The sequence below is a fragment of the Coregonus clupeaformis genome, unplaced genomic scaffold, assembly GCF_020615455.1.
Source record: "Coregonus clupeaformis isolate EN_2021a unplaced genomic scaffold, ASM2061545v1 scaf1097, whole genome shotgun sequence".
Lineage (NCBI taxonomy): Eukaryota > Metazoa > Chordata > Actinopteri > Salmoniformes > Salmonidae > Coregonus > Coregonus clupeaformis.
Window position 1 is genome coordinate 59,438 of NW_025534551.1, and position 72,089 is coordinate 131,526.

Genomic DNA, 72,089 nt, shown 5'->3' on the forward strand with positions numbered 1-72,089 from the left:
GGTTAGGGGATGAGACTGGGGTTAGGGGGTGAGACTGAGCCTGGGGTTAGGGGGTGAGACTGGGCCTGGGGGTTATGGGGTGAGACTGAGCCTGGGGTTAGGGGGTGAGACTGGGGTTAGGGGATGAGACTGGGGTTAGGGGTGAGACTGGGGTTAGGGGGTGAGACTGAGCCTGGGGTTAGGGGGGGTGAGACTGAGCCTGGGGTTAGGGGGTGAGACTGAGCCGGGGGTTAGGGGGTGAGACTGAGCCTGGGGTTAGGGGGTGAGACTGAGCCTGGGGTTAGGGGGTGAGACTGAGCCTGGGGTTAGGGGGTGAGACTGGGGTTAGGGGGTGAGACTGGGGTTAGGGGGTGAGACTGGGGTTAGGGGGTGAGACTGGGGTTAGGGGGTGAGACTGAGCCTGGGGTTAGGGGGTGAGACTGAGCCTGGGGTTAGGGGTGAGACTGGGGTTAGGGGGTGAGACTGGGGTTAGGGGTGAGACTGGGGTTAGGGGGTGAGACTGGGGTTAGGGGGTGAGACTGAGCCTGGGGTTAGGGGTTGAGACTGAGCCTGGGGTTAGGGGTGAGACTGGGGTTAGGGGGGTGAGACTGGGGTTAGGGGGTGAGACTGGGGTTAGGGGGGTGAGACTGGGGTTAGGGGTGAGACTGGGGTTAGGGGGTGAGACTGAGCCTGGGGTTAGGGGGTGAGACTGAGCCTGGGGTTAGGGGGTGAGACTGGGGTTAGGGGGTGAGACTGAGCCTGGGGTTAGGGGGGTGAGACTGAGCCTGGGGTTAGGGGGTGAGACTGGGGTTAGGGGGAGACTGAGCCTGGGGGTTAGGGGGTGAGACTGGGGTTAGGGGGGAGACTGAGCCTGGGGTTAGGGGGTGAGACTGGGGTTAGGGGGTGAGACTGGGCCTGGGGTTAGGGGGTGAGACTGGGCCTGGGGTTAGGGGGTGAGACTGGGGTTAGGGGGGTGAGACTGAGCCTGGGGTTAGGGGGTGAGACTGGGCCTGGGGTTAGGGGGTGAGACTGAGCCTGGGGTTAGGGGGTGAGACTGGGCCTGGGGTTAGGGGGTGAGACTGGGCCTGGGGTTAGGGGGTGAGACTGGGCCTGGGGTTAGGGGGTGAGACTGGGGTTAGGGGGTTGAGACTGGGCCTGGGGTTAGGGGGTGAGACTGGGCCTGGGGGGTTAGGGGGGTGAGACTGGGGTTAGGGGGTGAGACTGGGGTTAGGGGGTTGAGACTGGGCCTGGGGTTAGGGGGTGAGACTGAGCCTGGGGTTAGGGGTGGGCCTGGGGTTAGGGGGTTGAGACTGGGCCTGGGGTTAGGGGTGAGACTGAGCCTGGGGTTAGGGGTGAGACTGGGGTTAGGGGTGAGACTGGGCCTGGGGTTAGGGGGTGAGACTGGGGTTAGGGGGTGAGACTGGGCCTGGGGTTAGGGGGTGAGACTGGGCCTGGGGTTAGGGGGTGAGACTGAGCCTGGGGTTAGGGGGTGAGACTGAGCCTGGGGTTAGGGGGTGAGACTGGGCCTGGGGTTAGGGGGTGAGACTGGGCCTGGGGTTAGGGGGTGGGCCTGGGGTTAGGGGGTGAGACTGGGCCTGGGGTTAGGGGGTGAGACTGAGCCTGGACTGTTCAAGTAGCCTAGTCTAGTGAGGACAGAACCTTTATTTGTATTTATTATGGATCCCCATTAGTTCCTGCCAAGGCAGCAGCTACTCTTCCTGAGGTTTATTATGGATCCCCATTAGTTCCTGCCAAGGCAGCAGCTACTCTTCCTGGGGTTTATTATGGATCCCCCATTAGTTCCTGCCAAGGCAGCAGCTACTCTTCCTGGGGTTTATTATGGATCCCCATTAGTTCCTGCCAAGGCAGCAGCTACTCTTCCTGGGGTTTATTATGGATCCCCATTAGTTCCTGCCAAGGCAGCAGCTACTCTTCCTGAGGTTTATTATGGATCCCCATTAGTTCCTGCCAAGGCGCAGCTACTCTTCTGAGGTTTATTATGGATCCCCATTAGTTCCTGCCAAGGCAGCAGCTACTCTTCCTGGGGTTTATTATGGATCCCCATTAGTTCCTGCCAAGGCAGCAGCTACTCTTCCTGGGGTTTATTATGGATCCCCATTAGTTCCTGCCAAGGCAGCAGCTACTCTTCCTGGGGTTTATTATGGATCCCCATTAGTTCCTGCCAAGGCAGCATCTACTCTTCCTGAGGTTTATTATGGATCCCCATTAGTTCCTGCCAAGGCAGCAGCTACTCTTCCTGGGGGTTTATTATGGATCCCCATTAGTTCCTGCCAAGGCAGCAGCTACTCTTCCTGGGGTTTATTATGGATCCCCATTAGTTCCTGCCAAGGCAGCAGCTACTCTTCCTGGGGTTTATTATGGATCCCCATTAGTTCCTGCCAAGGCAGCAGCTACTCTTCCTGGGGTCCAAACATATTAAAGCACTTACATTACATATAAAACAGTACATCATATGACATTATTACACCACTACCTATCTACAATACAAAATGTTTAATACCACCATACAACAATATCACAATGTGTGCGTATGCATGTGTCTATACCCTATTTTTACTTGTTTTTTACATCTGATTTTCCTGCTTGCATCAGTTACCTGATGTGGAATAGAGTTCCATGTAGTCATGGCTCTATGTAGTACTGTGCGCCTCCCATAGTCTGTTCTGGACTTGGGGACTGTGAAGAGACCTCTGGTGGCATGTCTTGTGGGGTATGCATGGGTGTCCGAGCCGTGTGCTGGTAGTTTAAACAGACAGCTCGGTGCTTTCAGCTTGTCAACACTTCTTACAAAAACAAGCAGTGATGAAGTAAATCTCTCTTCCACTCTGAGCCAGGAGAGACTGACATGCATGTCATTAATGTTAGCTCTCCGTGTACTTTTAAGGGCCAGCCGTGCTGCCCTGTTCTGAGCCAACTGCAATTTTCCCAAGTCCCTCTTTGTGGCACCTGACCACACTACTGAACATTAGTCCAGGTGTGACAAAACTAGGGCCTGTAGGACCTGCCTTGTTGATAGTGCTGTTAAGAAGGTAGAGTAGCGCTTTATTATGGACAGACTTCTCCCCATCCTAGCTGCTGTTGTATCAATATGTTTTGACCGTGACAGTTTACAATCCAGGGTTACTCCAAGCAGTTTAGTCTTTTCAATTTGCTCAACTTCCACATTATTCATTACGAGATGTAGTTGAGGTTTAGGGTTTAATGAATGATTTCACTCAAATACAATGCTTTTAGTTTTGTTAATATTCAGGACTAACTTCTTCCTTGCCACCCATTCTGAAACTAACTGCAGCTCTTTGTTAAGTGTAGCTGTCATTTCAGTCGCTGTAGTAGCTGACGTGTATAGTGTTGAGTCATCTGCATACATAGACACTCTGGCTTTACTCAAATCCAGTGGCATGTCATTAGTAAAGATGGATAAAAATAAGGGGCCTAGACAGCTGCCCTGGGGAATTCCTGATTCTACCTGGATTATGTTGGAGAGGCTTCCATTAAAGAACACCCTCTGTGTTCTGTGTTCTGTTAGACAGGTAACTCTTTATCCACAATATAGCAGGGGGTGTAAAGCTATGATCAATAATGTCAAAAGCCGCACTGAAGTCTAACAAAACAGCCCCCACAATCTTTTTATCATCAATTTATAATAATAATAATAATATGCCATTTAGCAGATGCTTTTATCCAAAGCGACTTACAGTCATGCGTGCATACATTTTTGTGTATGGGTGGTCCCGGGGATCGAACCCACTACCTTGGCATTACAAGCGCCGTGCTCTACCAGCTGAGCTACAGAGGACCACCAATTTCTCTCAGCCAATCATCAGTCATTTGTGTAAGTGCTGTGCTTGTTGAATGTCCTTCTCTATAAACTTGCTGAAAGTTTGTTGTCAATTTCTTTACTGTAAAATAGCGTTGTATCTGGTCAAACACCATTTTATCCAAAAGTTTACTAAGGGTTGGTAACAGGCTGATTGGTCGGCTGTTTGAGCCAGGAAAGGGGGCTTTACTATTCTTAGGTAGCAGAATGAATTTTGCTTCCCTCCAGGCCTGGGGGCACACACTTTCTAGTAGGCTTAAATTGAAAATATGACAAATAGGAGTGGCAATATCGTCCGCTATTATCCTCAGCAATTTTCCATCCAAGTTGTCAGACCCTGGTGGCTTGTCATTGTTAACAGACAACAATACTTTTTCACCTCTTCCACACTCACTTTACGGAATTCAAAATTACAACGCTTGTCTTTCATAATTTGGTCAGATATACTTGGATGGTAGTGTCAGCAATTGTTGCTGGCATGTCATACCTACATTTGCTAATCTTGCCAATGAAAAAAGTATTAAAGTAGTTGGCAATATCAGTTGGCTTTGTGATGAATGAGCCATCTGATTCAGTGAATGATGGAGCTGAGTTTGCCTTTTTTCCCAAAATTTAATTTAAGGCGCTCCAAAGCTTTTTACTATCATTCATATATATTCATACAAAAAAAATTGTTTTAAGTGAAATATTAGCTTTTGTCTGAAGCTGAAAGACAGGAAATTCCTATGCTAATTTCACCTATGCACTAACAAGGCTTTTCAGCATAAGCAGCTTGACTACTGCTAGAGTACTGTAGCTTTATTGATCTACTGTACTTCAACAACAGATGTACTCACATTGGATGAGTTGATTAGGATTCAAACCTTCTCTCAAACAGCCTAATACATTCTCTTAGAATAGATTTACCCCATTAATGTACTTGGTATTGTAAAGGTGTTTTTTCATGTAAGACATCATCCCATTCCACTCATTTATGAGGTGTCCCAGACACAGATTGAGCCTTGTCCTGGACTATAAAGCCAGATCAATGGAAAATCTCCAGACAAATGTCTTTCTAGTCCAGAACTAGGTGTAGTCTGTGAAACCACTCCTTAACCCTACATGTGACCTAGCCTAATACATAGGCCTTCTCAGATGGGAAATGGATAAGGTAGTTGACAGCTTTTCAACATATTTTGAACCTAGAAAGTGTTTGAACACATGGCAAGTGACTGGGCTGAGCGGGAACTGTGCTTCCGTAGAGGTAGGGGGGCTAGCAGGCCAGAGGGTTAGGGTTAGGGTTAGGGTTAACCCTAGCAGGCCAGAGGTGGATGAACGTAGTGGCACATGGCAAGTATTTGCAGAAGAAACAAATATGTTGTTGTTGAAGTGTCGGTGCTGTATTTGTAATGGGAATCAGGCTCCCGAGTTCCCGGAGTGCCCTGTTATGTAATGGGAATCAGGCTCTGAGTTCCCGGAGTGCCCTGTTATGTAATGGGAATCAGGCTCCCGAGTTCCCGGAGTGCCCTGTTATGTAATGGGAATCAGGCTCCCGAGTTCCCGGAGTGCCCTGTTATGTAATGGGAATCAGGCTCCCGAGTTCCCGGAGTGCCCTGTTATGTAATGGGAATCAGGCTCCCGAGTTCCCGGAGTGCCCTGTTATGTAATGGGAATCAGGCTCTGAGTTCCTGGAGTGCCCTGTTATGTAATGGGAATCAGGCTCCCGAGTTCCCGGAGTGCCCTGTTATGTAATGGGAATCACGCTCCCGAGTTCCCGGAGTGCCCTGTTATGTAATGGGAATCAGGCTCCCGAGTTCCCGGAGTGCCCTGTTATGTAATGGGAATCAGGCTCCCGAGTTCCCGGAGTGCCCTGTTATGTAATGGGAATCAGGCTCTGAGTTCCCGGAGTGCCCTGTTATGTAATGGGAATCAGGCTCCAGAGTGCCCTGTTATGTAATGGAATCAGGCTCCCGAGTTCCCGGAGTGCCCTGTTATGTAATGGGAATCAGGCTCCCGAGTTCAATCTAGGTAACATCAGACCAGATAACCTTGTTTGTCATGGTCAGAGTCGTTTAGGTGCCTCTTGGCAAACTCCAAGCGGGCTGAACTCTGGAGCTCTGTCAAAGTGATCATCGGGTTCTTGGTCACCTCCCTGACAAAGGCCCTTCTCCCCCGATTGCTCAGTTTGGCCGGGCGGCCAGCTCTAGGAAGAGTCTTGGTGGTTCCAAACTTCTTCTATTTAAGAATGGAGAAGGCCACTGTGTTCTTGGGGACCTTCAATGCTGCAGACCTTTTTTGGTACCCTTCCCCAGATCTGTGCCTCAGCACAATCCTGTCTCGGAGCTCTACGGACAATTCCTTCGACCTCATGGCTTGGTTTTTGCTCTGACATGAAATGTCAACTGTGGGATGTTATATAGACAGGTGTGTGCCTTTTCAAATTGAATTTATCTCAGGTGGACTCCAATCAAGTTGTAGAAACATCTCAAGGAAGATCAATGGAAACAGGATTGACCTGAGCAAAATTACGAGATTCATAACAAAGGGTCTGCATACTTATGTAAATAAGGTATCTGTTTTTTATTTCTAATACATTTGCAAAAATGGCTAAACCTGTTTTCGCTTTGTCATCATGGGACTGATAAATGCAGAAAATTTAAATAAAAATTCTACCACAGCGACCATGTTATTTTTGGGAAGCATATTTGGTTATGAGTTCGGACATATGAAGTTTCTATGTGACGACTACTTCTAAGACGCATACATTCAGTTGCTCCGAACTCACTTCACTTTCACTAAGGAGGGAGGCACTCTCGGCTGGTGCTAGCACGTGCTAAGATTAAATACACTGCTGGAACACCAATGAAGGTGTTTCCATGTCCTATTAATTGGAAAGACTGCTCAGAAAACCAGGTGTTTTAATCGGTGTATGCTTCCTTAGAGTTTGAGCTTATGTCTATTAAGATAAGCAGAGTAAGGTGTTTCCATGACTACAGCATAATCTGCCTACTGCCATAATCAGTTTAATATCAAATTATTACTGTGCATGTAAACGTACTGACTGATGGAAATAAAACGCACTGACTGATGGAAATAAAATGCTAGGACACCGACGTCTTGCTATCAGACAACCAACTACTTCTCAGATAGAGTTCAATGTGTCAAATCGGAGGACCTGTTGTCTGGACCTATGGCAGTCTCTATGGGGGTGCCACAGGGTTCAATTCTTGGGCCGACACTTTTCTCCGTGTATATCAATGATGTCGCTCTTGCTGCTGGTGACTCTCAGATCCACCTCTACGCAGACGACACCATTTTGTATACATCTGGCCCTTCATTGGACACTGTGTTAACAAACCTCCAAACGAGCTTCAATGCCATACAACAATCCTTCAGTAGCCTCCAACTGCTCTTAAACACTAGTAAAACTAAATGCATGCTTTTCAATCGAACGCTGCTGGCACCCGCCCACCCGACTAGAATCACCACTCTCGACGGGTCTGACCTAGAGTATGTGGACAACTACAAATACCTAGGTGTCTGGTTAGACTGTAAACTCTCCTTCCAGACTCACATAAAGAATCTCCAATCCAAAGTTACATCTAGAATCGGCTTCCTATTTCGCAACAAAGCCTCCTTCACTCATGCTGCCAAACATGCCCTCGTAAAACTGACTATCCTACCGATCCTTGACTTCGGCGATGTCATTTACAAAATAGCCTCCAACACTCTACTCAGCAAATTGGATGTAGTCTATCACAGTGCCATCCGTTTTGTCTCCAAAGCCCCATACACTACCCACCACTGTGACCTGTACGCTCTTGTTGGCTGGTCCTCACTACATGTTCGTCGTCAAACCCACTGGCTCCAGGCCATCTATAAATCACTGCTAGGCAAATCCCGCCTTATCTTAGCTCATTGGTCACCATAGCAACACCCACCCGTAGTCTGCGCTCCAGCAGGTATATCTCACTGGTCATTCCCAAAGCCAACACCTCCTTTGGCCGCCATTCCTTCCAGTTCTCTGCTGCCAATGACTGGAACGAATTGCAAAAATCTCTGAAGCTGGAGACTCTTATCTCCCTCACTAACTTTAAGCATCAGTTGTCAGAGCACCTTACCGATCACTGCACCTGTACACAGCCCATCTGAAATTAGCCCACCCAACTACCTCATCCCTATATTGTTATTTATTTTGCTCTTTTGCACCCCAGTATCTCTATTTGCACATAATCTCTTGCACATCTAGCATTCCAGTGTTAATACTATTGTAATTATTTTGCACTATAGCCTATTTATTGCCTTACCTCCATAACTTGCTACATTTGCACACACTGTATATATATTTTCTGTTGTATTTCTGACTTTATGTTTTTTTTACCCCATATGTAACTCTGTGTTGTTTTTATTGCACTGCTTTGCTTTATCTTGGCCAGGTCGCAGTTGTAAATGAGAACCTGTTCTCAACTGGCTTACCTGGTTAAATAAAGGTGAAATAAATAAAATAAAAAATAGCCTGGGGTTAGCAACAATGCAGTGTGAAAAGGCCTTTTAACATGCATTGCTGGCTATCCTCTCGTCTATAATATACGGTGTATGGCCAGAAAATGTCCCTAAATATGCTAAGGAGTGGCGTGGTCGATGGCTGCTTTCAGGACAAAAACAACTATTTTATGTTTAGAGGAGTAGGGAAAAGTTATCGACTTTTGACTTTTCTGTGATCCACTAATATGTCTGCCACAGCTCACGCAGGCACGCTGATTCTGAACCACATGGCATGACGTACTGCTTGATGTGTATAGCAACGCAGTCTAGGAAGCAGTTTTATAGAGTTAGTATTCAACACCAGAAGAGACATGTCTCAGTTACAAACAAGGTTCTTTACGGACAACAAAAAGTAAGTATTTATTGCTGAATTGTGAAGATAGCCAGTTAGCTTTCTATTTTGCCAGTAAGCTAGCTAGCTAACTTGCTAGCGAGCATGAAGGAGAACTCTATGGGAGTGTTAGCCATGCTGTTGTTAATCATATTGTATCCTTAGCTGGCGAACTGCATAAAGGTGCTTCGACAATGTTGACTTATTGAAGTTATTGTTAGCTAGTTTGACCAGGGGAGATTGTGAATACAAATCCTATGGGTTGTTATGTGTGCTAGCCTAGCTGATAACTACAACAAGTTTGAAGTTACCTAGCCAACGGTCTATTTGTCTGTAAGTAGTGACTTAGTCATGTTGAGTTATTTATATAACAACCTACCAACGTTGTCCCTCAGATATTCCGTAGATGATGTCCCTTTCTCCATCCCTGCTGCCTCAGAGGTGCAGGAACTCAGCAACGTCATCAACAAGCTGCTGGAAGCAAAGCATGGTGAGAAGAGTTTAGAATGGTGCTTTCCATTCCTTCCTCGTTGGGGTTTAATGGTGGTTGGCATTAGAATGGTGCTTTCCTTTCCTTCCTCGTTGGGGTTTAATGGTGGTTGGCATTAGAATGGTGCTTTCCTTTCCTTCCTCGTTGGGGTTTAATGGTGGTTGGCATTAGAATGGTGCTTTCCTTTCCTTCCTCGTTGGGGTTTAATGGTGGTTGGCATTAGAATGGTGCTTTCCTTTCCTTCCTCGTTGGGGTTTAATGGTGGTTGGCATTAGAATGGTGCTTTCCTTTCCTTCCTCGTTGGGGTTTAATGGTGGTTGGCATTAGAATGGTGCTTTCCATTCCTTCCTCGTTGGGGTTTAATGGTGGTTGGCATTAGAATGGTGCTTTCCTTTCCTTCCTCGTTGGGGTTTAATGGTGGTTGGCATTAGAATGGTGCTTTCCTTTCCTTCCTCGTTGGGGTTTAATGGTGGTTGGCATTAGAATGGTGCTTTCCTTTCCTTCCTCGTTGGGGTTTAATGGTGGTTGGCATTAGAATGGTGCTTTCCTTTCCTTCCTCGTTGGGGTTTAATGGTGGTTGGCATCCAATATAATGTTGCATTACAGCCACCAACTGTATATCTACTTCATCTGTTCAAAAAATGTAACTAGAAATAAACACAGCCCCCAAACCTCACCCCAAACTAAATATACTACACTACCTACCCTTAGCCCACTATCTATACTACAGAGTTCAGCTAAATGAATCCCTCCTCGGCCTGGGAGGGCGGCACTCCTTCCAACATCTTCTGTAGATCCTCTGCAGTTATGTCTCCAATTTCCAGAAAACATCTGTCCGCTTTCACAATAATGGCAGTTATCTCTGACCTGCTTTCTACTTGCACAGCACAATTCATGACTATCGCGATGAATGCCAAGAACCTGGATATATCAAGGTACATATTCTGGGTTCCACACGCTGACATGGGAACGTTCACTGTTGCCGTAGGCTCTTCTAGCACAACATTTTTACATTTTAGTCATTTAGCAGACGCTCTTATCCAGAGCGACTTACAGTTAGTGAGTGCATACATTTTTCATACTGGCCCCCCGTGGAAAAACGAACCCACAACCCTGGCGTTGCAAGCGCCACGCTCTACCAACTGAGCTACAAGGGACGGATGGAGCATTCCCTCCCTCTCCACCCTGGCCCCTTCTCAATACCTCTGCATACAGAACACCCTGGCCCCTTCTCAATACCTCTGCATATATAAACACCCTGGCCCCTTCTCAATACCTCTGCATATATAAACACCCTGGCCCCTTCTCAATGCCTCTGCATATATAAACGCCCTGGCCCCTTCTCAATACCTCTGCATATATAAACACCCTGGCCCCTTCCCAATGCCTCTGCATACAGAACACCCTGGCCCCTTCCCAATGCCTCTGCATATATAAACACCCTGGCCCCTTCTCAATGCCTCTGCATACAGAACACCCTGGCCCCTTCCCAATGCCTCTGCATATATAAACACCCTGGCCCCTTCTCAATGCCTCTGCATATATAAACACCCTGGCCCCTTCCCAATGCCTCTGCATATATAAACACCCTGGCCCCTTCTCAATGCCTCTGCATATATAAACACCCTGGCCCCTTCCCAATGCCTCTGCATACAGAACACCCTGGCCCCTTCTCAATACCTCTGCATATATAAACACCCTGGCCCCTTCTCAATGCCTCTGCATACAGAACACCCTGGCCCCTTCTCAATGCCTCTGCATATATAAACACCCTGGCCCCTTCTCAATGCCTCTGCATATATAAACACCCTGGCCCCTTCTCAATGCCTCTGCATATATAAACACCCTGGCCCCTTCTCAATGCCTCTGCATATATAAACACCCTGGCCCCCTTCTCAATGCCTCTGCATATATAAACACCCTGGCCCCTTCTCAATGCCTCTGCATATATAAACACCCTGGCCCCTTCTCAATACCTCTGCATACAGAACACCCTGCCCCCTTCTCAATACCTCTGCATATATAAACACCCTGGCCCCTTCTCAATACCTCTGCATACAGAACACCCTGCCCCCTTCTCAATACCTCTGCATATATAAACACCCTGGCCCCTTCTCAATGCCTCTGCATATATAAACACCCTGGCCCCTTCTCAATGCCTCTGCATACAGAACACCCTGCCCCCTTCTCAATACCTCTGCATACAGAACACCCTGCCCCCTTCTCAATGCCTCTGCATATATAAACACCCTGCCCCCTGCTCAATGCCTCTGCATACAGAACACCCTGGCCCCCTTCTCAATACCTCTGCATACAGAACACCCTGGCCCCTTCTCAATGCCTCTGCATACAGAACACCCTGGCCCCTTCTCAATGCCTCTGCATATATAAACACCCTGGCCCCTTCTCAATACCTCTGCATATATAAACACCCTGGCCCCTTCTCAATACCTCTGCATACAGAACACCCTGGCCCCTTCTCAATGCCTCTGCATATATAAACACCCTGGCCCCTTCTCAATACCTCTGCATACAGAACACCCTGGCCCCTTCTCAATACCTCTGCATATATAAACACCCTGGCCCCTTCTCAATACCTCTGCATACAGAACACCCTGGCCCCTTCTCAATGCCTCTGCATACATGAACACCCTGGCCCCTTCTCAATGCCTCTGCATATATGAACACCCTGGCCCCTTCTCAATGCCTCTGCATATATAAACACCCTGGCCCCTTCTCAATGCCTCTGCATACAGAACACCCTGGCCCCTTCTCAATGCCTCTGCATACAGAACACCCTGGCCCCTTCTCAATGCCTCTGCATACAGAACACCCTGCCCCCTTCTCAATACCTCTGCATATATAAACACCCTGGCCCCTTCTCAATACCTCTGCATACAGAACACCCTGGCCCCTTCCCAATGCCTCTGCATATATAAACACCCTGGCCCCTTCCCAATGCCTCTGCATATATAAACACCCTGGCCCCTTCCCAATGCCTCTGCATATATAACACCCTGGCCCCTTCTCAATGCCTCTGCATACAGAACACCCTGGCCCCTTCTCAATACCTCTGCATATATAAACACCCTGGCCCCTTCTCAATGCCTCTGCATACAGAACACCCTGGCCCCTTCTCAATACCTCTGCATATATAAACACCCTGCCCCCTTCTCAATGCCTCTGCATACAGAACACCCTGGCCCCTTCTCAATACCTCTGCATATATAAACACCCTGGCCCCTTCTCAATGCCTCTGCATATATAAACACCCTGGCCCCTTCTCAATGCCTCTGCATATATAAACACCCTGGCCCCTTCTCAATACCTCTGCATACAGAACACCCTGGCCCCTTCTCAATACCTCTGCATATTTAAACACCCTGGCCCCTTCTCAATACCTCTGCATATATAAACACCCTGGCCCCTTCTCAATACCTCTGCATATATAAACACCCTGGCCCCTTCTCAATGCCTCTGCATACAGAACACCCTGGCCCCTTCTCAATACCTCTGCATATATAAACACCCTGGCCCCTTCTCAATGCCTCTGCATACAGAACACCCTGGCCCCTTCTCAATGCCTCTGCATACAGAACACCCTGGCCCCTTCTCAATGCCTCTGCATATATAAACACCCTGGCCCCTTCTCAATGCCTCTGCATACAGAACACCCTGGCCCCTTCTCAATGCCTCTGCATACAGAACACCCTGGCCCCTTCTCAATGCCTCTGCATACAGAACACCCTGGCCCCTTCTCAATACCTCTGCATACAGAACACCCTGGCCCCTTCTCAATGCCTCTGCATATATAAACACCCTGGCCCCTTCTCAATACCTCTGCATACAGAACACCCTGGCCCCTTCTCAATACCTCTGCATACAGAACACCCTGGCCCCTTCTCAATACCTCTGCATATATAAACACCCTGGCCCCTTCTCAATGCCTCTGCATACAGAACACCCTGGCCCCCTTCTCAATACCTCTGCATACAGAACACCCTGGCCCCTTCTCAATGCCTCTGCATACAGAACACCCTGGCCCCTTCTCAATGCCTCTGCATATATAAACACCCTGGCCCCTTCTCAATACCTCTGCATACAGAACACCCTGGCCCCTTCTCAATGCCTCTGCATACAGAACACCCTGGCCCCTTCTCAATACCTCTGCATATATAAACACCCTGGCCCCTTCTCAATACCTCTGCATATATAAACACCCTGGCCCCTTCTCAATGCCTCTGCATATATAAACACCCTGGCCCCTTCTCAATGCCTCTGCATATATAAACACCCTGGCCCCTTCTCAATGCCTCTGCATATATAAACACCCTGCCCCCTTCTCAATGCCTCTGCATACAGAACACCCTGGCCCCTTCTCAATGCCTCTGCATACAGAACACCCTGGCCCCTTCTCAATGCCTCTGCATACAGAACACCCTGGCCCCTTCTCAATGCCTCTGCATATATAAACACCCTGGCCCCTTCTCAATGCCTCTGCATATATAAACACCCTGGCCCCTTCTCAATGCCTCTGCATATATAAACACCCTGGCCCCTTCTCAATGCCTCTGCATATATAAACACCCTGGCCCCTTCTCAATGCCTCTGCATACAGAACACCCTGGCCCCTTCTCAATACCTCTGCATACAGAACACCCTGGCCCCTTCTCAATGCCTCTGCATATATAAACACCCTGGCCCCTTCTCAATGCCTCTGCATACAGAACACCCTGGCCCCTTCTCAATGCCTCTGCATATATAAACACCCTGGCCCCCTTCTCAATGCCTCTGCATATATAAACACCCTGGCCCCTTCTCAATACCTCTGCATACAGAACACCCTGGCCCCTTCTCAATACCTCTGCATATATAAACACCCTGGCCCCTTCTCAATGCCTCTGCATACAGAACACCCTGGCCCCTTCTCAATACCTCTGCATATATAAACACCCTGGCCCCTTCTCAATACCTCTGCATATATAAACACCCTGGCCCCTTCTCAATGCCTCTGCATACAGAACACCCTGCCCCCTTCTCAATACCTCTGCATACAGAACACCCTGGCCCCTTCTCAATGCCTCTGCATACAGAACACCCTGGCCCCTTCTCAATGCCTCTGCATACAGAACACCCTGGCCCCTTCTCAATACCTCTGCATATATAAACACCCTGGCCCCTTCTCAATGCCTCTGCATACAGAACACCCTGGCCCCTTCTCAATGCCTCTGCATACAGAACACCCTGGCCCCTTCTCAATGCCTCTGCATACAGAACACCCTGGCCCCTTCTCAATACCTCTGCATACAGAACACCCTGGCCCCTTCTCAATGCCTCTGCATATATAAACACCCTGGCCCCTTCTCAATACCTCTGCATACAGAACACCCTGGCCCCTTCTCAATACCTCTGCATACAGAACACCCTGGCCCCTTCTCAATACCTCTGCATATATAAACACCCTGGCCCCTTCTCAATGCCTCTGCATACAGAACACCCTGGCCCTTCTCAATACCTCTGCATACAGAACACCCTGGCCCCTTCTCAATGCCTCTGCATATATAAACACCCTGGCCCCTTCTCAATGCCTCTGCATATATAAACACCCTGGCCCCTTCTCAATGCCTCTGCATATATAAACACCCTGGCCCCTTCTCAATGCCTCTGCATATATAAACACCCTGGCCCCTTCTCAATACCTCTGCATACAGAACACCCTGGCCCCTTCTCAATACCTCTGCATATATAAACACCCTGGCCCCTTCTCAATACCTCTGCATACAGAACACCCTGGCCCCTTCTCAATGCCTCTGCATATATAAACACCCTGGCCCCTTCTCAATACCTCTGCATACAGAACACCCTGGCCCCTTCTCAATGCCTCTGCATATATAAACACCCTGGCCCCTTCTCAATACCTCTGCATACAGAACACCCTGGCCCCTTCTCAATGCCTCTGCATATATAAACACCCTGGCCCCTTCTCAATGCCTCTGCATACAGAACACCCTGGCCCCCTTCTCAATGCCTCTGCATACAGAACACCCTGGCCCCTTCTCAATGCCTCTGCATACAGAACACCCTGGCCCCTTCTCAATACCTCTGCATATATAAACACCCTGGCCCCTTCTCAATGCCTCTGCATATATAAACACCCTGGCCCCTTCTCAATGCCTCTGCATATATAAACACCCTGGCCCCCTTCTCAATGCCTCTGCATATATAAACACCCTGGCCCCTTCTCAATGCCTCTGCATATATAAACACCCTGGCCCCTTCTCAATGCCTCTGCATACAGAACACCCTGGCCCCTTCTCAATACCTCTGCATACAGAACACCCTGGCCCCTTCTCAATGCCTCTGCATATATAAACACCCTGGCCCCTTCTCAATGCCTCTGCATACAGAACACCCTGGCCCCTTCTCAATGCCTCTGCATATATAAACACCCTGGCCCCTTCTCAATGCCTCTGCATACAGAACACCCTGGCCCCTTCTCAATGCCTCTGCATATATAAACACCCTGGCCCCTTCTCAATGCCTCTGCATATATAAACACCCTGGCCCCTTCTCAATGCCTCTGCATATATAAACACCCTGGCCCCTTCTCAATGCCTCTGCATATATAAACACCCTGGCCCCTTCTCAATACCTCTGCATATATAAACACCCTGGCCCCTTCTCAATGCCTCTGCATACAGAACACCCTGGCCCCTTCTCAATACCTCTGCATATATAAACACCTGGCCCCTTCTCAATGCCTCTGCATACAGAACACCCTGGCCCCTTCTCAATGCCTCTGCATACAGAACACCCTGGCCCCTTCTCAATACCTCTGCATATATAAACACCCTGGCCCCTTCTCAATGCCTCTGCATACAGAACACCCTGGCCCCTTCTCAATGCCTCTGCATACAGAACACCCTGGCCCCTTCTCAATGCCTCTGCATACAGAACACCCTGGCCCCTTCTCAATGCCTCTGCATATATAAACACCCTGGCCCCTTCTCAATGCCTCTGCATACAGAACACCCTGGCCCCTTCTCAATGCCTCTGCATACAGAACACCCTGGCCCCTTCTCAATGCCTCTGCATACAGAACACCCTGGCCCCTTCTCAATGCCTCTGCATATATAAACACCCTGGCCCCTTCTCAATGCCTCTGCATATATAAACACCCTGGCCCCTTCTCAATACCTCTGCATACAGAACACCCTGGCCCCTTCTCAATGCCTCTGCATATATAAACACCCTGGCCCCTTCTCAATACCTCTGCATACAGAACACCCTGGCCCCTTCTCAATACCTCTGCATACAGAACACCCTGGCCCCTTCTCAATACCTCTGCATATATAAACACCCTGGCCCCTTCTCAATGCCTCTGCATACAGAACACCCTGCCCCCTTCTCAATACCTCTGCATACAGAACACCCTGGCCCCTTCTCAATGCCTCTGCATACAGAACACCCTGGCCCCTTCTCAATACCTCTGCATATATAAACACCCTGGCCCCCTTCTCAATGCCTCTGCATACAGAACACCCTGGCCCCCTTCTCAATACCTCTGCATACAGAACACCCTGGCCCCTTCTCAATGCCTCTGCATACAGAACACCCTGGCCCCTTCTCAATACCTCTGCATATATAAACACCCTGGCCCCTTCTCAATACCTCTGCATATATAAACACCCTGGCCCCTTCTCAATGCCTCTGCATATATAAACACCCTGGCCCCTTCTCAATGCCTCTGCATATATAAACACCCTGGCCCCTTCTCAATGCCTCTGCATACAGAACACCCTGGCCCCTTCTCAATACCTCTGCATACAGAACACCCTGGCCCCTTCTCAATGCCTCTGCATATATAAACACCCTGCCCCCTGCTCAATGCCTCTGCATATATAAACACCCTGGCCCCCTTCTCAATACCTCTGCATACAGAACACCCTGGCCCCTTCTCAATACCTCTGCATACAGAACACCCTGGCCCCTTCTCAATGCCTCTGCATACAGAACACCCTGGCCCCTTCTCAATACCTCTGCATACAGAACACCCTGTTCCCTTCTCAATGCCTCTGCATACAGAACACCCTGGCCCCTTCTCAATACCTCTGCATATATAAACACCCTGGCCCCTTCTCAATACCTCTGCATACAGAACACCCTGGCCCCTTCTCAATGCCTCTGCATACAGAACACCCTGGCCCCTTCTCAATACCTCTGCATATATAAACACCCTGGCCCCTTCTCAATGCCTCTGCATACAGAACACCCTGGCCCCTTCTCAATACCTCTGCATATATAAACACCCTGGCCCCTTCTCAATGCCTCTGCATACAGAACACCCTGGCCCCTTCTCAATACCTCTGCATATATAAACACCCTGGCCCCTTCTCAATGCCTCTGCATACAGAACACCCTGCCCCCTTCTCAATACCTCTGCATACAGAACACCCTGGCCCCTTCTCAATGCCTCTGCATACAGAACACCCTGGCCCCTTCTCAATGCCTCTGCATACAGAACACCCTGGCCCCTTCTCAATGCCTCTGCATATATAAACACCCTGGCCCCTTCTCAATACCTCTGCATATATAAACACCCTGGCCCCTTCTCAATACCTCTGCATATATAAACACCCTGGCCCCTTCTCAATACCTCTGCATATATAAACACCCTGGCCCCTTCTCAATACCTCTGCATATATAAACACCCTGGCCCCTTCTCAATACCTCTGCATATATAAACACCCTGGCCCCTTCTCAATACCTCTGCATACAGAACACCCTGGCCCCTTCTCAATACCTCTGCATATATAAACACCCTGGCCCCTTCTCAATACCTCTGCATATATAAACACCCTGGCCCCTTCTCAATACCTCTGCATATATAAACACCCTGGCCCCTTCTCAATGCTTCTGCATATATAAACACCCTGGCCCCTTCTCAATGCCTCTGCATATATAAACACCCTGCCCCCTTCTCAATACCTCTGCATACAGAACACCCTGGCCCCTTCTCAATGCCTCTGCATACAGAACACCCTGGCCCCTTCTCAATGCCTCTGCATACAGAACACCCTGGCCCCTTCTCAATACCTCTGCATATATAAACACCCTGGCCCCTTCTCAATGCCTCTGCATATATAAACACCCTGGCCCCTTCTCAATGCCTCTGCATATATAAACACCCTGGCCCCTTCTCAATGCCTCTGCATATATAAACACCCTGGCCCCTTCTCAATGCCTCTGCATACAGAACACCCTGGCCCCTTCTCAATACCTCTGCATACAGAACACCCTGGCCCCTTCTCAATGCCTCTGCATATATAAACACCCTGGCCCCTTCTCAATGCCTCTGCATACAGAACACCCTGGCCCCTTCTCAATGCCTCTGCATATATAAACACCCTGGCCCCTTCTCAATGCCTCTGCATATATAAACACCCTGCCCCCTTCTCAATACCTCTGCATACAGAACACCCTGGCCCCTTCTCAATGCCTCTGCATATATAAACACCCTGGCCCCTTCTCAATACCTCTGCATATATAAACACCCTGGCCCCTTCTCAATGCCTCTGCATACAGAACACCCTGGCCCCTTCTCAATACCTCTGCATATATAAACACCCTGGCCCCTTCTCAATACCTCTGCATATATAAACACCCTGGCCCCTTCTCAATGCCTCTGCATACAGAACACCCTGCCCCCTTCTCAATACCTCTGCATACAGAACACCCTGGCCCCTTCTCAATGCCTCTGCATATATAAACACCCTGGCCCCCTTCTCAATGCCTCTGCATATATAAACACCCTGGCCCCTTCTCAATACCTCTGCATATATAAACACCCTGGCCCCTTCTCAATGCCTCTGCATATATAAACACCCTGGCCCCTTCTCAATGCCTCTGCATATATAAACACCCTGCCCCCTTCTCAATACCTCTGCATACAGAACACCCTGGCCCCTTCTCAATGCCTCTGCATACAGAACACCCTGGCCCCTTCTCAATGCCTCTGCATACAGAACACCCTGGCCCCTTCTCAATACCTCTGCATATATAAACACCCTGGCCCCTTCTCAATGCCTCTGCATATATAAACACCCTGGCCCCTTCTCAATGCCTCTGCATATATAAACACCCTGGCCCCTTCTCAATGCCTCTGCATATATGGAACACCCTGGCCCCTTCTCAATACCTCTGCATACAGAACACCCTGGCCCCCTTCTCAATGCCTCTGCAATATAAACACCCTGGCCCCTTCTCAATGCCTCTGCATACAGAACACCCTGGCCCCTTCTCAATGCCTCTGCATATATAAACACCCTGGCCCCTTCTCAATGCCTCTGCATACAGAACACCCTGGCCCCTTCTCAATGCCTCTGCATATATAAACACCCTGGCCCCTTCTCAATGCCTCTGCATATATAAACACCCTGGCCCCTTCTCAATGCCTCTGCATACAGAACACCCTGGCCCCTTCTCAATGCCTCTGCATATATAAACACCCTGGCCCCTTCTCAATGCCTCTGCATATATAAACACCCTGGCCCCTTCTCAATACCTCTGCATATATAAACACCCTGGCCCCTTCTCAATGCCTCTGCATATATAAACACCCTGGCCCCTTCTCAATACCTCTGCATACAGAACACCCTGGCCCCTTCTCAATACCTCTGCATATATAAACACCCTGGCCCCTTCTCAATACCTCTGCATATATAAACACCCTGGCCCCTTCTCAATGCCTCTGCATACAGAACACCCTGGCCCCTTCTCAATACCTCTGCATATATAAACACCCCTGGCCCCTTCTCAATACCTCTGCATATATAAACACCCTGGCCCCTTCTCAATGCCTCTGCATACAGAACACCCTGCCCCCTTCTCAATACCTCTGCATACAGAACACCCTGGCCCCTTCTCAATGCCTCTGCATATATAAACACCCTGGCCCCCTTCTCAATGCCTCTGCATATATAAACACCCTGGCCCCTTCTCAATACCTCTGCATATATAAACACCCTGGCCCCTTCTCAATGCCTCTGCATATATAAACACCCTGGCCCCCTTCTCAATGCCTCTGCATATATAAACACCCTGGCCCCTTCTCAATACCTCTGCATACAGAACACCCTGGCCCCTTCTCAATGCCTCTGCATACAGAACACCCTGGCCCCTTCTCAATGCCTCTGCATACAGAACACCCTGGCCCCTTCTCAATGCCTCTGCATATATAAACACCCTGGCCCCTTCTCAATGCCTCTGCATATATAAACACCCTGGCCCCTTCTCAATGCCTCTGCATATATAAACACCCTGGCCCCTTCTCAATGCCTCTGCATATATAAACACCCTGGCCCCTTCTCAATGCCTCTGCATACAGAACACCCTGGCCCCTTCTCAATACCTCTGCATACAGAACACCCTGGCCCCTTCTCAATGCCTCTGCATATATAAACACCCTGGCCCCTTCTCAATGCCTCTGCATACAGAACACCCTGGCCCCTTCTCAATACCTCTGCATATATAAACACCCTGGCCCCTTCTCAATGCCTCTGCATACAGAACACCCTGGCCCCTTCTCAATGCCTCTGCATATATAAACACCCTGGCCCCTTCTCAATGCCTCTGCATATATAAACACCCTGGCCCCTTCTCAATGCCTCTGCATATATAAACACCCTGGCCCCTTCTCAATGCCTCTGCATATATAAACACCCTGGCCCCTTCTCAATACCTCTGCATATATAAACACCCTGGCCCCTTCTCAATGCCTCTGCATACAGAACACCCTGGCCCCTTCTCAATACCTCTGCATATATAAACACCCTGGCCCCTTCTCAATGCCTCTGCATACAGAACACCCTGGCCCCTTCTCAATGCCTCTGCATACAGAACACCCTGGCCCCTTCTCAATACCTCTGCATATATAAACACCCTGGCCCCTTCTCAATGCCTCTGCATACAGAACACCCTGGCCCCTTCTCAATGCCTCTGCATACAGAACACCCTGGCCCCTTCTCAATGCCTCTGCATACAGAACACCCCTGGCCCCTTCTCAATACCTCTGCATACAGAACACCCTGGCCCCTTCTCAATGCCTCTGCATATATAAACACCCTGCCCCCTGCTCAATACCTCTGCATATATAAACACCCTGGCCCCTTCTCAATACCTCTGCATACAGAACACCCTGGCCCCTTCTCAATACCTCTGCATACAGAACACCCTGGCCCCTTCTCAATGCCTCTGCATACAGAACACCCTGCCCCCTTCTCAATACCTCTGCATACAGAACACCCTGTTCCCTTCTCAATGCCTCTGCATACAGAACACCCTGGCCCCTTCTCAATGCCTCTGCATATATAAACACCCTGGCCCCTTCTCAATACCTCTGCATACAGAACACCCTGGCCCCTTCTCAATACCTCTGCATACAGAACACCCTGGCCCCTTCTCAATACCTCTGCATATATGAACACCCTGGGCCCCTTCTCAATGCCTCTGCATACAGAACACCCTGGCCCCTTCTCAATACCTCTGCATATATAAACACCCTGGCCCCTTCTCAGTGCCTCTGCATACAGAACACCCTGGCCCCTTCTCAATACCTCTGCATATATAAACACCCTGGCCCCTTCTCAATGCCTCTGCATACAGAACACCCTGCCCCCTTCTCAATACCTCTGCATACAGAACACCCTGGCCCCTTCTCAATGCCTCTGCATACAGAACACCCTGGCCCCTTCTCAATGCCTCTGCATACAGAACACCCTGGCCCCTTCTCAATGCCTCTGCATATATAAACACCCTGGCCCCTTCTCAATACCTCTGCATATATAAACACCCTGGCCCCTTCTCAATACCTCTGCATATATAAACACCCTGGCCCCTTCTCAATACCTCTGCATATATAAACACCCTGGCCCCTTCTCAATACCTCTGCTAACACCTGGCCCCTTCTCAATACCTCTGCATATATAAACACCCTGGCCCCCTTCTCAATACCTCTGCATATATAAACACCCTGGCCCCTTCTCAATGCCTCTGCATATATAAACACCCTGGCCCCTTCTCAATGCCTCTGCATATATAAACACCCTGGCCCCCTTCTCAATGCCTCTGCATATATAAACACCCTGCCCCCCTTCTCAATACCTCTGCATACAGAACACCCTGGCCCCTTCTCAATGCCTCTGCATACAGAACACCCTGGCCCCTTCTCAATGCCTCTGCATACAGAACACCCTGGCCCCTTCTCAATACCTCTGCATATATAAACACCCTGGCCCCCTTCTCAATGCCTCTGCATATATAAACACCCTGGCCCCTTCTCAATGCCTCTGCATATATAAACACCCTGGCCCCTTCTCAATGCCTCTGCATATATAAACACCCTGGCCCCTTCTCAATGCCTCTGCATACAGAACACCCTGGCCCCTTCTCAATACCTCTGCATACAGAACACCCTGGCCCCTTCTCAATGCCTCTGCATATATAAACACCCTGGCCCCCTTCTCAATGCCTCTGCATACAGAACACCCTGGCCCCTTCTCAATGCCTCTGCATATATAAACACCCTGGCCCCCTTCTCAATGCCTCTGCATATATAAACACCCTGGCCCCTTCTCAATACCTCTGCATACAGAACACCCTGGCCCCCTTCTCAATACCTCTGCATATATAAACACCCTGGCCCCTTCTCAATACCTCTGCATATATAAACACCCTGGCCCCTTCTCAATGCCTCTGCATACAGAACACCCTGGCCCCTTCTCAATACCTCTGCATATATAAACACCCTGGCCCCTTCTCAATACCTCTGCATATATAAACACCCTGGCCCCTTCTCAATGCCTCTGCATACAGAACACCCTGCCCCCTTCTCAATACCTCTGCATACAGAACACCCTGGCCCCTTCTCAATGCCTCTGCATATATAAACACCCTGGCCCCTTCTCAATGCCTCTGCATATATAAACACCCTGGCCCCTTCTCAATACCTCTGCATATATAAACACCCCTGGCCCCTTCTCAATGCCTCTGCATATATAAACACCCTGGCCCCTTCTCAATGCCTCTGCATATATAGAACACCCTGGCCCCTTCTCAATACCTCTGCATACAGAACACCCTGGCCCCTTCTCAATGCCTCTGCATACAGAACACCCTGGCCCCTTCTCAATGCCTCTGCATACAGAACACCCTGGCCCCTTCTCAATACCTCTGCATATATAAACACCCTGGCCCCTTCTCAATACCTCTGCATATATAAACACCCTGGCCCCTTCTCAATGCCTCTGCATATATAAACACCCTGGCCCCTTCTCAATGCCTCTGCATATATAAACACCCTGGCCCCTTCCCAATGCCTCTGCATACAGAACACCCTGGCCCCTTCCCAATGCCTCTGCATACAGAACACCCTGGCCCCTTCTCAATACCTCTGCATATATAAACACCCTGGCCCCTTCCCAATGCCTCTGCATATATAAACACCCTGGCCCCTTCTCAATGCCTCTGCATATATAACCACCCTGGCCCCTTCCCAATGCCTCTGCATATATAAACACCCTGGCCCCTTCTCAATACCTCTGCATACAGAACACCCTGGCCCCTTCTCAATGCCTCTGCATACAGAACACCCTGGCCCCTTCTCAATACCTCTGCATACAGAACACCCTGGCCCCTTCTCAATGCCTCTGCATATATAAACACCCTGGCCCCTTCTCAATGCCTCTGCATACAGAACACCCTGGCCCCTTCTCAATGCCTCTGCATATATAAACACCCTGGCCCCTTCTCAATGCCTCTGCATACAGAACACCCTGGCCCCTTCTCAATGCCTCTGCATATATAAACACCCTGGCCCCTTCTCAATGCCTCTGCATATATAAACACCCTGGCCCCTTCTCAATGCCTCTGCATATATAAACACCCTGGCCCCTTCTCAATGCCTCTGCATATATAAACACCCTGGCCCCTTCTCAATGCCTCTGCATATATAAACACCCTGGCCCCTTCTCAATACCTCTGCATATATAAACACCCTGGCCCCTTCTCAATGCCTCTGCATATATAAACACCCTGGCCCCTTCTCAATGCCTCTGCATATATAAACACCCCTGGCCCCTTCTCAATACCTCTGCATACAGAACACCCTGGCCCCTTCTCAATACCTCTGCATATATAAACACCCTGGCCCCTTCTCAATGCCTCTGCATATATAAACACCCTGGCCCCTTCTCAATGCCTCTGCATACAGAACACCCTGGCCCCTTCTCAATACCTCTGCATACAGAACACCCCTGGCCCCTTCTCAATGCCTCTGCATATATAAACACCCTGGCCCCTTCTCAATGCCTCTGCATATATAAACACCCTGGCCCCTTCTCAATACCTCTGCATATATAAACACCCTGGCCCCTTCTCAATGCCTCTGCATATATAAACACCCTGGCCCCTTCTCAATGCCTCTGCATATATAAACACCCTGGCCCCCTTCTCAATACCTCTGCATACAGAACACCCTGGCCCCTTCTCAATGCCTCTGCATACAGAACACCCTGGCCCCTTCTCAATGCCTCTGCATACAGAACACCCTGGCCCCTTCTCAATACCTCTGCATATATAAACACCCTGGCCCCTTCTCAATGCCTCTGCATATATAAACACCCTGGCCCCCTTCTCAATGCCTCTGCATATATAAACACCCTGGCCCCTTCTCAATGCCTCTGCATATATAAACACCCTGGCCCCTTCTCAATGCCTCTGCATACAGAACACCCTGGCCCCTTCTCAATACCTCTGCATACAGAACACCCTGGCCCCTTCTCAATGCCTCTGCATATATAAACACCCTGGCCCCTTCTCAATGCCTCTGCATACAGAACACCCTGGCCCCTTCTCAATGCCTCTGCATATATAAACACCCTGGCCCCTTCTCAATGCCTCTGCATACAGAACACCCTGGCCCCTTCTCAATGCCTCTGCATATATAAACACCCTGGCCCCTTCTCAATGCCTCTGCATATATAAACACCCTGGCCCCTTCTCAATGCCTCTGCATATATAAACACCCTGGCCCCTTCTCAATGCCTCTGCATATATAAACACCCTGGCCCCTTCTCAATACCTCTGCATATATAAACACCCTGGCCCCTTCTCAATGCCTCTGCATACAGAACACCCTGGCCCCTTCTCAATGCCTCTGCATATATAAACACCCTGGCCCCTTCTCAATGCCTCTGCATACAGAACACCCTGGCCCCTTCTCAATGCCTCTGCATACAGAACACCCTGGCCCCTTCTCAATACCTCTGCATATATAAACACCCTGGCCCCTTCTCAATGCCTCTGCATACAGAACACCCTGGCCCCTTCTCAATGCCTCTGCATACAGAACACCCTGGCCCCTTCTCAATGCCTCTGCATACAGAACACCCTGGCCCCTTCTCAATGCCTCTGCATATATAAACACCCTGGCCCCTTCTCAATGCCTCTGCATACAGAACACCCTGGCCCCTTCTCAATGCCTCTGCATACAGAACACCCTGGCCCCTTCTCAATGCCTCTGCATACAGAACACCCTGGCCCCTTCTCAATGCCTCTGCATATATAAACACCCTGGCCCCTTCCCAATGCCTCTGCATATATAAACACCCTGGCCCCTTCTCAATACCTCTGCATACAGAACACCCTGGCCCCTTCTCAATACCTCTGCATACAGAACACCCTGGCCCCTTCTCAATGCCTCTGCATACAGAACACCCTGGCCCCCTTCTCAATACCTCTGCATATATAAACACCCTGGCCCCTTCTCAATGCCTCTGCATACAGAACACCCTGCCCCCTTCTCAATACCTCTGCATACAGAACACCCTGGCCCCTTCTCAATGCCTCTGCATACAGAACACCCTGGCCCCTTCTCAATACCTCTGCATATATAAACACCCTGGCCCCTTCTCAATACCTCTGCATATATAAACACCCTGGCCCCTTCTCAATGCCTCTGCATATATAAACACCCTGGCCCCTTCTCAATGCCTCTGCATATATAAACACCCTGGCCCCTTCTCAATGCCTCTGCATACAGAACACCCTGGCCCCTTCTCAATACCTCTGCATACAGAACACCCTGGCCCCTTCTCAATGCCTCTGCATATATAAACACCCTGCCCCCTGCTCAATGCCTCTGCATATATAAACACCCTGGCCCCTTCTCAATACCTCTGCATACAGAACACCCTGGCCCCTTCTCAATACCTCTGCATACAGAACACCCTGGCCCCTTCTCAATGCCTCTGCATACAGAACACCCTGGCCCCTTCTCAATACCTCTGCATATATAAACACCCTGGCCCCTTCTCAATACCTCTGCATATATAAACACCCTGGCCCCTTCTCAATGCCTCTGCATACAGAACACCCTGGCCCCTTCTCAATACCTCTGCATACAGAACACCCTGGCCCCTTCTCAATGCCTCTGCATACAGAACACCCTGGCCCCTTCTCAATACCTCTGCATACAGAACACCCTGGCCCCTTCTCAATGCCTCTGCATATATAAACACAGCATCAGGGCCAGACTCTCCTTCCTCCAGCCACCTCATAGCACAGCATCAGGGCCAGACTCTCCTCCCTCCCTCCAGCCACCTCATAGCACAGCATCAGGGCCAGACTCTCCTCCCTCCAGCCACCTCACAGCACAGCATCAGGGCCAGACTCTCCTCCCTCCCTCCAGCCACCTCATAGCTCAGCATCAGGGCCAGACTCTCCTCCCTCCCTCCAGCCACCTCACAGCACAGCATCAGGGCCAGACTCTCCTCCCTCCAGCCACCTCACAGCACAGCATCAGGGCCAGACTCTCCTCCCCTCCAGCCACCTCATAGCACAGCATCAGGGCCAGACTCTCCTCCCTCCAGCCACCTCATAGCACAGCATCAGGGCCAGACTCTCCTCCCTCCAGCCACCTCATAGCACAGCATCAGGGCCAGACTCTCCTCCCTCCAGCCACCTCATAGCACAGCATCAGGGCCAGACTCTCCTCCCTCCAGCCACCTCATAGCACAGCATCAGGGCCAGACTCTCCTCCCTCCAGCCAACCTCTACACTTGGAGACACTGTTATAACCCCTTCCGCAGACTAAAACCTCTTGTTCCCCCAGTTGAACGAAGCCCCATCCCTCTGGGATATAGGGTGTTGGTGGCACCTTAATTGGGGAGGACTGATTGGTGGTAATGGCTGGAGCTGAATCAGTGGAATGGTATCAAACACATGGTTTCCATGGTGATGCCATTCCATTGGCTCCGTTCCGGACATTATTATGAGCCGTCCTCCCCTCAGCAGCCCCCACTGACATCAATCATAATGAATCCATTTCACGCTGCCTTGACTGACTGCACCTTCCCTAGCTTACTCTCCACCCGCCCCGATACCCCAAACGGACCAGACAAACCAGCAATGTCCTCGTGGACACGTCGCGGATTTCCTTTCCGCTCTTCAGACTCTTCCTCATTCTCTTCAACTCGTTGATCCCTAATAACAGGAGATACAAGGTCCTCCGTTCTATATTCAGGAGACATCTGAGTGCCCCAGGTCTATAGGAAGACTTATGTCTACACTCAGGAGACCAATATTCACCTGCTGCCGTTGTCCATTCCTTATCTGGCCTTATGTCACATTAAACATATTGATCATATCTGGCCTTATGTCACATTAAACATATTGATCATATCTGGCCTTATGTCACATTAAACATATTGATCATATCTGGCCTTATGTCACATTAAACATATTGTTTGTCCTTTTAACTATTATTCTCAAATTGCATTATTTCAGGACTGGTTGAAGATCACTGTTGACTAATGTATTAGCATCATATTGGGTGTCTCATCTTTGTGTGTGTTTTGTTGTTGAAGGGTCTCACAGCCAGATTGAATTTGACTTCCTGGTGCGAGGTCAGTTCCTGCGGACGTCGTTGTCCAATCACATGGAGGCTGAAGGCATCTCAACGGTGAGTAGGACCTCTGGACAGTAGGACCTCTGGACCTCTGGACAGTAGGAGGACCTCTGGACAGTAGGACCTCTGGACAGTAGGACCTCTGGACAGTAGGGCCTCTGGACCTCTGGACAGTAGGGCCTCTGGACAGTAGGGCCTCTGGACAGTAGGACCTCTGGACCTCTGGACAGTAGTAGGACCTCTGGACAGTAGGAGGACCTCTGGACAGTAGGAGGACCTCTGGACAGTAGGAGGACCTCTGGACAGTAGGGTTTACTAATAGGACCTCTGGACAGTAGGAGGACCTCTGGACAGTAGGAGGACCTCTGGACAGTAGGGTTTACTAATAGGACCTCTGGACAGTAGGGTTTACTACTAGGACCTCTGGACAGTAGGGTTTACTAATAGGACCTCTGGACAGTAGGGTTTACTAATAGGACCTCTGGACAGTAGGAGGACCTCTGGACAGTAGGGTTTACTAATAGGACCTCTGGACAGTAGGGTTTACTAATAGGACCTCTGGACAGTAGGAGGACCTCTGGACAGTAGGAGGACCTCTGGACAGTAGGAGGACCTCTGGACAGTAGGAGGACCTCTGGACAGTAGGAGGACCTCTGGACAGTAGGGTTTACTAATAGGACCTCTGGACAGTAGGAGGACCTCTGGACAGTAGGGTTTACTAATAGGACCTCTGGACAGTAGGGTTTACTAATAGGACCTCTGGACAGTAGGGTTTACTAATAGGACCTCTGGACAGTAGGGTTTACTAATAGGACCTCTGGACAGTAGGGTTTACTAATAGGACCTCTGGACAGTAGGGTTTACTAATAGGACCTCTGGACAGTAGGAGGACCTCTGGACAGTAGGGTTTACTAATAGGACCTCTGGACAGTAGGAGGACCTCTGGACAGTAGGGTTTACTAATAGGACCTCTGGACACTCGGAGGACCTCTGGACAGTAGGAGGACCTCTGGACAGTAGGGTTTACTAATAGGACCTCTGGACAGTAGGGGGACCTCTGGACAGTAGGAGGACCTCTGGACAGTAGGGTTTACTAATAGGACCTCTGGACAGTAGGGGGACCTCTGGACAGTAGGGTTTACTAATAGGACCTCTGGACAGTAGGGTTTACTAATAGGACCTCTGGACAGTAGGAGGACCTCTGGACAGTAGGAGGACCTCTGGACAGTAGGAGGACCTCTGGACAGTAGGAGGACCTCTGGACAGTAGGGTTTACTAATAGGACCTCTGGACAGTAGGAGGACCTCTGGACAGTAGGGTTTACTAATAGGACCTCTGGACAGTAGGGTTTACTAATAGGACCTCTGGACAGTAGGAGGACCTCTGGACAGTAGGAGGACCTCTAGACAGTAGGGTTTACTAATAGGACCTCTGGACAGTAGGGTTTACTAATAGGACCTCTGGACAGTAGGGTTTACTAATAGGACCTCTGGACAGTAGGGTTTACTAATAGGACCTCTGGACAGTAGGGTTTACTAATAGGACCTCTGGACAGTAGGGTTTACTAATAGGACCTCTGGACACTCGGAGGACCTCTGGACAGTAGGAGGACCTCTGGACAGTAGGAGGACCTCTGGACAGTAGGGTTTACTAATAGGACCTCTGGACAGTAGGGTTTACTAATAGGACCTCTGGACAGTAGGGGGACCTCTGGACAGTAGGAGGACCTCTGGACAGTAGGGTTTACTAATAGGACCTCTGGACAGTAGGGGGACCTCTGGACAGTAGGGTTTACTAATAGGACCTCTGGACAGTAGGAGGACCTCTGGACAGTAGGGTTTACTAATAGGACCTCTGGACAGTAGGAGGACCTCTGGACAGTAGGAGGACCTCTGGACAGTAGGGTTTACTAATAGGACCTCTGGACAGTAGGAGGACCTCTGGACAGTAGGAGGACCTCTGGACAGTAGGGTTTACTAATAGGACCTCTGGACAGTAGGGTTTACTAATAGGACCTCTGGACAGTAGGAGGACCTCTGGACAGTAGGAGGACCTCTGGACAGTAGGAGGACCTCTGGACAGTAGGAGGACCTCTGGACAGTAGGAGGACCTCTGGACAGTAGGGTTTACTAATAGGACCTCTGGACAGTAGGAGGACCTCTGGACAGTAGGAGGACCTCTGGACAGTAGGGTTTACTAATAGGACCTCTGGACAGTAGGGTTTACTAATAGGACCTCTGGACAGTAGGAGGACCTCTGGACAGTAGGAGGACCTCTGGACAGTAGGAGGACCTCTGGACAGTAGGAGGACCTCTGGACAGTAGGGTTTACTAATAGGACCTCTGGACAGTAGGAGGACCTCTGGACAGTAGGGTTTACTAATAGGACCTCTGGACAGTAGGAGGACCTCTGGACAGTAGGGTTTACTAATAGGACCTCTGGACACTCGGACGACCTCTGGACAGTAGGAGGACCTCTGGACAGTAGGAGGACCTCTGGACAGTAGGAGGACCTCTGGACAGTAGGGTTTACTAATAGGACCTCTGGACAGTAGGGTTTACTAATAGGACCTCTGGACAGTAGGAGGACCTCTGGACAGTAGGAGGACCTCTGGACAGTAGGAGGACCTCTGGACAGTAGGGTTGACTAGTAGCCTGCTTAGTATGACAATATGACTTGAAGCGTGTTTTGACTGTGTGTGTGTGTGTGTGTGTTACAGGAAGATGTGGTGGAGATCGAGTATGTGGAGAGGTTCACCGCTCCCCAACCAGAGGAGTGTATGATGCATGATGACTGGATCAGCTCAGTGGAGGCCGACTCTGAATGGTAAGAGACATGATGTCTAACTCTGAATGGTAAGAGACATGATGTCTAACCCCAGACTCTGAATGGTAAGAGACATGATGTCTAACCCCAGACTCTGAATGGGAAGAGACATGATGTCTAACCCCAGACACTGAATGGTAAGAGACATGATGTCTAACCCCAGACACTGAATGGTAAGAGACATGATGTCTAACCCAGACTCTGAATGGTAAGAGACATGATGTCTAACCCCAGACTCTGAATGGTAAGAGACATGATGTCTAACCCCAGACACTGAATGGTAAGAGACATGATGTCTAACCCCAGACTCTGAATGGTAAGAGACATGATGTCTAACCCCAGACTCTGAATGGTAAGAGACATGATGTCTAACCCTGAATGGTAAGAGACATGATGTCTAACCCCAGACTCTGAATGGTAAGAGACATGATGTCTAACCCCCAGACTCTGAATGGTAAGAGACATGATGTCTAACCCCAGACTCTGAATGGTAAGAGACATGATGTCTAACCCCAGACTCTGAATGGTAAGAGACATGATGTCTAACCCCAGACTCTGAATGGTAAGAGACATGATGTCTAACCCCAGACTCTGAATGGTAAGAGACATGATGTCTAACCCCAGACTCTGAATGGTAAGAGACATGATGTCTAACCCCAGACTCTGAATGGTAAGAGACATGATGTCTAACCCCAGACTCTGAATGGTAAGAGACATGATGTCTAACCCTGAATGGTAAGAGACATGATGTCTAACCCCAGACTCTGAATGGTAAGAGACATGATGTCTAACCCCAGACTCTGAATGGTAAGAGACATGATGTCTAACCCCAGACTCTGAATGGTAAGAGACATGATGTCTAACCCCAGACTCTGAATGGTAAGAGACATGATGTCTAACCCCAGACTCTGAATGGTAAGAGACATGATGTCTAACCCAGACTCTGAATGGTAAGAGACATGATGTCTAACCCAGACTCTGAATGGTAAGAGACATGATGTCTAACCCAGACTCTGAATGGTAAGAGACATGATGTCTAACCCCAGACTCTGAATGGTAAGAGACATGATGTCTAACCCAGACTCTGAATGGTAAGAGACATGATGTCTAACTCCAGACTCTGAATGGTAAGAGACATGATGTCTAACCCCAGACTCTGAATGGTAAGAGACATGATGTCTAACCCCAGACTCTGAATGGTAAGAGACATGATGTCTAACCCAGACTCTGAATGGTAAGAGACATGATGTCTAACCCCAGACTCTGAATGGTAAGAGACATGATGTCTAACCCCAGACTCTGAATGGTAAGAGACATGATGTCTAACCCCAGACTCTGAATGGTAAGAGACATGATGTCTAACCCCAGACTCTGAATGGTAAGAGACATGATGTCTAACCCAGACTCTGAATGGTAAGAGACATGATGTCTAACCCCAGACTCTGAATGGTAAGAGACATGATGTCTAACCCCAGACTCTGAATGGTAAGAGACATGATGTCTAACCCAGACTCTGAATGGTAAGAGACATGATGTCTAACCCCAGACTCTGAATGGTAAGAGACATGATGTCTAACCCAGACTCTGAATGGTAAGAGACATGATGTCTAACCCCAGACTCTGAATGGTAAGAGACATGATGCTCTAACCCCAGACTCTGAATGGTAAGAGACATGATGTCTAACCCAGACTCTGAATGGTAAGAGACATGATGTCTAACCCCAGACTCTGAATGGTAAGAGACATGATGTCTAACCCCAGACTCTGAATGGTAAGAGACATGATGTCTAACGACTCTGAATGGTAAGAGACATGATGTCTAACCCCAGACTCTGAATGGTAAGAGACATGATGTCTAACCCCAGACTCTGAATGGTAAGAGACATGATGTCTAACCCCAGACTCTGAATGGTAAGAGACATGATGTCTAACCCCAGACTCTGAATGGTAAGAGACATGATGTCTAACCCCAGACTCTGAATGGTAAGAGACATGATGTCTAACCCAGACTCTGAATGGTAAGAGACATGATGTCTAACCCCAGACTCTGAATGGTAAGAGACATGATGTCTAACCCCAGACTCTGAATGGTAAGAGACATGATGTCTAACCCCAGACTCTGAATGGTAAGAGACATGATGTCTAACCCCAGACTCTGAATGGTAAGAGACATGATGTCTAACCCCAGACTCTGAATGGTAAGAGACATGATGTCTAACCCCAGACTCTGAATGGTAAGAGACATGATGTCTAACCCCAGACTCTGAATGGTAAGAGACATGATGTCTAACCCAGACTCTGAATGGTAAGAGACATGATGTCTAACCCAGACTCTGAATGGTAAGAGACATGATGTCTAACCCCAGACTCTGAATGGTAAGAGACATGATGTCTAACCCAGACTCTGAATGGTAAGAGACATGATGTCTAACCCCAGACTCTGAATGGTAAGAGACATGATGTCTAACCCAGACTCTGAATGGTAAGAGACATGATGTCTAACCCCAGACTCTGAATGGTAAGAGACATGATGTCTAACCCCAGACTCTGAATGGTAAGAGACATGATGTCTAACCCCAGACTCTGAATGGTAAGAGACATGATGTCTAACCCAGACTCTGAATGGTAAGAGACATGATGTCTAACCCAGACTCTGAATGGTAAGAGACATGATGTCTAACCCAGACTCTGAATGGTAAGAGACATGATGTCTAACCCCAGACTCTGAATGGTAAGAGACATGATGTCTAACCCAGACTCTGAATGGTAAGAGACCCTAACCCAGATACCCTATGTTAATGATGTCTGCTCCAGGATCCTGACGGGTTCCTACGATAAGACGGCCAGGATCTGGTCTCTGGAGGGCAAGGCTGTGATGACGGTGGCCGGACACACGGACGTGGTGAAGGACGTGGCCTGGGTCAAGAGAGGTGAGGGGGAGGGTCTGGGTCAAGAGAGGTGAGGGGAGGGTCTGGGTCAAGAGAGGTGAGGGGGAGGGTCTGGGTCAAGAGAGGGGGGGGGGTCTGGGTCAAGAGAGGTGAGGGGGAGGGTCTGGGTCAAGAGAGGTGAGGGGGAGGGTCTGGGTCAAGAGAGGTGAGGGGGAGGGTCTGGGTCAAGAGAGGTGAGGGTCTGGGTCAAGAGGGGGGTCAAGAGAGGTGAGTGGTCTAAGGCACTGCATCGCAGTGCTAGCTGTGCCACTAGAGATCCTGGTTCGAATCCAGGCTCTGTCGTAGCCGGCCGTGACCGGGAGACCAATGGGGCGGCGCACAATTGGCCCAGCGTCGTCTAGGGTAGGGGAGGGAATGGCCGGCAGGGATGTAGCTCAGTTGGTAGAGCATGACGTTTGCAACGGCAGGGTTGTGGGTTCGATTCCCACGGGGGTATGAAAAATAAAAATTAAATAATGTAAGTTGCTCTGGATAAGAGTGTCTGCTAAATGACGTAAAATGTAAGAGAGGTGAGGGGGAGGGTCTGGGTCACTTGGAGCTGATTTGCTGGTGTTTTTACAGTTTTTTATTTCCAACTATTTTAAAATAAAATTGCTCAACTTGGGTTTGGAAATAAAATCACCTGCAGGGGCGGCCAGTTGGGGAACCCTGGTCTAGATGGTCTCATCCTGACACCCCTATGTTTGTCTAGATGGTCTGACCTCCCTGCTGCTCACGGCCTCTCTGGACCAAACCATTCTGCTGTGGGAGTGGAACTCTGAGAGGAACAAGCTGAAAGCTAGACACTGTTGCCGTGGACACGCTGGGAGCGTTGACACTATCGCCACTGATCCCACACGCACTAAGGTGAGGGGGGAGGAGAAGACATGGAGGAGAAGAGGGGTGAGAAGAGAGGAAGGAGAAGACAGGAAGGGGAGAAGGGGGAGAAGACAGGAAGGAGAAGGGGGGGAGAAGAGGGGGAGAAGACAGGAAGGAGAAGGGGGAGAAGACAGGAAGGAGAAGGGGGGGAGAAGACAGGAAGGAGAAGGGGGGAAGAGGGGAGAAGACAGGAAGGAGAAAAGAGGGGGGAGAAGACAGGAAGGAGAAGAGGGGGAGAAGACAGGAAGGAGAAGAGGGGGAGAAATATGATTTATTATTATTATTATTCTAGATATGCAGCTGGCTACGTCACTGCTCAGGAACTAATAGATGGGTTAGGGTGGGGGAATTATTATTATTATTATTATTCTAGATATGCAGCTGGCTACGTCACTGCTCAGGAACTAATAGATGGGTTAGGGTTAGGGGGATATTATTATATTATTATTCTAGATATGCAGCTGGCTACGTCACTGCTCAGGAACTAATAGATGGGTTAGGGTTAGGGTTAGGGGGGGATATTATTATTATTATTATTCTAGATATGCAGCTGGCTACGTCACTGCTCAGGAACTAATAGATGGGTTAGGGTTAGGGTTGGGGATATAATTATTATTATTATTCTAGATATGCAGCTGGCTACGTCACTGCTCAGGAACTAATAGATGGGTTAGGGTTAGGGTTAGGGGGATTATTATTATTATTCTAGATATGCAGCTGGCTACGTCACTGCTCAGGAACTAATAGATGGGTTAGGGTTAGGGGGGGTTATTATTATTATTATTCTAGATATGCAGCTGGCTACGTCACTGCTCAGGAACTAATAGATGGGTTAGGGTTAGGGGGGGATATTATTATTATTCTAGATATGCAGCTGTCTACGTCACTGCTCAGGAACTAATAGATGGGTTAGGGTTAGGGGGGGTTATTATTATTATTCTAGATATGCAGCTGGCTACGTCACTGCTCAGGAACTAATAGATGGGTTAGGGTTAGGGGGGGATATTATTATTATTATTATTCTAGATATGCAGCTGGCTACGTCACTGCTCAGGAACTAATAGATGGGTTAGGGTTAGGGGGATATTATTATTATTATTATTCTAGATATGCAGCTGGCTACGTCACTGCTCAGGAACTAATAGATGGGTTAGGGTTAGGGTTAGGGGGGGATATTATTATTATTATTATTCTAGATATGCAGCTGGCTACGTCACTGCTCAGGAACTAATAGATGGGTTAGGGTTAGGGTTAGGGGGGGATATTATTATTATTCTAGATATGCAGCTGTCTACGTCACTGCTCAGGAACTAATAGATGGGGTTAGGGTTAGGGTTAGGGGGATATTATTATTATTCTAGATATGCAGCTGTCTACGTCACTGCTCAGGAACTAATAGATGGGTTAGGGTTAGGGTTAGGGGGATATTATTATTATTATTATTCTAGATATGCAGCTGGCTACGTCACTGCTCAGGAACCAATAGATGGGTTAGGGTTAGGGTTAGGGGGATATTATTATTATTCTAGATATGCAGCTGTCTACGTCACTGCTCAGGAACCAATAGATGGGTTAGGGTTAGGGTTAGGGGGGATATTATTATTATTCTAGATATGCAGCTGTCTCGTCACTGCTCAGGAACTAATAGATGGGTTAGGTTAGGGTTAGGGGGGATATTATTATTATTATTCTAGATATGCAGCTGGCTACGTCACTGCTCAGGAACTAATAGATGGGTTAGGGTTAGGGGGATATTATTATTATTATTATTCTAGATATGCAGCTGGCTACGTCACTGCTCAGGAACTAATAGATGGGTTAGGGTTAGGGTTAGGGGGGGATATTATTATTATTATTATTCTAGATATGCAGCTGGCTACGTCACTGCTCAGGAACTAATAGATGGGTTAGGTTAGGGTTAGGGGGATATTATTATTATTCTAGATATGCAGCTGTCTACGTCACTGCTCAGGAACTAATAGATGGGTTAGGGTTAGGGTTAGGGGGGGATATTATTATTATTCTAGATATGCAGCTGGCTACGTCACTGCTCAGGAACTAATAGATGGGTTAGGGTTAGGGTTAGGGGGATATTATTATTATTATTCTAGATATGCAGCTGGCTACGTCACTGCTCAGGAACTAATAGATGGGTTAGGGTTAGGGTTAGGGGGGATATTATTATTATTATTATTCTAGATATGCAGCTGGCTACGTCACTGCTCAGGAACTAATAGATGGGTTAGGGTTAGGGTTAGGGGGGGATATTATTATTATTCTAGATATGCAGCTGGCTACGTCACTGCTCAGGAACTAATAGATGGGTTAGGGTTAGGGGGGGATATTATTATTATTCTAGATATGCAGCTGGCTACGTCACTGCTCAGGAACTAATAGATGGGTTAGGGGTTAGGGTTAGGGGGATATTATTATTATTCTAGATATGCAGCTGGCTACGTCACTGCTCAGGAACTAATAGATGGGTTAGGGTTAGGGTTAAGGGGGATATTATTATTATTCTAGATATGCAGCTGGCTACGTCACTGCTCAGGAACTAATAGATGGGTTAGAGGTTAGGGGGGGATATTATTATTATTATTATTCTAGATATGCAGCTGGCTACGTCACTGCTCAGGAACTAATAGATGGGTTAGGGTTAGGAGTTAGGGGGATATTATTATTATTATTATTCTAGATATGCAGCTGGCTACGTCACTGCTCAGGAACTAATAGATGGGTTAGGGTTGGGGTTAGGGGGATATTATTATTATTATTATTCTAGATATGCAGCTGGCTACGTCACTGCTCAGGAACTAATAGATGGGTTAGGGTTAGGGGGATATTATTATTATTCAGATATGCAGCTGGCTACGTCACTGCTCAGGAACTAATAGATGGGTTAGGGTTAGGGGGATATTATATTATTATTATTCTAGATATGCAGCTGGCTACGTCACTGCTCAGGAACTAATAGATGGGTTAGGGTTAGGGGGGATATTATTATTATTATTCTAGATATGCAGCTGGCTACGTCACTGCTCAGGAACTAATAGATGGGGTTAGGGTTAGGGGGATATTATTATTATTATTATTCTAGATATGCAGCTGGCTACGTCACTGCTCAGGAACTAATAGATGGTTAGGGTTAGGTTGTGGGGAATATTATTATTATTATTCTAGATATGCAGCTGGCTACGTCACTGCTCAGGAACTAATAGATGGGTTAGGGTTAGGGTTAGGGGGATATTATTATTATTATTATTCTAGATATGCAGCTGGCTACGTCACTGCTCAGGAACTAATAGATGGGTTAGGGTTAGGGGGGGATATTATTATTATTATTATTCTAGATATGCAGCTGGCTACGTCACTGCTCAGGAACTAATAGATGGGTTAGGGTTAGGGGGGGATATTATTATTATTATTCTAGATATGCAGCTGGCTACGTCACTGCTCAGGAACTAATAGATGGGTTAGGGGTTAGGGGGATTATTATTATTATTCTAGATATGCAGCTGGCTACGTCACTGCTCAGGAACTAATAGATGGGTTAGGGTTAGGGTTAGGGGGGGATATTATTATTATTCTAGATATGCAGCTGGCTACGTCACTGCTCAGGAACTAATAGATGGGTTAGGGTTAGGGGGATATTATTATTATTCTAGATATGCAGCTGGCTACGTCACTGCTCAGGAACTAATAGATGGGTTAGGGTTAGGGTTAGGGGGATATTATTATTATTATTCTAGATATGCAGCTGGCTACGTCACTGCTCAGGAACTAATAGATGGGTTAGGGTTAGGGTTAGGGGGGGATATTATTATTATTCTAGATATGCAGCTGGCTACGTCACTGCTCAGGAACTAATAGATGGGTTAGGGTTAGGGTTAGGGGGGATATTATTATTATTATTCTAGATATGCAGCTGGCTACGTCACTGCTCAGGAACTAATAGATGGGTTAGGGTTAGGGGGGGATATTATTATTATTCTAGATATGCAGCTGGCTACGTCACTGCTCAGGAACTAATAGATGGGTTAGGGTTAGGGGGGGATATTATTATTATTCTAGATATGCAGCTGGCTACGTCACTGCTCAGGAACTAATAGATGGGTTAGGGTTAGGGTTAGGGGGGGATATTATTATTATTCTAGATATGCAGCTGGCTACGTCACTGCTCAGGAACTAATAGATGGGTTAGGGTTAGGGTTAGGGGGATATTATTATTATTATTCTAGATATGCAGCTGGCTACGTCACTGCTCAGGAACTAATAGATGGGTTAGGGTTAGGGTTAGGGGGGGATATTATTATTATTATTATTCTAGATATGCAGCTGGCTACGTCACTGCTCAGGAACTAATAGATGGGTTAGGGTTAGGGGGGGATATTATTATTATTCTAGATATGCAGCTGTCTACGTCACTGCTCAGGAACTAATAGATGGGTTAGGGTTAGGGGGGGATATTATTATTCTAGATATGCAGCTGGCTACGTCACTGCTCAGGAACTAATAGATGGGTTAGGGTTAGGGGGTTATTATTATTATTATTATTCTAGATATGCAGCTGGCTACGTCACTGCTCAGGAACTAATAGATGGGTTAGGGGTTAGGGTTAGGGGGATATTATTATTATTCTAGATATGCAGCTGGCTACGTCACTGCTCAGGAACTAATAGATGGGTTAGGGTTAGGGTTAGGGGGGATATTATTATTATTATTCTAGATATGCAGCTGGCTACGTCACTGCTCAGGAACTAATAGATGGGTTAGGGTTAGGGGGATATTATTATTATTCTAGATATGCAGCTGGCTACGTCACTGCTCAGGAACTAATAGATGGGTTAGGGTTAGGGTTGGGGGATATTATTATTATTCTAGATATGCAGCTGGCTACGTCACTGCTCAGGAACTAATAGATGGGTTAGGGTTAGGGGGATATTATTATTATTATTATTCTAGATATGCAGCTGGCTACGTCACTGCTCAGGAACTAATAGATGGGTTAGGGGTTAGGGTTAGGGGGGATATTATTATTATTCTAGATATGCAGCTGGCTACGTCACTGCTCAGGAACTAATAGATGGGTTAGGGTTAGGGGGGGATATTATTATTATTATTATTCTAGATATGCAGCTGGCTACGTCACTGCTCAGGAACTAATAGATGGGTTAGGGTTAGGGTTAGGGGGGGATATTATTATTATTCTAGATATGCAGCTGGCTACGTCACTGCTCAGGAACTAATAGATGGGTTAGGGTTAGGGTTAGGGGGGGATATTATTATTATTCTAGATATGCAGCTGGCTACGTCACTGCTCAGGAACTAATAGATGGGTTAGGGTTAGGGTTAGGGGGGGATATTATTATTATTATTATTCTAGATATGCAGCTGGCTACGTCACTGCTCAGGAACTAATAGATGGGTTAGGGGTTAGGGGGATATTATTATTATTCTAGATATGCAGCTGGCTACGTCACTGCTCAGGAACTAATAGATGGGTTAGGGTTAGGGGGATATTATTATTATTATTATTCTAGATATGCAGCTGGCTACGTCACTGCTCAGGAACTAATAGATGGGTTAGAGTTAGGGTTAGGGGGATATTATTATTATTATTATTCTAGATATGCAGCTGGCTACGTCACTGCTCAGGAACTAATAGATGGGTTAGGGTTAGGGTTAGGGGGGGATATTATTATTATTATTATTCTAGATATGCAGCTGGCTACGTCACTGCTCAGGAACTAATAGATGGGTTAGGGTTAGGGGGGGATATTATTATTATTCTAGATATGCAGCTGGCTACGTCACTGCTCAGGAACTAATAGATGGGTTAGGGTTAGGGTTAGGGGGGGATATTATTATTATTATTCTAGATATGCAGCTGGCTACGTCACTGCTCAGGAACTAATAGATGGGTTAGGGTTAGGGTTAGGGGGGGATATTATTATTATTATTATTCTAGATATGCAGCTGGCTACGTCACTGCTCAGGAACTAATAGATGGGTTAGGGTTAGGGTTAGGGGGGGATATTATTATTATTATTATTATTCTAGATATGCAGCTGGCTACGTCACTGCTCAGGAACTAATAGATGGGTTAGGGTTAGGGTTAGGGGGATATTATTATTATTCTAGATATGCAGCTGGCTACGTCACTGCTCAGGAACTAATAGATGGGTTAGGGTTAGGGTTAGGGGGGGATATTATTATTATTCTAGATATGCAGCTGGCTACGTCACTGCTCAGGAACTAATAGATGGGTTAGGGTTAGGGGGGGATATTATTATTATTCTAGATATGCAGCTGGCTACGTCACTGCTCAGGAACTAATAGATGGGTTAGGGTTAGGGGGGGATATTATTATTATTATTATTCTAGATATGCAGCTGGCTACGTCACTGCTCAGGAACTAATAGATGGGTTAGGGTTAGGGGGGGATATTATTATTATTCTAGATATGCAGCTGGCTACGTCACTGCTCAGGAACTAATAGATGGGTTAGGGTTAGGGGGATATTATTATTATTCTAGATATGCAGCTGGCTACGTCACTGCTCAGGAACTAATAGATGGGTTAGGGTTAGGGGGATATTATTATTATTATTCTAGATATGCAGCTGGCTACGTCACTGCTCAGGAACTAATAGATGGGTTAGGGTTAGGGTTAGGGGGATATTATTCTTATTATTATTCTAGATATGCAGCTGGCTACGTCACTGCTCAGGAACTAATAGATGGGTTAGGGTTAGGGTTAGGGGGATATTATTATTCTTATTATTCTAGATATGCAGCTGGCTACGTCACTGCTCAGGAACTAATAGATGGGTTAGGGTTAGGGGGGGATATTATTATTATTCTAGATATGCAGCTGGCTACGTCACTGCTCAGGAACTAATAGATGGGTTAGGGTTCGAGGGGGATATTATTATTATTCTAGATATGCAGCTGGCTACGTCACTGCTCAGGAACTAATAGATGGGTTAGGGTTAGGGGGGGATATTATTATTATTATTATTATTCTAGATATGCAGCTGGCTACGTCACTGCTCAGGAACTAATAGATGGGTTAGGGTTAGGGTTAGGGGGGGATATTATTATTATTCTAGATATGCAGCGGTCTACATCACTGCTCAGGAACTAATAGATGTGTTTTGTCTTCATTCCTCTCAGTTCTGCAGTGGTTCCTGGGACAAGATGCTGAAGATCTGGTCAGCAGGTACAGTCCTATTGGATTAGTTCACAGCTCCCTGCTCTCTATAGGATCCATGTTAACTGTGGATCTCCTGTGTTATCCCTGCTAACTGTTCTGTTGTCCTGCCAGTGGCCACGGAGGAGGAGGAGGAGGAGGAAGAGGAGACTCCCAGCAGACCCAGGAAGAAACAGAAGACTGAACAGCTGGGACTGACCAGGGTGAGGAGAGCAGCCTAACCCTTACCTTACCCCAGACTAACCCTATCAGACTGACCAGGGTGAGGAGAGCAGCCTAACCCTTACCTTAACCCAGACTAACCCTATCAGACTGACCAGGGTGAGGAGAGCAGCCTAACCCCTTACCTTAACCCAGACTAACCCTATCAGACTGACCAGGGTGAGGAGAGCAGCCTAACCCTTACCTTAACCCAGACTAACCCTATCAGACTGACCAGGGTGAGGAGAGCAGCCTAACCCTTACCTTAACCCAGACTAACCCTATCAGACTGACCAGGGTGAGGAGAGCAGCCTAACCCTTACCTTAACCCAGACTAACCCTATCAGACTGACCAGGGTGAGGAGAGCAGCCTAACCCTTACCTTAACCCAGACTAACCCTATCAGACTGACCAGGGTGAGGAGAGCAGCCTAACCCTTACCTTAACTCCAGACTAACCCTATCAGACTGACCAGGGTGAGGAGAGCAGCCTAACCCTTACCTTAACCCAGACTAACCCTATCAGACTGACCAGGGTGAGGAGAGCAGCCTAACCCTTACCTTAACCCAGACTAACCCTATCAGACTGACCAGGGTGAGGAGCGTTAGCGATGGGTTATAGCTATGTTTTGTTCTGTGGTAGTGATCTTCCTCCTCTAGATACCCCTCATGATGTTACCCAGGGTTAGGGGCTCCCAGGTCCCTCATCTTCCTCCTCTAGATACCCCCTCATGATGTTACCCAGGGTTAGGGGCTCCCAGGTCCCTCATCTTCCTCCTCTAGATACCCCTCATGATGTTACCCAGGGTTAGGGGCTCCCAGGTCCCTCATCTTCCTCCTCTAGATACCCCTCATGATGTTACCCAGGGTTAGGGGCTCCCAGGTCCCTCATCTTCCTCCTCTAGATACCCCTCATGATGTTACCCAGGGTTAGGGGCTCCCAGGTCCCTCATCTTCCTCCTCTAGATACCCCTCATGATGTTACCCAGGGTTAGGGGCTCCCAGGTCCCTCATCTTCCTCCTCTAGATACCCCTCATGATGTTACCCAGGGTTAGGGGCTCCCAGGTCCCTCATCTTCCTCCCTCTAGATACCCCTCATGATGTTACCCAGGGTTAGGGGGCTTCCAGGTCCCTCATCTTCCTCCTCTAGATACCCCTCATGATGTTACCCAGGGTTAGGGGCTCCCAGGTCCTCATCTTCCTCCTCTAGATACCCCTCATGATGTTACCCAGGGTTAGGGGCTCCCAGGTCCCTCATCTTCCTCCTCTAGATACCCCTCATGATGTTACCCAGGGTTAGGGGGCTCCCAGGTCCCTCATCTTCCTCCTCTAGATACCCCTCATGATGTTACCCAGGGTTAGGGGCTCCCAGGTCCCTCATCTTCCTCCTCTAGATACCCCTCATGATGTTACCCAGGGTTAGGGGCTCCCAGGTCCCTCATCTTCCTCCTCTAGATACCCCTCATGATGTTACCCAGGGTTAGGGGCTCCCAGGTCCCTCATCTTCCTCCTCTAGATACCCCTCATGATGTTACCCAGGGTTAGGGGCTCCCCAGGTCCCTCATCTTCCTCCTCTAGATACCCCTCATGATGTTACCCAGGGTTAGGGGCTCCCAGGTCATCTTCCTCCTCTAGATACCCCTCATGATGTTACCCAGGGTTAGGGGCTCCCAGGTCCCTCATCTTCCTCCTCTAGATACCCCTCATGATGTTACCCAGGGTTAGGGGCTCCCAGGTCATCTTCCTCCTCTAGATACCCCTCATGATGTTACCCAGGGTTAGGGGCTCCCAGGTCCCTCATCTTCCTCCTCTAGATACCCCTCATGATGTTACCCAGGGTTAGGGGCTCCCAGGTCATCTTCCTCCTCTAGATACCCCTCATGATGTTACCCAGGGTTAGGGGGCTCCCAGGTCCCTCATCTTCCTCCTCTAGATACCCCTCATGATGTTACCCAGGGTTAGGGGCTCCCAGGTCCCTCATCTTCCTCCTCTAGATACCCCTCATGATGTTACCCAGGGGTTAGGGGCTCCCAGGTCCCTCATCTTCCTCCTCTAGATACCCCTCATGATGTTACCCAGGGTTAGGGCTCCCAGGTCCCTCATCTTCCTCCTCTAGATACCCCTCATGATGTTACCCAGGGTTAGGGGCTCCCATGTCATCTTCCTCCTCTAGATACCCCTCATGATGTTACCCAGGGTTAGGGGCTCCCAGGTCTCTCATCTTCCTCCTCTAGATACCCCTCATGATGTTACCCAGGGTTAGGGGCTCCCAGGTCCCTCATCTTCCTCCTCTAGATACCCCTCATGATGTTACCCAGGGTTAGGGGCTCCCAGGGTTAGGGGCTCCCAGGGTTAGGGGCTCCCAGGGTTAGGGGCTCCCAGGGTTAGGGGCTCCCAGGGTTAGGGGCTCCCAGGGTTAGGGGCTCCCAGGTCCCTCATCTTCATCAGTTGATCAGTAGTGTATTAATCATCTTCCTCCTCCAGACTCCCCTCATGACATTGTCTGGTCACAACGAGGCGGTGTCGTCTGTCCTCTGGTTGGACAGCGAGGAGATCTGCAGTGCATCCTGGGACCACACCATCCGACTCTGGAACGCCGAGACCGGAGGCGTGACGACCACACTGGTGAGACTCCCTAACCCTAGACCCCACTGGTGAGAGACTCCCTAACCCTAGACCCCACTGGGGAGAGACTCCCTAGACCCCACTGGTGAGAGACTCCCTAACCCTAGACCCCACTGGGGAGAGACTCCCTAACCCTAGACCCCACTGGGGAGAGACTCCCTAGACCCCACTGGGGAGAGACTCCCCTCACAACCTCTTAGTTGATGACTGATAGGTTGATCTCCCCTTCTCTTCTTCTCTATAGACGGGCAGTAAGGTGTTTAACCATGTCTCCTACTCTCCACTGTGTCGGCGCCTGGCCTCTGGCAGCACTGACAGACACGTCAGGCTGTGGGACCCTCGCTCCAAAGGTCACAACTAAATCACATCACTTCATTTAAACATCTCCTTGCACTTTCCAATGTACATTAGAACATCTCTCTTACGTGTGTGTATTTGTATTTATTATGGATCCCCATTAGTTCCTGCCAAGGCAGCAGCTACTCTTCCTGGGGTTTATTATGGATCCCCATTAGTTCCTGCCAAGGCAGCAGCTACTCTTCCTGGGGTTTATTATGGATCCCCATTAGTTCCTGCCAAGGCAGCAGCTACTCTTCCTGGGGTTTATTATGGATCCCCATTAGTTCCTGCCAAGGCAGCAGCTACTCTTCCTGGGGTTTATTATGGATCCCCATTAGTTCCTGCCAAGGCAGCAGCTACTCTTCCTGGGGTTTATTATGGATCCCCATTAGTTCCTGCCAAGGCAGCAGCTACTCTTCCTGGGGTTTATTATGGATCCCCATTAGTTCCTGCCAAGGCAGCAGCTACTCTTCCTGGGGGTCCAGCAACATTAAGGCAGTTATAATTTAAAATATAACACTTTACCCAATACATTTAGTGTGTTCCCTCAGGCCACTACTCCACTACCACATATTTACAATACAACATCCATGTGTACGTGTGTGTAGAGTGTGTGTCTCTTCACAGTCCCTGCTGTTCCATAAGGTGTGTGTTTATCTTGTGTGTGTGTGTAGAGTGCCTGTCTCTTCCCAGTCCCTGCTGGTCCATAAGGTGTGTGTGTATCTTGTGTGTGTGTGTGTGTAGACGGGTCGTTGGTGCTGCTGTTCCATAAGGTGTGTGTTTTATCTTGTGTGTGTGTGTGTAGACGGGTCGTTGGTGCTGCTGTCTCTTACCTCTCACAGCGGCTGGGTCACGGCGGTGAAGTGGGCTCCTTCCCATGAGCACCAGCTGGTGTCTGGTTCCCTCGACAACGTGGTCAAACTCTGGGACACCAGGAGGTCTGTATGCTGGGGGGGTTAGGGGTAGAGGCTGGGAGGTAGGGGGTAGAGGCTGGGAGGTAGGGGGTAGAGGCTGGGAGGTAGGGGGTAGAGGCTGGGAGGTAGGGGGTAGAGGCTGGGAGGTAGGGGGTAGAGGCTGGGAGGTAGGGGTAGAGGCTGGGAGGTAGGGGGTAGAGGCTGGGAGGTAGGGGGTAGAGGCTGGGAGGTAGGGGGTGGAGGTAGGGGGTGGAGGCTGGGAGGTAGGGGGTGGAGGCTGGGAGGTAGGGGTGGAGGCTGGGAGGTAGGGGGTAGAGGCTGGGAGGTAGGGGTAGAGGCTGGGAGGTAGGGGGTAGAGGCTGGGAGGTAGGGGGTAGAGGCTGGGAGGTAGGGGGTAGAGGCTGGGAGGTAGGGGGTAGAGGCTGGGAGGTAGGGGGTAGAGGCTGGGAGGTAGGGGGTAGAGGCTGGGAGGTAGGGGTAGAGGCTGGGAGGTAGGGGGTAGAGGCTGGGAGGTAGGGGGTAGAGGCTGGGAGGTAGGGGGTAGAGGCTGGGAGGTAGGGGTAGAGGCTGGGAGGTAGGGGGTAGAGGCTGGGAGGTAGGGGGTAGAGGCTGGGAGGTAGGGGGTAGAGGCTGGGAGGTAGGGGTAGAGGCTGGGAGGTAGGGGGTAGGAGGCTGGGAGGTAGGGGGTAGAGGCTGGGAGGTAGGGGGTAGAGGCTGGGAGGTAGGGGGGGTGGAGGTAGGGGGTGGAGGCTGGGAGGTAGGGGGGGGGTGGAGGTAGGGGGGTAGAGGCTGGGAGGTAGGGGGTAGAGGCTGGGAGGTAGGGGGTAGAGGCTGGGAGGTAGGGGGTAGAGGCTGGGAGGTAGGGGGTAGAGGCTGGGAGGTAGGGGGTAGAGGCTGGGAGGTAGGGGGTAGAGGCTGGGAGGTAGGGGGTAGAGGCTGGGAGGTAGGGGGTAGAGGCTGGGAGGTAGGGGGTAGAGGCTGGGAGGTAGGGGGTAGAGGCTGGGAGGTAGGGGGTAGAGGCTGGGAGGTAGGGGGTAGAGGCTGGGAGGTAGGGGGTAGAGGCTGGGAGGTAGGGGCTGGGAGGTAGGGGGTAGAGGCTGGGAGGTAGGGGGTGGAGGCTGGGAGGTAGGGGGTAGAGGCTGGGAGGTAGGGGTAGAGGCTGGGAGGTAGGGGTAGAGGCTGGGAGGTAGGGGGTAGAGGCTGGGAGGTAGGGGGTAGAGGCTGGGAGGTAGGGGGTAGAGGCTGGGAGGTAGGGGGTAGAGGCTGGGAGGTAGGGGGTAGAGGCTGGGAGGTAGGGGGTAGAGGCTGGGAGGTAGGGGGTAGAGGCTGGGAGGTAGCGAGTGTGAGGTAAGGGTAGGACCTGGGGGTAGAGACTGGGCGGTAAGGGGTAGGGTTAGAGGCTGGGAGATAGGGGGTAGGGTTAGAGGCTGGGTGGTAAGGGGTAGGGTTAGAGGATGGGAGATAGGGGGTAGGGTTAGAGGATGGGAGATAGGGGGTAGGGTTAGAGGCTGGGAGATAGGGGGGTAGGGTTAGAGGCTGGGAGATAGGGGTAGGGTTAGAGGCTGGGAGATAGGGGGTAGGGTTAGAGGCTGGGAGGTAGGGGGTAGGGTTAGAGGCTGGGTGGTAAGGGGTAGGGTTAGAGGCTGGGAGGTAGGGGGTAGGGTTAGAGGCTGGGAGGTAGGGGGTAGGGTTAGAGGCTGGGAGGTAGGGGGTAGGGTTAGAGGCTGGGAGGTAGGGGGTAGGGTTAGAGGCTGGGAGGTAGGGTTAGAGGCTGGGAGGTAGGGTTAGAGGCTGGGAGGTAGGGTTAGAGGCTGGGAGGTAGGGTTAGAGGCTGGGAGGTAGGGTTAGAGGCTGGGAGGTAGGGTTAGAGGCTGGGAGATAGGGTTAGAGGCTGGGAGATAGGGTTAGAGGCTGGGAGATAGGGTTAGAGGCTGGGAGATAGGGTTAGAGGCTGGGAGATAGGGTTAGAGGCTGGGAGATAGGGTTAGAGGCTGGGAGATAGGGGGTAGGGTTGAGGCTGGGAGGTAGGGGGTAGGGTTAGAGGCTGGGAGGTAGGGGGTAGGGTTAGAGGCTGGGGGTAAGGGGTAGGGTAGAGTCTGGGGGGGTAAGGGGTAGGGTAGAGACTGGGCGATAAGGGGGGTAGGGGTTAGAGGCTGAGCGGTAGGGGTAGGGTTAGAGGCTGGGCGGTGGGGTATGGTTAGAGGCTGGGCGGTAGGGGGGTAGGGGTTAGAGGCTGGTAGGTAGGGGGTAGGGTTAGAGGCTGGGAGGTAGGGGGTAGGGTTAGAGGCTGGGGGGTGGGGGTTAGGGTTAGAGAATGGGAGGTAGGGGTTAGGGTTAGAGGCTGGGAGGTAGGGGTTAGAGGCTGGGAGGTAGGGGTAGGGTTAGAGGCTGGGAGGTAGGGGGGTAGGGGTTAGAGTCTGGGGGTAAGGGGTAGGGTTAGAGGCTGGGAGGTAGGGGGTAGGGTTAGAGGCTGGTGGGTAGGTTAGAGGAGGTAGGGGGTAGGGTTAGAGGAGGTAGGGGGTAGGGTTAGAGGAGGTAGGGGGTAGGGTTAGAGGGGGTAGGGTTAGAGGTTAGGGGGTTAGAGGTTAGAGGAGGTAGGGGGTAGGGTTAGAGGAGGTAGGGGGGAAGGGTTAGAGGAGGTAGGGGGTAGGGTTAGAGGGGGTAGGGTTAGAGGTTAGGGGTTAGAGGTTAGAGGAGGTAGGGGGGTAGGGTTAGAGGGTAGGGTTAGAGGAGGTAGGGGTTAGAGGGGGGTAGGGTTAGAGGGGTAGGGTTAGAGGAGGTAGGGGGTAGGGTTAGAGGGGGGTAGGGGGGTAGGGGTTAGAGGGGGTAGGGTTAGAGGAGGTAGGGTTAGAGGAGGTAGGGGGTAGGGTTAGAGGGGGTAGGGTTGAGGAGGTAGGGTTAGAGGAGGTAGGGGGTAGGGTTAGAGGGGGTAGGGTTAGAGGGGTTGGGGGTAGAGGTTAGGAGGAGGTAGAGGTAGGGGTTAGAGGGGGTAGGGGTTAGGAGGAGGTAGGGGGTAGGGTTAGAGGAGGTAGGGGGTAGGGTTAGAGGGGGTAGGGTTAGAGGAGGTAGGGGGGTAGGGTTAGAGGAGGTAGGGGGTAGGGTTAGAGGGGGTAGGGTTAGGGAGGGTAGGGTTAGAGGAGGTAGGGGGTAGGGTTAGAGGGGGTAGGGTTAGAGGAGGTAGGGGGGTAGGGTTAGAGGAGGTAGGGGGTAGGGTTAGAGGGTAGGGTTAGAGGAGGTAGGGTTAGAGGAGGTAGGGGGTAGGGTTAGAGGAGGTAGGGGGTAGGGTTAGAGGGGGTAGGGTTAGAGGAGGTAGGGTTAGAGGAGGTAGGGTTAGAGGAGGTAGGGGGTAGGGTTAGAGGAGGTAGGGGGTAGGAGGTAGGGTTAGAGGAGGTAGGGTTAGAGGAGGTAGGGGGTAGGGTTAGAGGAGGTAGGGGGTAGGGTTAGAGGGGGTAGGGTTAGAGGAGGTAGGGTTAGAGGAGGTAGGGTTAGAGGGGGTAGGGTTAGAGGGGGTAGGGTTAGAGGTTGGGGTTAGAGGTTGAGGAGGTAGGGGAGTAGGGTTAGAGGGGTAGGTTAGAGGAGGGGTAGGGGTTAGAGGGTAGGGGGTTAGAGGTTAGAGGAGGTAGGGGGTAGGGTTAGAGGGGGTAGGGGTAGGGGGTAGGGTTAGAGGAGGTAGGGTTAGAGGAGGTAGGGGGTAGGGTTAGAGGAGGTAGGGGGGTAGGGTTAGAGGGGTAGGGTTAGAGGAGGTAGGGTTAGAGGAGGTAGGGGGTAGGGTTAGAGGAGGTAGGGGGTAGGGTTAGAGGAGGTAGGGTTAGAGGAGGTAGGGTTAGAGGAGGTAGGGGGTAGGGTTAGAGGAGGTAGGGTTAGAGGAGGTAGGGGTTAGAGGAGGTAGGGGGTAGGGTTAGAGGAGGTAGGGTTAGGGTAGGGTTAGAGGAGGTAGGGTTAGAGGAGGTAGGGGGTAGGGAGAGGGGTAGGGTTAGAGGAGGTAGGGTTAGAGGAGGTAGGGGGTAGGGTTAGAGGGGGTAGGGTTAGAGGAGGTAGGGGTAGGGTTAGAGGGGTAGGGTTAGAGGAGGGTAGGGTTAGAGGGGGTAGGTTAGAGGAGGTAGGGTTAGAGGAGGTAGGGTTAGAGGGGTAGGGTGGGGTAGTGGGTTAGAGGGGGGTAGGGTTAGAGGGGTAGGGTTAGAGGAGGTAGGGGGAGGTGGGGTTAGAGGAGGTAGGGTTAGAGGAGGTAGGGTTAGAGGTAGGGTTAGAGGAGGTAGGGTTAGAGGAGGTAGGGTTAGAGGAGGTAGGGTTAGAGGAGGTAGGGGTTAGAGGGTAGGGTTAGAGGAGGTAGGGTTAGAGGAGGTAGGGGTTAGAGGGGGGTAGGGGGTAGGGTTAGAGGGGGTAGGGTTAGAGGAGGTAGGGGTAGGGTTAGAGGAGGTAGGGTTAGGGGGGTAGGGTTAGAGGGTAGGGTTAGAGGGTGAGGGTAGAGGTTAGAGGAGGTAGGGGGGTAGGGTTAGAGGAGGTGGGGGTAGGGTTAGAGGAGGTAGGGGGTAGAGGAGGTAGGGTTAGAGGAGGTAGGGTTAGAGGAGGTAGGGGGGTAGGGTTAGAGGAGTGTAGGGGGTAGGGTTAGAGGGAGGTAGGGGGTAGAGGAGGTAGGGGTTAGAGGAGGGTAGGGTTAGAGGGAGGTAGGGGGTAGGGTTAGAGGAGGGGTAGGGGGTAGAGGAGGTAGGGTTAGAGGAGGTAGGGTTAGAGGAGGTAGGGTTAGAGGTTAGAGGAGGTAGGGGGTAGGGTTAGAGGAGGTAGGGTTAGAGGAGGGTAGGGGTTAGAGGGAGGGTAGGGTTAGGGGAGTGAGGGGGTTAGAGGGGGGTAGGGTTAGAGGTTAGGGGAGGTAGGGGGGTAGGGTTAGAGGAGGTAGGGTTAGAGAGGAGGTAGGGGTTAGAGGAGGTAGGGTTAGGGGAGGTAGGGTTAGAGGGGGTAGGGTTAGAGGAGGTAGGGGTAGGGTAGAGGAGGTAGGGTTAGAGGAGGTAGGGTTAGAGGGTAGGGTTAGAGGAGGTAGGGGGTAGGGGGTAGAGGAGGTAGGGGGTAGAGGAGGTAGGGTTAGAGGAGGTAGGGTTAGAGGAGGTAGGGGGGTAGGGTTAGAGGAGGTAGGGGGTAGAGGAGGTAGGGTTAGAGGAGGTAGGGTTAGAGGAGGTAGGGTTAGAGGTTAGAGGAGGTAGGGGGTAGGGTTAGAGGAGGTAGGGTTAGAGGAGGTAGGGGTTAGAGGAGGTAGGGTTAGAGGAGGTAGGGTTAGAGGGGGTAGGGTTAGAGGTTAGAGGAGGTAGGGGGTAGGGTTAGAGGAGGTAGGGTTAGAGGAGGTAGGGGTTAGAGGAGGTAGGGTTAGAGGAGGTAGGGTTAGAGGGGGTAGGGTTAGAGGAGGTAGGGGTTAGAGGGGGTAGGGTTAGAGGAGGTAGGGGTTAGAGGGGGTAGGGTTAGAGGAGGTAGGGGTTAGAGGAGGTAGGGTTAGAGGAGGTAGGGGTTAGAGGAGGTAGGGGGGTAGGGTTAGCGGAGGTAGGGTTAGAGGTTAGAGGAGGTAGGGGATAGGGTTAGAGGTTAGAGGTCAGAGGATCTAGTGTTTACTAAAAGTGTGTTTGTGTTCCAGCTGCAAGACTCCTCTGTATGATGTGTCTGCCCATGAGGACAAGGTGCTCTGTGTGGACTGGACTGACAGCAGGGTGAGACACCCTGTATTCACCTGTAGAGACACCAACACACATCTAGCCTGGATTCCCCTGTAGAGACACCAACACACATCTAGCCTGGATTCACCTGTAGAGACACCAACACACATCTAGCCTGGATTCACCTGTAGAGACACCAACACACATCTAGCCTGGATTCACCTGTAGAGACACCAACACACATCTAGCCTGGATTCCCCTGTAGAGACACCAACACACATCTAGCCTGTATTAACCTGTAGAGACACCATCTAGCCTGTATTAACCTGTAGAGACACCATCTAGCCTGTATTAACCTGCAGAGACACCATCTAGCCTGTATTAACCTGCAGAGACACCATCTAGCCTGTATTAACCTGTAGAGACACCATCTAGCCTGTATTAACCTGTAGAGACACCATCTAGCCTGTATTAACCTGCAGAGACACCATCTAGCCTGTATTAACCTGAAGAGACACCATCTAGCCTGTATTAACCTGTAGAGACACCATCTAGCCTGGATTAACCTGTAGAGACACCATCTAGCCTGTATTAACCTGCAGAGACACACATCTAGCCTGGATTAACCTGCAGAGACACACATCTAGCCTGTATTAACCTGTAGAGACACCATCTAGCCTGTATTAACCTGCAGAGACACCATCTAGCCTGTATTAACCTGCAGAGACACACATCTAGCCTGTATTAACCTGCAGAGACACCATCTAGCCTGTATTAACCTGTATTCTGTCCAAGGTTTTGTGTTCCATCCATCTCTTCTAACTGGTGTACCTCCTCTCCTCTTGCAGTTGGTGTTGAGTGGAGGAGCTGACAACAAGCTGTACACATACAGATACACAGCCTGCGAGACGGACGCTGGAGCATAGACTAGAGACAGACAGTATAGATATAGCACCAGTGTTTTTTTATTGGATATTATTGAAATGCAGTATCCAGTCTTTGTGCTTATTCTGAATTATAATTTGTTTTATTTTAGTTTTCTTAATGTTACTTTTTATTTCTCTCAGATGTATTGCCTGTTGATTGAAGCATTTCCTGATGTAGATATGTTTATTTATGAACAGCTACAGTTGTGTTGATAGATGTTCTTCATGACATAAGATAGCCAAGATGACATACTGTTTTCTAAGATACAGATAGTCTCCATTTAATACTGCGTATGAATGTAACCACAGTTTACAGATTGAACTAGTGTATTGAGAACCATCAGTGGCAGGTCTCAATTCTCTATACTGCCCTCTGTTGGGATAGATGAATAGATACAGGCCTACTGGGTTCATAAAGTGACATCATTCCTACTGTGGTTGTTAATCAGAATGTCTGTCTACATCCATGATATACCAGTATTTAAATACAATAACCACCCTGTCATCAGTTTTTCTGATGAAAGAACTTTGTATTTTACTGCTGCACCTTTTATTAGGGTTGTATTCTTGAAGATGCCGGTTTCACTAGTACATGATGTGCCCTGCAAACATTCCACATTTCTCCTGCACCTCATCGAGTGAGGTTGGGGTTAGTGTCCTTCAGACGTTTTAAACTATAATGTTTCTCCAACCGGTTTGATCTGTGATGTTGAGACGTCCCCACAGCGGCCGGACAGAGGACAGACACTTTGCATATCCCGTTTCTGTGAGTCAGTTGTTGCTTGGTGGCTAGTGCTGCTAACGTTAGCTAGCTGGATACCTGACTGCCGGACAAAGGGACTTCTTGACAGAGCTTCATTCAACGGTAAAGCCAAAACAATGTGATGATGCAAGACGTCTGCGTATTGCGTTTATATGGGCAACATTTTATCCGTAGACAAAGTCATTTGGACTAGCTAACGTTACGTTGGTTAGAATTAGCAGGTTATACTTCCGTAGGTTAGCGGCGCATCCTGGAAAACGTTGCAAACATTAGCTAGCTAGCTGGAACAGGAACTAGCAACATGTAGTTATTTACTAAACACGCACGTTGAGAAGAAACAGGTTTGATGTTGTGAGGGGTGGAATAACTGCATGGAGATCACTTGGCTTTGGCACCTACACGTAGCTAGCTCGCCATAAATTAGCAATAGCAGCTAGCTACCTCATAATGGTTACTGAACACCTGGTAACCAACCTGCTGGTTACTGAAGACCTGGTAACCAACCTGCTGGTTACTGAACACCTGGTAACCAACCTGCTGGTTACTGAACACCTGGTAACCAACCTGCTGGTTACTGAACACCTGGTAACCAACCTGCTGGTTACTGAACACCTGGTAACCAACCTGCTGGTTACTGAACACCTGGTAACCAACCTGCTGGTTACTGAACACCTGGTAACCAACCTGCTGGTTACTGAACACCTGGTAACCAACCTGCTGGTTACTGAACACCTGGTAACCAACCTGCTGGTTACTGAACACCTGGTAACCAACCTGCTGGTTACTGAACACCTGGTAACCAACCTGCTGTACTGAACACCTGGTAACCAACCTGCTGGTTACTGAACACCTGGTAACCAACCTGCTGGTTACTGGACACCTGGTAACCAACCTGCTGGTTACTGAACACCTGGTAACCAACCTGCTGGTTACTGGACACCTGGTAACCAACCTGCTGGTTACTGAACACCTGGTAACCAACCTGCTGGTTACTGGACACCTGGTAACCAACCTGCTGGTTACTGAACACCTGGTAACCAACCTACTGGCGACGTCTCCCAGTCTGCCTTCTGGTTGACGCTGGCAGGTGTCGATCCGTTTATCCTTTATTTTGTATTCATATTTTTTATTGCAGAAACACCACTATACATACAAGAAGTATACTAACAGACAATGATAAATGCTAGGGGGTACAACAAATTACAGATTATACAAATACTTTAAAAGATACACACGTATTGATTGTTTTAACAGCTTTCTTATTGGAAGAATGTAGAATGGTCCTAATGTACTGCTCGAACTATTTATAGAAAACATGGAACAGTGGTTTTTTATTAGTGAATTTACATTTATGAATATGACATTTTGCCAATAGCACAATTAGATTTAAGAGGTCAAATAGTTTTTCTTTATCCTTATTATAGTTAAGGAAACCGAGCAGCACATTCTCCCATAATAAACAAAAGTCGTCAAGAATATTAACAATTATAAAACTATAAATATCTTGCCATAATTTATTTTACATGTAGACAATGCCAAAATAAATGCAAAACTGTTTCTGGATGCTCAACACAAAAAGTACAGTTAATGTTAATGTATTCTTTGAGTTTCTTCAGGTAATATTTTGCAGGGTAATACTGATGGATCGTTCTGAATCTGACTTTGTTAACAAGCAGGTATTTGTGTGTTAATAACAAACCTTTTTCCAACCGATATTTTTTATTTTATTTTATTTAACCTTTATTTAACCAGGTAAGCCAGTTGAGAACAAGTTCTCATTTACAACTGCGACCTGGCCAAGATAAAGCAAAGCAGTGCGATATTATTGACACATGTATTCCAGTAAGTTGTGACATAAGGAATAGAAACAATATCCCTTTGAAATACAGCACGTAGAGATCTGTTGTTCTGAGGGAGCAAGGAGAAACACATTGTTCCTCATGGAGAGTCAACTGGATTAATAAGCGAGGGTATCTCTAGAAGGTGAGGTCTGGTTACACCTCTAAACAACATGAGAGTTCCCGATGGCTATGGCGAACTCTCTAGGTTTAACAGGCATATTGGAACGAGATAAAAAGTCCTCATAATAGAGTAATAACATTGTAAAGTGGTTAACCCACTGGCTATAAGGTGAATGCACCAATTTGTAATGTCGCTCTGGATAAGAGCGTCTGCTAAATGACGTAAATGTAAATGTAATAATCCTTCTGCATTAAAAAGTTGACTCAACAGCAGGATATGATTATTAAACCAGTTCTTAAAAAATAAAGACATTTCTATACAAAATATCCTTATTGTTCCAAATGAAATACCTATGCGGAGAAAAATTATGTTTATATATTAATGACCACGCTAAGAATACTTGTCTATGAAAAGCAGATTGTTTTGTAGTAATCTTATCAATGTTATAATTACAAAGTTACATCAAATTGAAGCCACCAAAACGGGAGAAAATATGAGGGATGAAATTCCAAATTGAAGCCACCAAAACGGGAGAAGATATGAGGGATGAAATTCCAAATTGAAGCCACCAAAACGGGAGAAGATATGAGGGATGAAATTCCAAATTGAAGTTGGATTCTTTAAGAAATGTTTAGCCTAATTTATCTTAAAAGTATTATTCAAAGTAGGAAAATCTAAAAAATGTAGACCACCATATTCATATGTGTTCATAACGACAGATTTACTAATATAATGTGTACGATTTTTACAGATGAAGTTGAAAAGCATCAGGTCAACTGATTTACCTATTGTGTTGTCTAGATGTAGGGACTGCTTTACCTATTGTGTTGTCTAGATGTAGGGACTGGACTGCTTTACCTATTGTGTTGTCTAGATGTAGGGACTGGGCTGCTTTACCTATTGTGTTGTCTAGATGTAGGGACTGGACTGCTTTACCTATTGTGTTGTCTAGATGTAGGGACTGGACTGCTTTACCTATTGTGTTGTCTAGATGTAGGGACTGGGCTGCTTTACCTATTGTGTTGTCTAGATGTAGGGACTGGACTGCTTTACCTATTGTGTTGTCTAGATGTAGGGACTGCTTTACCTATTGTGTTGTCTAGATGTAGGGACTGCTTTACCTATTGTGTTGTCTAGATGTAGGGACTGGACTGCTTTACCTATTGTGTTGTCTAGATGTAGGGACTGCTTTACCTATTGTGTTGTCTAGATGTAGGGACTGGACTGCTTTACCTATTGTGTTGTCTAGATGTAGGGACTGGACTGCTTTACCTATTGTGTTGTCTAGATGTAGGGACTGGGCTGCTTTACCTATTGTGTTGTCTAGATGTAGGGACTGCTTTACCTATTGTGTTGTCTAGATGTAGGGACTGCTTTACCTATTGTGTTGTCTAGATGTAGGGACTGGACTGCTTTACCTATTGTGTTGTCTAGATGTAGGGACTGCTTTACCTATTGTGTTGTCTAGATGTAGGGACTGGACTGCTTTACCTATTGTGTTGTCTAGATGTAGGGACTGGACTGCTTTACCTATTGTGTTGTCTAGATGTAGGGACTGGACTGCTTTACCTATTAAGTTGTCTAGATGTAGGGACTGGACTGCTTTACCTATTGTGTTGTCTAGATGTAGGGACTGCTTTACCTATTGTGTTGTCCAGATGTAGGGACTGCTTTACCTATTGTGTTGTCTAGATGTAGGGACTGGACTGCTTTACCTATTGTGTTGTCTAGATGTAGGGACTGGACTGCTTTACCTATTGTGTTGTCTAGATGTAGGGACTGGGCTGCTTTACCTATTGTGTTGTCTAGATGTAGGGACTGGGCTGCTTTACCTATTGTGTTGTCTAGATGTAGGGACTGGACTGCTTTACCTATTGTGTTGTCTAGATGTAGGGACTGGACTGCTTTACCTATTGTGTTGTCTAGATGTAGGGACTGGACTGCTTTACCTATTGTGTTGTCTAGATGTAGGGACTGGACTGCTTTACCTATTGTGTTGTCTAGATGTAGGGACTGGACTGCTTTACCTATTGTGTTGTCTAGATGTAGGGACTGGACTGCTTTACCTATTGTGTTGTCTAGATGTAGGGACTGGACTGCTTTACCTATTGTGTTGTCTAGATGTAGGGACTGGACTGCTTTACCTATTGTGTTGTCTAGATGTAGGGACTGGGCTGCTTTACCTATTGTGTTGTCTAGATGTAGGGACTGGACTGCTTTACCTATTGTGTTGTCTAGATGTAGGGACTGGGCTGCTTTACCTATTGTGTTGTCTAGATGTAGGGACTGGACTGCTTTACCTATTGTGTTGTCTAGATGTAGGGACTGGGCTGCTTTACCTATTGTGTTGTCTAGATGTAGGGACTGGACTGCTTTACCTATTGTGTTGTCTAGATGTAGGGACTGGGCTGCTTTACCTATTGTGTTGTCTAGATGTAGGGACTGGACTGCTTTTACCTATTGTGTTGTCTAGATGTAGGGACTGGGCTGCTTTACCTATTGTGTTGTCTAGATGTAGGGACTGCTTTACCTATTGTGTTGTCTAGATGTAGGGACTGGACTGCTTTACCTATTGTGTTGTCTAGATGTAGGGACTGCTTTACCTATTGTGTTGTCTAGATGTAGGGACTGGGCTGCTTTACCTATTGTGTTGTCTAGATGTAGGGGCTGGACTGCTTTACCTATTGTGTTGTCTAGATGTAGGGACTGCTTTACCTATTGTGTTGTCTAGATGTAGGGACTGGGCTGCTTTACCTATTGTGTTGTCTAGATGTAGGGACTGGGCTGCTTTACCTATTGTGTTGTCTAAATGTAGGGACTGGACTGCTTTACCTATTGTGTTGTCTAGATGTAGGGACTGGACTGCTTTACCTATTGTGTTGTGGTCCTCTGTAGCTCAGCTGGTAGAGCACGGCGCTTGTAACGCCAAGGTAGTGGGTTCGATCCCCGGGACCACCCATACACAAAAATGTATGCACGCACGACTGTAAGTCGCTTTGGATAAAAGCGTCTGCTAAATGGCATATTATTATATTATTATTTGTCTAGATGTAGGGACTGCTTTACCTATTGTGTTGTCTAGATGTAGGGACTGGGCTGCTTTACCTATTGTGTTGTCTAGATGTAGGGACTGGGCTGCTTTACCTATTGTGTTGTCTAAATGTAGGGACTGGACTGCTTTACCTATTGTGTTGTCTAGATGTAGGGACTGGACTGCTTTACCTATTGTGTTGTCTAGATGTAGGGGCTGGACTGCTTTACCTATTGTGTTGTCTAGATGTAGGGAGGACTGCTTTACCTATTGTGTTGTCTAGATGTAGGGACTGGGCTGCTTTACCTATTGTGTTGTCTAGATGTAGGGACTGGACTGCTTTACCTATTGTGTTGTCTAGATGTAGGGACTGGACTGCTTTACCTATTGTGTTGTCTAGATGTAGGGACTGCTTTACCTATTGTGTTGTCTAGATGTAGGGACTGGACTGCTTTACCTATTGTGTTGTCTAGATGTAGGGACCGCTTTACCTATTGTGTTGTCTAGATGTAGGGACTGGGCTGCTTTACCTATTGTGTTGTCTAGATGTAGGGACTGGACTGCTTTACCTATTGTGTTGTCTAGATGTAGGGACTGGACTGCTTTACCTATTGTGTTGTCTAGATGTAGGGACTGGGCTGCTTTACCTATTGTGTTGTCTAGATGTAGGGACTGGACTGCTTTACCTATTGTGTTGTCTAGATGTAGGGACTGCTTTACCTATTGTGTTGTCTAGATGTAGGGACTGGACTGCTTTACCTATTGTGTTGTCTAGATGTAGGGGCTGGACTGCTTTACCTATTGTGTTGTCTAGATGTAGGGACTGCTTTACCTATTGTGTTGTCTAGATGTAGGGGCTGGACTGCTTTACCTATTGTGTTGTCTAGATGTAGGGGGCTGCTTTACCTATTGTGTTGTCTAGATGTAGGGCTGCTTTACCTATTGTGTTGTCTAGATGTAGGGGCTGGACTGCTTTACCTATTGTGTTGTCTAGATGTAGGGGGACTGCTTTACCTATTGTGTTGTCTAGATGTAGGGGCTGGACTGCTTTACCTATTGTGTTGTCTAGATGTAGGGACTGGACTGCTTTACCTATTGTGTTGTCTAGATGTAGGGACTGGACTGCTTTACCTATTGTGTTGTCTAGATGTAGGGACTGGACTGCTTTACCTATTGTGTTGTCTAGATGTAGGGACTGGACTGCTTTACCTATTGTGTTGTCTAGATGTAGGGACTGGGCTGCTTTACCTATTGTGTTGTCTAGATGTAGGGACTGCTTTACCTATTGTGTTGTCTAGATGTAGGGACTGGACTGCTTTACCTATTGTGTTGTCTAGATGTAGGGACTGGGCTGCTTTACCTATTGTGTTGTCTAGATGTAGGGACTGGACTGCTTTACCTATTGTGTTGTCTAGATGTAGGGACTGGGCTGCTTTACCCATTGTGTTGTCTAGATGTAGGGACTGGACTGCTTTACCTATTGTGTTGTCTAGATGTAGGGACTGGACTGCTTTACCTATTGTGTTGTCTAGATGTAGGGACTGGGCTGCTTTACCTATTGTGTTGTCTAGATGTAGGACTGCTTTACCTATTGTGTTGTCTAGATGTAGGGACTGGGCTGCTTTACCTATTGTGTTGTCTAGATGTAGGGACTGGACTGCTTTACCTATTGTGTTGTCTAGATGTAGGGACTGGACTGCTTTACCTATTGTGTTGTCTAGATGTAGGGACTGGACTGCTTTACCTATTGTGTTGTCTAGATGTAGGGACTGGGCTGCTTTACCTATTGTGTTGTCTAGATGTAGGGACTGCTTTACCTATTGTGTTGTCTAGATGTAGGGACTGGACTGCTTTACCTATTGTGTTGTCTAGATGTAGGGACTGGGCTGATTTACCTATTGTGTTGTCTAGATGTAGGGACTGGACTGCTTTACCTATTGTGTTGTCTAGATGTAGGGACTGGACTGCTTTACCTATTGTGTTGTCTAGATGTAGGGACTGGACTGCTTTACCTATTGTGTTGTCTAGATGTAGGGACTGGACTGCTTTACCTATTGTGTTGTCTAGATGTAGGGACTGGGCTGCTTTACCTATTGTGTTGTCTAGATGTAGGGGGCTGCTTTACCTATTGTGTTGTCTAGATGTAGGGACTGCTTTACCTATTGTGTTGTCTAGATGTAGGGACTGGACTGCTTTACCTATTGTGTTGTCTAGATGTAGGGACTGGGCTGCTTTACCTATTGTGTTGTCTAGATGTAGGGCTGCTTTACCTATTGTGTTGTCTAGATGTAGGGACTGCTTTACCTATTGTGTTGTCTAGATGTAGGGACTGGGCTGCTTTACCTATTGTGTTGTCTAGATGTAGGGACTGGACTGCTTTACCTATTGTGTTGTCTAGATGTAGGGACTGGACTGCTTTACCTATTGTGTTGTCTAGATGTAGGGACTGGACTGCTTTACCTATTGTGTTGTCTAGATGTAGGGACTGGGCTGCTTTACCTATTGTGTTGTCTAGATGTAGGGACTGGACTGCTTTACCTATTGTGTTGTCTAGATGTAGGGCGGCTGCTTTACCTATTGTGTTGTCTAGATGTAGGGACTGGGCTGCTTTACCTATTGTGTTGTCTAGATGTAGGGGACTGCTTTACCTATTGTGTTGTCTAGATGTAGGGACTGGGACTGCTTTACCTATTGTGTTGTCTAGATGTAGGGACTGGGCTGCTTTACCTATTGTGTTGTCTAGATGTAGGGACTGGACTGCTTTACCTATTGTGTTGTCTAGATGTAGGGGCTGCTTTACCTATTGTGTTGTCTAGATGTAGGGACTGGGCTGCTTTACCTATTGTGTTGTCTAGATGTAGGGACTGGGCTGCTTTACCTATTGTGTTGTCTAGATGTAGGGACTGGGCTGCTTTACCTATTGTGTTGTCTAGATGTAGGGGCTGCTTTACCTATTGTGTTGTCTAGATGTAGGGACTGATTTACCTATTGTGTTGTCTAGATGTAGGGACTGCTTTACCTATTGTGTTGTCTAGATGTAGGGACTGGACTGCTTTACCTATTGTGTTGTCTAGATGTAGGGACTGGGCTGCTTTACCTATTGTGTTGTCTAGATGTAGGGACGCTGCTTTACCTATTGTGTTGTCTAGATGTAGGGACTGGACTGCTTTACCTATTGTGTTGTCTAGATGTAGGGACTGGGCTGCTTTACCTATTGTGTTGTCTAGATGTAGGGACTGCTTTACCTATTGTGTTGTCTAGATGTAGGGACTGGACTGCTTTACCTATTGTGTTGTCTAGATGTAGGGACTGGGCTGCTTTACCTATTGTGTTGTCTAGATGTAGGGACTGGACTGCTTTACCTATTGTGTTGTCTAGATGTAGGGACTGGACTGCTTTACCTATTGTGTTGTCTAGATGTAGGGACTGGACTGCTTTACCTATTGTGTTGTCTAGATGTAGGGACTGGACTGCTTTACCTATTGTGTTGTCTAGATGTAGGGACTGGACTGCTTTACCTATTGTGTTGTCTAGATGTAGGGACTGGGCTGCTTTACCTATTGTGTTGTCTAGATGTAGGGACTGGACTGCTTTACCTATTGTGTTGTCTAGATGTAGGGACTGGGCTGCTTTACCTATTGTGTTGTCTAGATGTAGGGACTGGGCTGCTTTACCTATTGTGTTGTCTAGATGTAGGGACTGGACTGCTTTACCTATTGTGTTGTCTAGATGTAGGGACTGGACTGCTTTACCTATTGTGTTGTCTAGATGTAGGGACTGGACTGCTTTACCTATTGTGTTGTCTAGATGTAGGGACTGGGCTGCTTTACCTATTGTGTTGTCTAGATGTAGGGACTGGGCTGCTTTACCTATTGTGTTGTCTAGATGTAGGGACTGGACTGCTTTACCTATTGTGTTGTCTAGATGTAGGGACTGGGCTGCTTTACCTATTGTGTTGTCTAGATGTAGGGACTGGGCTGCTTTACCTATTGTGTTGTCTAGATGTAGGGACTGGGCTGCTTTACCTATTGTGTTGTCTAGGTTAGGGTTAGGGTTTGCAGCAGCACTATCTGTGATCATGTTAGCGATTTCCAGCTTTAGCTGAGACAACGAGCAAATCATTAGTTTTTACACCACATGAATATACACCGACGTCCCTAAAAGCACATTCACTCTGTCCAATTTGAAATCTAGTTGAGTAGTGGAGACCAGAGGCTATCAAACCTGGCCTGTCTCTTGCGGAGGTCAGAGGTGAGCTTTTCAAGAGGAAGAAAGTCAACAATCTGGTCAAGAAGAATTAGAAGCCTGCAGCAGGAGAATACGTTTCTTATTAAAGTAGGTGAAAGTCATAAACACATTTTCTCTGTCTGGATCAAGAACAAAGTCCTGCTGGACATTAAGAAGACAGAGACACAGGGTCATGTCAATCTGGACATCTAATATGTTCTGTGTAGCAGTAGGTATAGATTGAAGACAGAGACACAGGGTCATATCTAACTGGACATCTAATATGTTCTGTGTAGCAGTAGGTATAGATTGAAGACAGGGTCATATCTAACTGGACATCTAATATGTTCTGTGTAGCAGTAGGTATAGATTGAAGACAGGGTCATATCTAACTGGACATCTAATATGTTCTGTGTAGCAGTAGGTATAGATTGAAGACAGGGTCATATCTAACTGGACATCTAATATGTTCTGTGTAGCAGTAGGTATAGATTGAAGACAGGGTCATATCTAACTGGACATCTAATATGTTCTGTGTAGCAGTAGGTATAGATTGAAGACAGGGTCATATCTAACTGGACATCTAATATGTTCTGTGTAGCAGTAGGTATAGATTGAAGACAGGGTCATATCTAACTGGACATCTAATATGTTCTGTGTAGCAGTAGGTATAGATTGAAGACAGGGTCATATCTAACTGGACATCTAATATGTTCTGTGTGGCAGTAGGTATAGATTGAAGACAGAGACACAGGGTCATATCTAACTGGACATCTAATATGTTCTGTGTAGCAGTAGGTATAGATTGAAGACAGAGACACAGGGTCATATCTAACTGGACATCTAATATGTTCTGTGTAGCAGTAGGTATAGATTGAAGACAGGGTCATATCTAACTGGACATCTAATATGTTCTGTGTAGCAGTAGGTATAGATTGAAGACAGGGTCATATCTAACTGGACATCTAATATGTTCTGTGTAGCAGTAGGTATAGATTGAAGACAGGGTCATATCTAACTGGACATCTAATATGTTCTGTGTAGCAGTAGGTATAGATTGAAGACAGGGTCATATCTAACTGGACATCTAATATGTTCTGTGTAGCAGTAGGTATAGATTGAAGACAGAGACACAGGGTCATATCTAACTGGACATCTAATATGTTCTGTGTAGCAGTAGGTATAGATTGAAGACAGGGTCATATCTAACTGGACATCTAATATGTTCTGTGCAGCAGTAGGTATAGATTGAAGACAGAGACACAGGGTCATATCTAACTGGACATCTAATATGTTCTGTGTAGCAGTAGGTATAGATTGAAGACAGGGTCATATCTAACTGGACATCTAATATGTTCTGTGTAGCAGTAGGTATAGATTGAAGACAGGGTCATATCTAACTGGACATCTAATATGTTCTGTGCAGCAGTAGGTATAGATTGAAGACAGGGTCATATCTAACTGGACATCTAATATGTTCTGTGCAGCAGTAGGTATAGATTGAAGACAGGGTCATATCTAACTGGACATCTAATATGTTCTGTGTAGCAGTAGGTATAGATTGAAGACAGGGTCATATCTAACTGGACATCTAATATGTTCTGTGTAGCAGTAGGTATAGATTGAAGACAGAGACACAGGGTCATATCTAACTGGACATCTAATATGTTCTGTGTAGCAGTAGGTATAGATTGAAGACAGGGTCATATCTAACTGGACCTCTAATATGTTCTGTGTAGCAGTAGGTATAGATTGAAGACAGAGAGACAGGGTCATATCTAACTGGACATCTAATATGTTCTGTGTAGCAGTAGGTATAGATTGAAGACAGGGTCATATCTAACTGGACATCTAATATGTTCTGTGTAGCAGTAGGTATAGATTGAAGACAGGGTCATATCTAACTGGACATCTAATATGTTCTGTGTAGCAGTAGGTATAGATTGAAGACAGGGTCATATCTAACTGGACATCTAATATGTTCTGTGCAGCAGTAGGTATAGATTGAAGACAGAGACACAGGGTCATATCTAACTGGACATCTAATATGTTCTGTGTAGCAGTAGGTATAGATTGAAGACAGAGACACAGGGTCATATCTAACTGGACATCTAATATGTTCTGTGTAGCAGTAGGTATAGATTGAAGACAGGGTCATATCTAACTGGACATCTAATATGTTCTGTGTAGCAGTAGGTATAGATTGAAGACAGGGTCATATCTAACTGGACATCTAATATGTTCTGTGTAGCAGTAGGTATAGATTGAAGACAGGGTCATATCTAACTGGACCTCTAATATGTTCTGTGTAGCAGTAGGTATAGATTGAAGACAGAGAGACAGGGTCATATCTAACTGGACATCTAATATGTTCTGTGCAGCAGTATGATTGAAGACAGAGAGACAGGGTCATATCTAACTGGACATCTAATATGTTCTGTGCAGCAGTATGATTGAAGACAGAGAGACAGGGTCATATCTAACTGGACATCTAATATGTTCTGTGTAGCAGTAGGTATAGATTGAAGACAGGGTCATATCTAACTGGACATCTAATATGTTCTGTGTAGCAGTAGGTATAGATTGAAGACAGGGTCATATCTAACTGGACATCTAATATGTTCTGTGCAGCAGTAGGTATAGATTGAAGACAGGGTCATATCTAACTGGACATCTAATATGTTCTGTGTAGCAGTAGGTATAGATTGAAGACAGAGAGACAGGGTCATATCTAACTGGACATCTAATATGTTCTGTGTAGCAGTAGGTATAGATTGAAGACAGAGACACAGGGTCATATCTAACTGGACATCTAATATGTTCTGTGTAGCAGTAGGTATAGATTGAAGACAGGGTCATATCTAACTGGACATCTAATATGTTCTGTGCAGCAGTATGATTGAAGACAGAGAGACAGGGTCATATCTAACTGGACATCTAATATGTTCTGTGTAGCAGTAGGTATAGATTGAAGACAGGGTCATATCTAACTGGACATCTAATATGTTCTGTGTAGCAGTAGGTTTAGATTGAAGACAGGGTCATATCTAACTGGACATCTAATATGTTCTGTGCAGCAGTAGGTATAGATTGAAGACAGAGACACAGGGTCATATCTAACTGGACATCTAATATGTTCTGTGTAGCAGTAGGTATAGATTGAAGACAGGGTCATATCTAACTGGACATCTAATATGTTCTGTGTAGCAGTAGGTATAGATTGAAGACAGAGACACAGGGTCATATCTGACTGGACATCTAATATGTTCTGTGTAGCAGTAGGTATAGATTGAAGACAGAGACACAGGGTCATATCTAACTGGACATCTAATATGTTCTGTGTAGCAGTAGGTATAGATTGAAGACAGGGTCATATCTAACTGGACATCTAATATGTTCTGTGTAGCAGTAGGTATAGATTGAAGACAGGGTCATATCTAACTGGACATCTAATATGTTCTGTGTAGCAGTAGGTATAGATTGAAGACAGGGTCATATCTAACTGGACATCTAATATGTTCTGTGTAGCAGTAGGTATAGATTGAAGACAGGGTCATATCTAACTGGACATCTAATATGTTCTGTGTAGCAGTAGGTATAGATTGGAAGACAGAGACACAGGGTCATATCTAACTGGACATCTAATATGTTCTGTGTAGCAGTAGGTATAGATTGAAGACAGAGACACAGGGTCATATCTAACTGGACATCTAATATGTTCTGTGTGGCAGTAGGTATAGATTGAAGACAGAGACACAGGGTCATATCTAACTGGACATCTAATATGTTCTGTGTAGCAGTAGGTATAGATTGAAGACGAGAGACAGGGTCATATCTAACTGGACATCTAATATGTTCTGTGTAGCAGTAGGTATAGATTGAAGACAGGGTCATATCTAACTGGACATCTAATATGTTCTGTGTAGCAGTAGGTATAGATTGAAGACAGAGACACAGGGTCATATCTAACTGGACATCTAATATGTTCTGTGTAGCAGTAGGTATAGATTGAAGACAGGGTCATATCTAACTGGACATCTAATATGTTCTGTGTAGCAGTAGGTATAGATTGAAGACAGAGAGACAGGGTCATATCTAACTGGACATCTAATATGTTCTGTGTAGCAGTAGGTATAGATTGAAGACAGAGACACAGGGTCATATCTAACTGGACATCTAATATGTTCTGTGTAGCAGTAGGTATAGATTGAAGACAGAGACACAGGGTCATATCAAACTGGATGCATATAGGTTCCTTTCAGAGGTTCATCTTTTCCAATCAGGAGAAATGTCTGTATTCATTCTATGAAGTCTCACTGAGTGGTATTTTTCTGACCTGAAACAATAAGATGAATTTTGTTCACCCTCCTCGAGCCATTTCTTCCTAGATCTGACAAAGGCTCCCTCTGCTTTTAGTTTACACATATCATCCACCTTGTGTTGTAGCTCAAACAGAACAGATTTGTCCTCCTCTGAAAGACTTTCAACAGGCTTTTGAACAAGAGAGGTGATCTTTGTAATTACACTTCCTTCTTCAGCTCTTCTTGTCTTGGCAAGAATACTCCCATATTTTGTTAAATGTTTTTCCAACCTCATATTTTAGCGGTACCGGAGCACCAAGTCTAGGTCAAAAAAGGCTCCTTAACAGCTTCTACCCCCAAGCCATAAGATGCTGAACAATTAATCAAATGGCCACCCGGACTATTTACACTGCTGCTACTCGCTGTCTATTATCTATGCATAGTCACTTTACCCCTACCTACATGTACAAATTACCTAGACTAACCTGTACCCCAGCCCATTGACTCGGTACCGGTACCCCCTGTATATAGCCTCATTATTACCTGGACTAACCTGTACCCCAGCCCATTGACTCGGTACCGGTACCCCCTGTATATAGCCTCATTATTACCTGGACTAACCTGTACCCCAGCCCATTGACTCGGTACCGTTACCCCCTGTATATAGCCTCATTATTACCTAGACTAACCTGTACCCCGCACATTGACTCGGTACCGGTACCCTCTGTATATAGCCTCATTATTACCTGGACTAACCTGTACCCCAGCCCATTGACTCGGTACCGGTACCCCCTGTATATAGCCTCATTATTACCTGGACTAACCTGTACCCCAGCCCATTGACTCGGTACGGTACCCCCTGTATATAGCCTCATTATTACCTGGACTAACCTGTACCCCAGCCCATTGACTCGGTACCGGTACCCCCTGTATATAGCCTCATTATTACCTGGACTAACCTGTACCCCAGCCCATTGACTCGGTACCGGTACCTCCTGTATATAGCCTCATTATTACCTGGACTAACCTGCACATTGACTTGGTACCGGTAGCCACTGTATATAGCCTCATTATTACCTGGACTAACCTGTACCCCAGCCCATTGACTCGGTACCGGTACCTCCTGTATATAGCCTCATTATTACCTGGACTAACCTGTACATTGACTTGGTACCGGTAGCCACTGTATATAGCCTCGTTATTGTTATTTTATTGTGTTACTTTTTATTTTATTTTTTACTTTACTTTATTTAGTAAATATTTTCTTAACTCTATTTCTTGAACTGCATTGTTGGTTAAGGGCTTGTAAGTAAGCATTTCACGGTAAGGTCTACACCTGTTGTTTTAGGTGCATGTGACAAATAAAACGTGATTTGATTTGATGACCTTCCCTTTAAATGCACCTCTTAAAACTGCTACACCTGCAGAATGGTTGTTGCCATATGATAACCAGATATCATGGTTGTTGCCATATGATAACCAGATATCCTGGTTGTTGCCATATGATAACCAGATATCCTGGTTGTTGCCATATGATAACCAGATATCCTGGTTGTTGCCATATGATTACCAGATATCCTGGTTGTTGCCATATGATAACCAGATATCCTGGTTGTTGCCATATGATTACCAGATATCCTGGTTGTTGCCATATGATAACCAGATATCCTGGTTGTTGCCATATGATTACCAGATTTCCTGGTTGTTGCCATATGATAACCAGATATCCTGGTTGTTGCCATATGATTACCAGATATCCTGGTTGTTGCCATATGATAACCAGATATCCTGGTTGTTGCCATATGATTACCAGATATCCTGGTTGTTGCCATATGATAACCAGATATCCTGGTTGTTGCCATATGATTACCAGATATCCTGGTTGTTGCCATATGATTACCAGATATCCTGGTTGTTGCCATATGATTACCAGATATCCTGGTTGTTGCCATATGATAACCAGATATCCTGGTTGTTGCCATATGATTACCAGATATCCTGGTTGTTGCCATATGATAACCAGATATCCTGGTTGTTGCCATATGATAACCAGATATCCTGGTTGTTGCCATATGATTACCAGATATCCTGGTTGTTGCCATATGATTACCAGATATCCTGGTTGTTGCCATATGATAACCAGATATCCTGGTTGTTGCCATGTGATTACCAGATATCCTGGTTGTTGCCATATGATAACCAGATATCCTGGTTGTTGCCATATGATAACCAGATATCCTGGTTGTTGCCATATGATAACCAGATATCCTGGTTGTTGCCATATGATAACCAGATATCCTGGTTGTTGCCATATGATAACCAGATATCCTGGTTGTTGCCATATGATAACCAGATATCCTGGTTGTTGCCATATGATAACCAGATATCCTGGTTGTTGCCATATGAAAACCAGATATCCTGGTTGTTGCCATATGATTACCAGATATCACCCCATAGATTTTTCCAAAATGCTAGATCGGAAGAACAAGCATGAGTCTCTTGTAGAATGTAAAAGTCTGCATTAAACCGTTTGCAATACAGGAAAATAGCCTTACGTTTTAGTAAATTACAAATACCCCTGACATTAATTGAACAAAGAGATAAAGACATAAAGTTCAACCAACAACCTTGTTATGCTATTATAAGCTTTTCCCAAGGATATGGAACACAAAGGATTTACATCCCATTATTTAACCCTCCAACAAAAAACCAAAAAATACTGGTCATAAAGTTACCAAAGTAACAAGGGGGAGACATTGTGTAGACCTTACAATAAGCAGTTATTCACCAATAGTTAGTGTTTAGTTGACCAGTTTTCAGGTCAGCCTTTTCTTATTCAAGTGTTTGTGTCCATGTTTTCCGATAAAAGGCTGCTGTTCACCTGGCAGTTAGGCAGTGTTTAGCCGTATCAGTTCTGTCCCAGTTAGACTCTGGCTCTCGCTCAAATGATCTGATTTGGCCGCATTTCTTTCCCATCGATGATCACTCTTGCACCAACAAAAAAAATTCAGTTTTCCCTGCCTTTCGAGCTGCAGCCACCATCGGCCACAGTTTCTCCCGTGTCACTTTGTCCGCAGAGGTCAGATCCTCCGTGAACCTCCAGTTTTGCTTGATGAAGAACTCACAGTTCTTTGCTCGCCTCCAGAGAAGATCCCGTGTAGATCTGTTGGTGAACCGGATGATTGTTGTCCTCTGACTCTTGTTTTGATCCTTGAGTCTTCCCAAATGATGAACGATGTTCACATTTTCCTGAAGTTTGGCTTTCGATTCGGGAATGACAGCTCCACAGATGTCAACAACTCTGCGTTTGATGTCCTCATTAAAAAAAAAAAGTCATTTTAGCAGACGCTCTTATCCAGAGCGACTTACAGTTAGTGAGTGCATACATTATTTTTTATTTTTCATACTGGCCCCCCGTGGGAATCGAACCCACAACCCTGGCGTTGCAAACGCCATGCTCTATCAACTGAGCTACATCCCTGCCGGCCATTCCCTACCCTACCCTGGGACGACGCTGGGCCAATTGTGCGCCGCCCCATGGGTCTCCCGGTCGCGGCCGGCTACGACAGAGCCTGGATTCGAACCAGGATCTCTAGTGGCACAGCTAGCACTGCGATGCAGCGCCTTAGACCACCCGCCAGCTCTGGAATTTCATGGAGCCTCAGGTTCCACCTGGTATCTCTCTGGAATTCCATGGAGCCTCAGGTTCCACCTGGTATCTCTCTGGAATTCCATGGAGCCTCAGGTTCCACCTGGTATCTCTCTGGAATTCCATGGAGCCTCAGGTTCCACCTGGTATCTCTCTGGAATTCCATGGAGCCTCAGGTTCCACCTGGTATCTCTCTGGAATTCCATGGAGCCTCAGGTTCCACCTGGTATCTCTCTGGAATTCCATGGAGCCTCAGGTTCCACCTGGTATCTCTCCGCATCATTCACCTTTTGCTCGAGTTCAGCCACCTTCTTTTCATTTTCCTGGCAGATAACTTCCACCTTCTTCATGTCACTTTTGAGGGTTTTCACTTCTCCAGAGATAAAGTCAACAGATTTGTTTATGGCCTCAGTTTTCATGGTATTCCTCCTAACCATGTCCTCCAAGCCATCTGCCCTTTCATTCATCTTAGCTGTCAAAAGCATCACAATATTGTTTTGCATCTCAAGAAGTGACATGCCCTCTTGCCCTCATCTTTATCCCCTGGGGCTTGACTGGAGTGTCGGGGTCGTAACGTAATGGCCTGAGCTGGTGTTGTATCTAAAAAATTATGCTAATCTTTGCTGTGAGACCAAGGAGTCCGCTTACACTGTACTTTGATTATAAAGGTTTATTTATATCACAAGATTTCAGCATAAGTTTACAGACGTCTGCAGGCATCTGGAGACCAACGACCCCAAATAATAAGTTGTTCTGACCTCCTTTGTCTTAACTGTGGTATTTATATCCTATGCCCTATGTAACATAATATGGGTGTTTTCCCATAAACCAATCCCAGGACTGCACCTAACAGACTCCCTCGCCTTTAGGGTGCCCCTATAGAACTACTCTCCAGATGCTCCCTTAAGCTTAGTCAACATCCTCTAAAACCACTTGAAACCATTAGCAAAGTCATAAAGTGTTTAAACACTACACTGGGGACTGGTTGGGCGCAGGTTGTCAGCATTGTTGTCCGTGCACACCACATTTTCATCACCCACAGCAGTATTTCCCCCACAGTTACATTCTGAAGAGGAGTACCCAAGACCAAACCACCTGTTAATTGTCCATCTGATGATTTCTCCGTTTCTTTTCTTTTGGTTCTGGTCGTGGAAGTTTCCATGTAGACAAGCTAGTTTTTGAGCTAGCTAGCTGATCTGGCTATCTAGTGTTGTCGCTAACTTAAGAGTTTTAGAGGTGAATAACTTGCAGAAAGTAATCAATTACTTTGGTAAACAAACTCAATCATATTCATACAGGGTTTTATGACCTTAGAAATGACCAAATGGTCATAAATGGGCATCTGCACTGATCGCCATCTTGCGTGCGCCCAGTAATGGACAGTTATTTCACCTGTTTATTTTAATACCACGGCCACAGCAGTTAACCTGTCAATAAGCGCGTGCCCGCACCCTTTTGTATTTTTGCCTACTGAAGAAGTTTTGCACCACAACCACCACATCAATGACCTCTCGTATCTTGGCAACGAGCTAAGGCTATCTTACA

At 47.6% G+C, this 72,089-nt stretch overlaps 1 protein-coding gene across 4 annotated transcripts; it reads left to right on the forward strand.

Annotated features, from left to right (window-relative positions):
- The first annotated feature begins 8,530 nt into the window (after window positions 1-8,530).
- On the forward strand, window positions 8,531-53,116 carry LOC121561263 (ribosome biogenesis protein wdr12). 4 transcript variants are annotated; one of them, XM_045217528.1, is made up of 13 exons: window positions 8,531-8,693; window positions 9,068-9,162; window positions 28,086-28,180; window positions 30,846-30,952; window positions 33,767-33,882; window positions 34,592-34,746; window positions 41,934-41,979; window positions 42,085-42,173; window positions 44,656-44,796; window positions 45,041-45,146; window positions 45,941-46,073; window positions 51,667-51,739; window positions 52,534-53,116. In XM_045217528.1, exons 1-13 carry the CDS (start codon window positions 8,653-8,655, stop codon window positions 52,609-52,611), a joined length of 1,275 nt encoding a protein of 424 aa, XP_045073463.1. In that variant the 5' UTR covers window positions 8,531-8,652; the 3' UTR covers window positions 52,612-53,116. The 4 variants fall into 4 exon arrangements, with proteins under 4 accessions (XP_045073463.1, XP_045073465.1, XP_045073464.1 ...); XM_045217530.1 differs by lacking the exons at window positions 8,531-8,693; window positions 9,068-9,162; window positions 28,086-28,180; window positions 30,846-30,952 and adding an exon at window positions 31,011-31,017; XM_045217529.1 differs by lacking the exons at window positions 8,531-8,693; window positions 9,068-9,162; window positions 28,086-28,180; window positions 30,846-30,952 and adding an exon at window positions 31,083-31,089.
- The last annotated feature ends 18,973 nt before the right edge of the window (window positions 53,117-72,089 follow it).

Coding starts and splice junctions, on each gene's coding strand:
- LOC121561263 (XM_045217528.1), top strand. CDS start 8,653: ATGTCTCAGTTACAAACAAGGTTCTTTACGGACAACAAAAA. Junction 34,747..41,933: donor CTGATCCCACACGCACTAAG/GTGAGGGGGGAG, acceptor CATTCCTCTCAG/TTCTGCAGTGGTTCCTGGGA. Junction 41,980..42,084: donor GCTGAAGATCTGGTCAGCAG/GTACAGTCCTAT, acceptor TTGTCCTGCCAG/TGGCCACGGAGGAGGAGGAG.